Source organism: Vicugna pacos, chromosome 31 (assembly GCF_048564905.1).
Source record: "Vicugna pacos chromosome 31, VicPac4, whole genome shotgun sequence".
In the NCBI taxonomy this organism is placed as follows: domain Eukaryota; kingdom Metazoa; phylum Chordata; class Mammalia; order Artiodactyla; family Camelidae; genus Vicugna; species Vicugna pacos.
Window position 1 is genome coordinate 5,759,690 of NC_133017.1, and position 71,578 is coordinate 5,831,267.

At 46.4% G+C, this 71,578-nt stretch overlaps 1 protein-coding gene and 4 long non-coding RNA genes across 6 annotated transcripts in view; 3 read left to right on the forward strand and 2 right to left on the reverse strand.

The window, feature by feature from the left end:
* Positions 1–1,868: 1,868 nt before the first annotated feature.
* Positions 1,869–14,689, reverse strand: LOC140690725 (uncharacterized). The gene is made up of 5 exons (XR_012066001.1): positions 14,434–14,689; positions 5,025–5,172; positions 3,733–3,792; positions 2,817–3,011; positions 1,869–2,069 (listed from the first exon to the last, which is right to left on the reverse strand). It is a non-coding gene; the product is annotated as an uncharacterized lncRNA (long non-coding RNA).
* Positions 14,690–18,876: 4,187 nt separating this feature from the next.
* LOC140690730 (uncharacterized) lies at positions 18,877–20,330 on the forward strand. The gene is made up of 3 exons (XR_012066006.1): positions 18,877–19,042; positions 19,448–19,555; positions 20,068–20,330. It is a non-coding gene; the product is annotated as an uncharacterized lncRNA (long non-coding RNA).
* Positions 20,331–35,209: 14,879 nt separating this feature from the next.
* LOC140690788 (uncharacterized) lies at positions 35,210–38,767 on the reverse strand. Its single transcript, XR_012066111.1, has 3 exons — positions 38,517–38,767; positions 38,162–38,369; positions 35,210–35,395 (listed from the first exon to the last, which is right to left on the reverse strand). It is a non-coding gene; the product is annotated as an uncharacterized lncRNA (long non-coding RNA).
* Positions 38,768–45,397: 6,630 nt separating this feature from the next.
* Positions 45,398–57,564, forward strand: LOC140690723 (uncharacterized). Its single transcript, XR_012065999.1, has 11 exons — positions 45,398–45,572; positions 45,691–45,772; positions 49,007–49,093; positions 49,428–49,587; positions 50,468–50,552; positions 50,682–50,769; positions 52,500–52,628; positions 52,972–53,104; positions 53,492–53,545; positions 55,785–55,894; positions 57,290–57,564. It is a non-coding gene; the product is annotated as an uncharacterized lncRNA (long non-coding RNA).
* Positions 57,565–67,459: 9,895 nt separating this feature from the next.
* LOC140690710 (uncharacterized) overlaps positions 67,460–71,578 on the forward strand; it is a 6,128-nt gene continuing 2,009 nt past the window's right edge. The window contains exons 1-2 of one of the 2 annotated variants that reach the window (XM_072952631.1): positions 67,460–67,863; positions 68,338–69,222. In XM_072952631.1, the coding sequence (XP_072808732.1) occupies positions 67,671–67,863; positions 68,338–69,222 (1,078 nt within the window). In that variant the 5' untranslated portion in view covers positions 67,460–67,670. Of the gene's footprint in view, positions 67,864–68,337; positions 69,223–71,578 lie in introns of those variants that run through there. The other variant, XR_012065977.1, reaches the window with a different exon arrangement.

A 71,578-nucleotide genomic window follows, 5' to 3' on the forward strand; every position in this document is an offset into this window, starting at 1 on the left:
GTGTCCCACAATAGTAATCATGACAGCTGTTTGCAAGTGTCCCCAAAGTTCATTTAAGACTCTCACTGCTAATTTTGCTGGGACATAAATATGAAACATGTGGACTGCTGGGCTGGACTGCTAAGCTGGGTCTCTAATCCAGGAAGCTCAGTGTCTGCTCCCTGCACCCAGCTCCCTGTTCTGTTCATGCATATGCATCAAGAAGCTGTTTAGTGTCCATTTTAATATCTTAAACAGTGCATTTCAATATTGTCTTCATCCACAAATACGTGTACCACATAGTAGTAATGATCAATCTTAGTATTTGCTTTCTTTGGTCTTAGAGAGTCAGATAAATGGATAGCAAAGATAACAAAGTCATAGAGGGCTATAATATAGTATTTCCTTTATTTCAATGACAGGATTTATTTAAAGAGCTTAGATATAACATCCTTGCATTTATGGCATCATTAAGCGTCTGAAGTTGTTACATTATAAAAACTTCATTTCTAGCGAGATGTTATCAGTTAGAGAAGAGCTCCTAAATTTGAGGGGTTGCTGTCATCTCAGACAGAGTCCCTAAAAAATGTCAGCAATCTGCAGTATTGCCATCATGACAAGAACCCAGACAGATGAAATTTGGAAAGCCCTGTGGCTTTCTAGTGTACAGACATAAAATGGTATTTCAGAGGGAAAAGCCTGAATTACAGAAAGTGATAAATGAAATGGTCTAACATGCATTTCCCTTTCAAAGAACTAATATGTCTTTTGTCGATAATAACATCTGTCAGTAATTATGAAAAGAGCTGACAGATGCATAGTACTTAATATAAGCCAGGGCAGTTGTATCACTGACACAGATTCATTAATCCCCATAGCATCTCTACGAGGTGGGTACTACAATTATCCCCATTTTATTGGTGAGGAACTTGATAGACACAGAGGGTAAATGACATTTACAAGGTCGACAGCGAGAAACCAACACAGGTGTTCCAGCTTGAGTCTACGCTCTTGGCCACTTCTCTTTTTTTTTTTTTTGTTGGTGGGGAGATAATAAGGTAATTCTGGTGGGGGGTGGGGAGGTAATTAGGGTTATATGTCTATTTTAGAGGACGTGATGGGGGCTGAACCCAGGACCTTATGCTTGCTAAGCATGTGCCCCATCACTTGAGCTGTGCCCTCCCCTCTAGAGTCTATGCTCTTAGCTGCTAATCCTCACTGTCCCACATGGTAACTGTGGGGGAAGTACAGTTCATTCATTCACTCGTTAAACTCAGCCTTCCCGGTGCCTGAGATTCAGCAGTGAACAAGACAACATGTTTCCTGCCTTAAATGAGCTTGTCGCCTCCTGATATATTATCTTCATTTTACCCAGGAAGAAACAAGGTCAAGAAGATTAACCTTTTCCTGTTAACACCGGAGGATACATGAGGTGCTTTATTTCAATTCTGCCATTTGACTTACACCATGGGGAGGGAAAGCTGCCTTGCAAATCCTGGAGCTCACAAACCTGTTAATCCTGAATTTTTTTTAACACTGTCCCTTACTTGATACTTGATCTGAGAAAGGATGAAGTAAACTAAAAATGTTCTAAGAGAGCTTGTGGCTTATACAAGGTAACTAACCAGCCACTGTTTACTATCCTAACAGGAATCTGTAGGCATATTTCTTTTCTTTCTCTTTTTTCCTTTTTATGGGCAGCTTTTAAAAACCAAATCAAACCAACCAAACCAAATCACTGATAATTCAACAGCAGGTTCTAAATCACCCCCAAGACAGCAGCTAAACTCGGTTTAGACTTACAATGCAGTTTCTGGTGGTTGGATTGAAGAATGTATCTCTATCCTGAATATAAAAGTCTTTCATGGAGCTCTTCTCAAGTAGGGCAATGAAAAACTCTTGTTCCGGTTGTTGATACTTTCATCCACTTGGAGGACTTTCATCAAACAGCAGAAGTTATCAAAGGCTGAGGACCGGGTTTTCAAATCATTGGGCTTCAGAGGCAATATTATGTGCAGTATCTCAGCGTATGTACAGAACACCTCCCACAGGGGGTGTACTTTTGCAAATACAAGCTTGTCATCCAAAACCTATATTGGGAGAATGAAAACACAAACCAGGAAAATATTTTCACATTTTTAGTATACAGATTTTTCCTACGTTGCTGGTAGTTAAAGCACTTGTGCAAACACACACATATGTCACACTGGTAAAAGTGAAGATATAATAAAAATAGATTTGCAATACATCATACATTTTTGCCTTAAAGATAATTTCTTTGTTGAAATTACTGAAAAGTTTTTTAAATTCCTTACAGTTCCTTCATAAAATAACCAATGTTTTAGATAAAGAAAAGCAAACTAATTAATTTTTAGTCCAAATTAGTAACTAAAAATAGAAACACCAAAATATTCTTTGCAGTGGTATTGTAATGACAATTTTTTAAATTTCTGAAACCTAGAACTATTTACATATCTGTTCAATATATTGTTAAACAGCCATTAAAAGGGATTTAAAAGATTTATATTTATTGATATGGAATATATAAAAAAAGTAGAAAACAAAAAAAATGTGAAATAATAATTTTCCTTTTTGGAAGGGAAAAATATCTTCATTTGAACAAAAAAAAGTTTAGAAGGATTTTATGATCCTTTATATATAATTAAGGTACAGATGGTTTTTAATTCCACTGTTCTTTCACTTTCAATTTTGGGGGTAACTTTTTATAATAAAAAAATCTTTAAAAAGGTTCTTGCATAAATACATTAATAGATATATTTATGACTATATTCTCTGGCTATTAAAAAAGATCTCCTAGCTGTGGATCTGAAACTTACATTCCATAATGCAGATTCTGACTGACTCGCCTCCCAGCCCACAGCAAAGGCACGGCTAGTGTGACATGTTTCAAATACCATTCCAAGGAACATGCAGGCTCCCAGCCAATGGCTGCAAGGGGACTGACACTGATCTGGTTGCTCCCAGCTGCAGACCATCACAGATGAGGTTAGATCCACAGGCTCATATTTTCTCTGTCAAAAGAAATCAGAAAGTGTTAGGCTTTTACTTACACCAGGGAACAAGAATTTGTTTTTTTATGCAAAAAAATAACAACAAACCAATTTGAACCTGATGAAAAGACATTTACTCAAAACAGCACAGTAGCAATGAAGGTGCTCTGGCAGACAGGGACTTGTTGGATTCCTGTGAGTGCTGGACTCCTCACATGGAATTTCCTTGGCACTCCAGAAGGCCTGTGGTTGTCCTCATGGGTTTGTGGCCATAAGTGGCGCACAAAAGTCTCTGGCTTTGCCACAGTTTCAAAGCCTTTTTGGCTTATGAAAGGTTTTGCCCTCAAATGGAGTTTTCTTGAGTCCAGTCACTGATGTCATTTACCAGAGTTACAGTCCAGATCTGATATTCTAGACTCTTAATATCTTGCAGACATTCAAATGGTTCAGGTTTGGATGTGTATTCACCTCTGCAGGCCTGGACCAAATCCGATAAAGACACCCGGACAAGTTCAGCAAAATACAAAGAAATTTTTCTCTCTGCAAGACTGAAATGTCTGTGAAGCTATAAAAACATCTGCACCTACAAAAATAGGGAACCAACTCATCAATAACATATCTATCCATAATGCATGGACATTCAAAATAAATACTGTATTTACTCCTATTAAATTCTATCTTGCTTTTGCCAAACTGTGTCCTAAACTGAAAGGAAAGTAGGTAAATGTAGAGAATTTTTTACCTTTTAAGAGAAAAAGGAACCCTCCTACTCGGTTGGTGGGAATGTAAATTGGTGCAGCCTCTATGGAGGACAGAAAAGAGGTTCCATAAAAAAATGAAAATAGACTTCCGTGTGATCCAGCAATCCCATTCATGGATATATGTTTGGAGAAAAATTTAATTCAAAAAGACACATGCACCCCAATATTCACAGCAGCACAATTTAAAATAGCCAAGACACTGAAACAACCCAAATGTTCACTGACAGATGACTGGATAAAGAAGTTGTGGTATATTATATATATATATATATATATGTATATATACATGTATGCATATATATACACACGCATATATACACATGAACACACACACAAATGGAATACTGTTCAGCCACTAAAAAATAAAATAATGACATTTGCAATAACATGGATGGACCTACAGGGTATTATGCTAAGTGAAATAAGTCAGAGAAAGAAAAACAAATATTCTATGTATTAACTTATATGTATATCTAAAAAATAAAACAAATTAATGACTATAATAAAACAGAAATAGACTCACAGGTACACAGAACAGACTGGTGGTTACCAATGGGGAGAAGGAGAAGAGGGGAGGCAGGAAGGGGTTAGGGGATTGAGAGGTAAAAAGTACTAAGTATAAAATGGATAGGTTACAGGGCTGTATCATACAGCACAGGGAAATATAGCCATTATTTTATGGTGACTTTAAATGGAATATAATCTATAAAAATGTTGAGCCTCTGTTTTGTACACCTGAAACTAATATGATGCAAATCAACAACTCAATTACAAAATTTTTAATCAAAGTTTTCTTTTCATATTATTTGCAATAAGTTAGAAGCCAGCACTGTCAACAGAAACATAGTACAAGTCACAATTTTCCAGTAATCCCATTTAGAAAATAAAAAGGAACAAGTGAAATTAATTCCAGTAATAATTACATTTATCCCAAAATATCCAATATACTATCATTTCAAAAGTGTGATTGACACTTTTAAAACTTATTAATAATATTTTACATTATTTTTGTTGTACAAAGTCTTGAAAATCTATTATGTATTTTCCACTTATAGAACATCTCAATTCACAATAGCCACATGTGGCTGGTGGCTACCATACTACACAGACCAGATTACACCATTCACACTTCTGATAAATTAACTGCTCTTACTTATTTAAAAAACTTGCAGAAAAGGGTTTAGATATTCCCTCTATCAAACAAAGCAACCTTGACAGGTGGGGATTATTTTCATTATAAAGTGAAAAATAAAGGTAAGAGAGCCATGCTTACATGTATGTTAAGGTAACAATACCTTCTTAATTCATTCAGGACTTTACAATCTTTCTTCATATGCCAAGGATTCACTGTCACTGTGCAATGTTTTTCACTACTATCATCTTTGTGATTGAGAGGCTTCTGATGACCCTGCTTTGTGCTTCTGTACATAAAGTAACAAAACAGAGAAAAAGACCTTATTAAAGATAATTTAGGGGGGAGGGTATAGCTCAAGTGAAAGATCATGTTCTTAGCATGCACAAGGGCCTGGGTTCAATCTCCAGTAATTCTTCTAAAAATAAAATAAATAAATAAAAACCTAATTACCACCCCCCAGCAAAAAATTAATTTATTACTTTAATTAAAAGTTTAAAAAAGATAATTTAGTGCAGGCTTATCAGGCTACAAGAGCTACAATGAATGCCCCCACCCATTAATTTAGAAGAAGTCTCACAGTATTTCTCAACATAAAGGCTAAAATATAATTGAGAACACTTCCTGATGGTCAGCATCATTTTAACAAAAATGTAGATAATTACGTCCCTGTTGTCAAATTTCTGTCAGAGTTGGGCATGGAACATTTAGTTAGTAAAAGTGATTTTGCAGCTCTCTTTGAAAGAAATGCTGAGAAATGATCTTTTCTGTTGGAAATTAGCCTGCTTTTAAATTCTTCAGTAGGCATAAGTGTTTACAAACCAGGCAGGAACTGGATTATATTTTACATATACTTTAGAAACTGATTTGAATTTTGCCCTCTACCTGCAAGGCTATTTCTTAGGTAATAACATAAGCAGGCCACTATACTAAATTTTGTTTCCCTGTTTGCTTAATCCTCACAACAACTCTGTAAGCTGCTATTATTACCCCCATATAACAGATAAAGAGCTTGAGGCAGAAAATAATTTGGGTAACTTGGTAAATGGTGGAGCTGGGTAAGACTGCAGCCAGTCTGACACTCAGGTCCATTCTTCTCACCAATGTCTGATACTGCTACCTACATTCAGCAATGACCGCTAATTTCATATTTAAGTGTGTCATTTCTAAAAGTGCAAAGCTATATTAGTACTGCTGTGTAAATTATCCGTTTGAGATGTGATTGCCAAAAAAAAAAAGAAATAAAATCAGGGTGCCACTGAGGGGGGGCAAACTGCATATGGACGGACACAAGGGGACTTTGTGAGGACAAAGTTGCACAAATCTAGAAATAGCTAAAATGGCTGACTTGTACAATTATAATGTGTGAATTTTATGGCCTGTAAATTACACCTTAATACAGATATTAAATTAAGAAACTGGGATACAAAATTAAGACTAAAACACATATATAAATCACACAAAGAACAACAGGCAAATATCATTATTTACTGCACCATTGTCCTTGATGCAGCTTCCTATCCTCACCCATTCCTGAAAGGATGATTCATTTTTAAAATAGTCTTTTAATTTATTCAGCAAATAATTTTTGATTGCCTACTATGTACCCAGGACTAGTCTAGGCAGTTGGAATAGATAAATAAACAATACAAAATCCTGTCCTCACGGAGCTTTGTTGGAGTCTAGCTGGGATGGGGGTGGAGATGACAATTCACACAACAGAGCAGCAGAGGAGGTGGCATGTTAGGAAAGAGGAACCATGGAAAAATCAAAAAAGGGCAAGGTAAAGAGAGTTTAGGGTATGGGATGAGGGTGATGTTGTATTAAATACCAGAGCAGGCCACACTGAGGACTGAGGTTAGAACTAAGACTTGGAGGTGAGAAGTCCCAGGTGGACGGAATAACCATCACCGAGGCCAGCGTGCACTTCGCATGTTCCAGAATGGGGGCACGGCTGGAGCTGCGGAGAAGGGTCAGTGCAGATCCTGTATGGCCTTGGAGGACGTTGTAAGGACTGTGGCTTTTACCCAGAGTGAAATGGGGAGGCACTGCAGAAGGACGACACAATCTAACTTAGGTTTTCGAGGCTCACTTGACTGCCAGGTGAGACTAGTCGAAACGGGTCAGAGATGAAAGGAGGGAAGCCTCTGAGAAGGGCTGTGCAGGAGGAGAGGACAGTGGCTCAGGGTAGGGAAGCAGCAGTGGAGGCAGGAACCATGGTGAGAAGTGGCTGGGTTCTGGATATGTTTTAAAGGCAGTGTTAAACCAGATCTATTGACAGAATTCATGTGGTATGTCAGTGAAAGTCAGAATAACTCCAAGTTTTTTGACCCAAGCAGCTGGATGGATTAAGTTTCCACTAACTGAATGGGGGAGGTTGCAGGAAGAACCAGTTTGGGGTGTAGGAGAACAAAGAGCTCAGTTTTTACACATGTTGCTTTTAAGATATCAGAGTTTCAAGTGAAGATGTCAAATCAGCAGAAGATTGTAAGAGTCCAGAGTTGGAGAGAAAAATTCTAGCAGGAGACAGAAATGTGGGAATCATGGGTCACACAGGTGGCACAGGAAGACATGAAACCCAGGTACTCAAACATTAAGATAACCTGGCATTAACCATAGAAGTTGTCCTTGAGGGCCTGCCTACTAGGTGTGGATATCAGTCCTATTTCCTGACCACTCGAGTTTTAAAAAGCAACTTACAAATTAATTCGTGCAAGACACTGCCTCCAGTGGGTGGGTCCAGAGCTGGAGTGGGAGAATTGGATGGTGCACACTACTCCCTACAGTAGAATGTGTGTGTGTGTGTGTGTGTGTACACATGTGTGTGTGCGCAGGGGGATGAGATACACCTGGCTTAAGAAAAAGAGCTAGTAAGTCTAGAAGCTGGAAGATGAAAGAACATCCAGATATGGTAGAGGGAACAGGGGAAACACTGTGTACTGTAAGACATATCCCCATAATGCCATTTCCCACCATCCTTTCATCAGGAACACAGTTGGAAAGGGGGGAATTATGTAGATACGTGTGATGTACACAAACTTTCTGAGTATGTAACACAGAATATCTACATATGTAGCAAGTTAGTGATATTTGTATATGCTTCAAGTTTAAAAACAAGTTCACAACAGAGGGAAAATAAAATACTGAGGAGTGGTAGAAGTATCATAGAAGGCCTTTCAATGCTCAGAATGGAAGCAAAAGCAGCTTCACCCAACAAAGAACGTCAATAAGAGTCAAGAATGTTTATATTTGCTTAAGAAATTGAGAGTTACAACTTCCTGCTTTAAAGAATTAACATAAGACAGATACCACACTATAAGCAACGTCTATACTGGAGCTTTCTTAAAGCTATTTTAGTTCCTGCTTGTTCTGATGTACTCCAGACACTCTGCAAAGAAAACCTTCTATTCAAAGGCTTAAAGGAATAAAATAAGAAATAACACTGCATTCTTTTCAGTGGTCTCTGTACTGAAAGTCACTTGCAAATGCAGCACCCTGCCACAGGTCCACATTTTTAACAATAAAGACCTTTGCGCAATTTTTCAATTGCTATGTGACTTTGGGTCAGTCTCTCACTAAGAAGCAGAATGGAGTACCAGAAAATGACACATCAGGTCTAAAACTACAGATGTGGGAGATGAACCTACACCAGGAAACAGCTAAGTGGGAGGGTAAGGTTTACCTTTTAAGTTACCGTAAGTGCAGTTACACCTGCTCCCTGCTTCCCCTGTGAAGTGAAGAGCTAGTCTTTTCCAGAAAAGCTCTCATTCTGAGAACTGTCTTCTTTAAAATATTCGGAGATTCTCTTTTAAGGTTCTTGCACTTTTAAGCCTTTCCCCAACTCTACATCCTATAACAAGTGTAAAAATTATCCTATAGCCTATTGTTACAGAACATACTCTACAAAAGCTGAGGTTTCCCAGGGTTTGGATCCCAGAACTCTGCTACCAGATAATCCTAAAGCTTTCCTTCCATAACAGACTCTTCCGCCAATTCCCAGCTGTGGGCAAATTCGGCTTCTCAGATCAGGTAACTTTCTAACTCTGCCTACGAACACTCTGCTGCCAGTAAAGGAACTCTCAGACAGAAAGCACACAATGCCCCTAGTGAGGGTTGCCTCCTTCAATCAATCAAGATGCCATCACCAAGCAAATATTTAAACCTACTGCAAAACCTCTAAAGACATCTTACAAACAATATAGTTTGTATAGATGCATACTATTTGCTCTGGAATAGTGATTTCCAATGGAAGGAACAAAGGACCACATGACCCAAGCAATTTTTTAAAACTGCACATAACCATCCCTCTTCACGTGAGGATTCAGGCAAGACGGTCTTACAGGCCTAGGTGTAACAGAATGACAGCACCTCTAGGAGTAGGTTGAAAAGCAGCGAGGTAGACTTCTAGTGAAAGGGGGTGATGTAATAGGCCCCATCGCCCACTTACCTACCAGCACAGGACAGTCATCTCAGATCGAGAACAAACACTTTGGGAAACAGAGGTTGTTTATATTTTTATGGTATTCTGGTGGAAATAATGCCCTGAGTCATGTGAAGTTGTGGCTGCAAAATTGAACAGGGGACTGGACATTTTCACATTCAGGACAAAAATAGCCCCTGGATAGCCACCATATCTGCTCTCCCCTTTGCCTGTTCACCCCAAAAGCTGCAGGACTCTCCTGCTTGCAATGACACCCACCACTTCTCACAAATTCTTGCCAAGTTCACATCAGCAGCTGGTGGTGTCAAAGTCACCATTTGTACTGCTATGAAGTCCCTCCATTTCTTTATATCCCTTCTATTTTCTCTATTGTCTTCCTAGCTACAGTTGCATTCACATGATAGTTACCGCACTAACATTGCCTCTGTAATCAGTCCAGGATATAGGAAGTAGAGATTCAACTGTAACCAGTCCCAGAATACTTGTCATGCCACACTAGTGTCCCAAAAAATACTCTGGCATCCCTCATCTCACTCAAAGAACCACTGCATTACTTAGAGGTTGTAAAATTAGAGGGCTTTCTCTACTGGGAAACACTGTGGCTTGTGGTAGAGTTGTGATTTCAGTTTTTGCAACTACTTACAGGCAAAAAGACATGGCCCGCAAATTTTCTTCAAGCGTTTGGTATTTAAACTTTCATTAGATACAGAGCCGGTGGACTAACCGTAATCTATGAACATATGGTCATATTATCAAATAATGTTCATGTCTACCTTACAGACATGTAAGAACTTGGATTACACCTGCAAGCCTCTAGGACTTTAGAATTAGATGTGAAGCATCCTGTGAGATAAAAAACCTCCTATCCAGTCACAGAACACAATTATAGACAACATGACACTAATGTCACTGAATACATTAGTATAGTCCATGTATGGTTAAGTTACATCTCCAATTTCTCAGAGCTGGAAAGGAGATGTCTAGAAAAGCTGGAAAAGCCCAATTACCAAAACAGCTCAAAAGTTAATGCAGACTCCTGCACCTCCCAGAGCAGAGGGCGGAGGGGGCATTGCCCACCACTCTGTCCTCCCCCAGGACGTGGCATGTGGGGAAGCAGGCAGGAATGGGTGGCTGGGACTCGGAGGTGGAGAGGTGATGAAAGCAAGAGTGGAACTGCTCTGGTCCTAGAACAACAGAGCTGTAAAAAGCTCGGCTTCAGTTCAACCAACTCCCTCTCCCACTTTCCCTCCCACCTACGTGACAAACAGAGCACAGCCAGGCACTTTCTGCCCATGACGGTGACTACTAGTAGGAAAGGGACCAGGATAAAAGCATGTCCTATAAAAGATCAGTCTGATTTTAAGGCTATGTTATAAACAATGAACAGCACTGTCAGAGTGGGACACTTGTGTGGCGCTCAAGTAGGGAGGAGGAGGTTGAGGATCCATTTCCAGCACTTCCATGTCTTTTATCACTCCTATTTCTGACCTTTCCTTTGCCACTTTTTGAAGCACTGCCATCACTGGCAGGTAAAGGGGCAGCAATGTGACTTGGCCGTTTGGCTGATGGGGCTACATTTCCCAGCAGTGGAATGAAAAGGCACTGGAAGAGGATCAGCTGGAAGATGTGAACTGCGGTCCTGGCCTGTGCCAAACACTAACCAGGTGACCCTGGGTTAGGCTCTTAGTCTCTCTGGGCTTCCGGCTGTTTACTTATAAAAGAAGGTTTTGTCATTGCACAAATATATCCAATATGAAATGTAACATGAAAGTCAAACATAATGACATCTCACCTGCTTGCCTCAGGGAACTGTACAAGCACTGAACACTATGTGAATGTAAACACAGTCTTAAGAAAACTATTGAGGTAAAGCACTAAACTGAACATGGAGATAAAGTTTTATGGATTTTCTTGGCTTTCTTTTTTAATTGCAACACTGAATTAATAGTTATTAGCTATAATCCACACCACCACCACTGCGAATAAATAAAGAAGGTAAGCACTGCCTGGATGCCTGTTATTGCCCGATGCTAAGCAGGGTGAGGGGTATAAAGGAGGCTGAACAAGTGAGTCTTCTCCAGTTACCAGCTAAGTGAGGAGACACATTGGAAACCACCCAGGAATGGTACCAAGTCAGTACTCAAATCCAAGATTACAGACTACTGATCATAAACAGTACAGGAATACAAAGAGGAGCTAGAAGTATTTGGAATAAATAGGGAAGACTCTATGAAGGGGATGGGGCTCCAACTAGTTCTCAGGGCAATTCTAAGCTGTTTTAACTGAGGACTGGATAGGAAAAGGCTGGTGACTCCTGGTTTTTAATAAGGCACAGGTTACCCTAGGAGGCTAAGTTACATAATGATTGGAACAAATAAGGTAAGTCCAAAATGATGAAGGGTCGAGACTCCCTGGCTGAGATCTGGTTGTGTTAAGTCTTTGACTTGACTGTAGATGTGGGAGCACCAAAACTGTAGGTTGACTGAAAGGGGGGGAGAGAATATCCAAGAATTCAGCAGAAGGAAAAATTCATGTATCAGGGATGAAAGCTCTTCATCAGAGTATCAGCAATCAGAATAGACACTTGAAACCAAAAACATACAGTTCAAGAAGCTGACAAAATGTGGAGGGTGGTGAGAGAAAGATAAATCAAAGACCACTCCAAGCCTTTGTGTATTCAAGACCGAAAGAATGATTATCCCACTGAATAAGTGGAGACGCTGCAAGAAAAAAGATTATGAAATCAGCTTTAGACATGTTGAATCTGACGTATGAGCTAAGAGTAGGTTTTCTCTAAGAAGCTCAAAATTCAAAACTGAAGCACAGATGTTGAGTACAGGCTTAAGATGCAGATGGACAAGACATGATAAATCTCCTAAAAGAAAACATAGGCAAAACATTATCTGACATAAATCTTAGCAACATTCTCCTAGGGTAATCTACCCAGGCAATGGAAATAAGAGAAAAAATAAACAAAAGGGACATAATTAAACTCATAAATTTCTTCACAGCAAAGACAACCATAAGTAAAACAAAAGGAAACAACAACCTACGAATGGGAGAAAATATTTGCAAATGATACGACTAACAGAGGCTTAATTTTCAGAATATATATAACAGCTCATACAACTTAATAACAAAAAAACAAACAACTCAATCTTAAAATAGGCAGAAGACCTAAACAAGCATTTCTCCAATGAAGACACAAATGGCCAATAGGCACATGAAAGAATGCTCGATATCACTAATAAACTGAGAAATTCAAATCAAAACTATAATTAAGTATCAGCTCCCATCATTCAGAATGGCCATCGCTCAAAAGTTCATGAATGATAAATGCTAGAGAGGCTGTAGAGTGAAGGGTACCCTCTTACACTGCTGGTGGGAATCTAGTTTGGTGTAGTCATTATGGAAAGCATGGAAATCCCTGAAAAAACTAAAAGTAGACTTACCCTATGACCCAGCAATCCCACATCTGGGTATATAACTGGAAAGAACTCCAATGTGAAAAGATACCTGCACACCAGTATTCACAGCACCACTGTATACAAGAGCCGAGACATGGAGGAAAGCTAAATGTAGCAACAGATGACTGGATAAAGAAGTTGTGGCATATTTATACACTGGAATACTACTCTACCATGAATAGGACAAAATAAAACCATTTGCAGCAACATGGATGGAGCTAGAGATCGTCATTCTAAGTGAAAGCAGCCAGAAACAGAAAAATACCAAATGATACCACTCATATGTGCAATGTAAAAAAAGAGAGAAAAAGACACTGTGAACTCATCTACAGAACAGAAACAGACTTGCAGACTTAGTAAACAATCAAGGTTACCAGGGAAAGGGGATAGGAAGGGATAAATTTGGGAGTTCGAGATTTACAAATGTCAGCCACTATATATAAAAAGAGATTTTAAATTAAGTTTCTTCTATATAGCACAGAAACCTATGTTCATTATCTAGCAATAACCTATAATGAAAAAGCTGATACAGCCACCAACTGAGGAAGCAGGAGAAGAAAGGAGAGTTAGTTATGCTGGGCTAGAGCCCACTTCTAAAATCCTTGTCAGCCACTGAGGCTGCCCCGAGTACACTGAGCTTTCCTCCCAGGGACAGGCTGACATGACATGCGTCCTGCAAACCTGGGGCAGCAGAGGCCGTCCCCAGGTCTGGCCCTAGGGGAGATGGGAGCAAGTCCACCTGCTCCCCTTGGGGCAGCACCCCTCCCTGCAGCCCCCGCCACCTGACTGCACCACGCCTGCATCTCAGGAAACCACTGACTTGAAAACAACTGATCCACGAACCTGGGGCAGCGGCAGGGAGATGGGCAGCGACCTGGCAAGCTGGTAGACTTGCCCCCATCTCCCCCATGGCCTGTCCAGGGCTCGGCCTCTGCTGCTCCAGGCACGGTCCGCAGGTCAGCCTGCTCTCGGGAGGAGGGCACGGTGTGGTTGAAGGCAGTGGCGGGTTATGGGGTCTGCCCATGGGAGCCCTTGGATTTGCTTCAAACTCCCCAGCGCATGGCCTGAGCTTGGCCTCTGCTGCCTCAGGTTCGTGGAACTCAGGTTTCAGGTCAGCCTGCTCCTGGAAGGCGGGTGCTGTGCTGTCAGGGAAAGGCGGCAGCTGCGATGGCGGGATTGGGGCTGCCCTGTGAGAGCGCGGGGGTTGCAACAATTTCCCGCTGCTGCTGCAGCCATCCCAGCACACTCATCGCACCGAGCCCATCTCCCAGCAGCAGACTGACCTGTAACCTGAGTCCCACTAACCTGGGTCTTTAGAGGCCGCCCCCAAGGTCAGGCCGCAGGTAAGATGGGAGCAAATCCATGGGCTCTCATGGGGCAGTCCCCATTCCATCCGAGGCCCCGCGACCGCACCGCACCCACCTGCAAGGAGCAGGCCATCGTCTGAGGGCCAGTCGGAGATGCTCTGGAACCGTCCGGCGCCCTCCCAACTCCCGGGGCTGTACCTGCTCTCCTAAACCCGGGTATAAGCGGCGGCAAAAACACGGTGTTCAGGAACTACTAATACCGGGGTTACCACGAACCACAGCGGCGGCTGGGACCCGCCTCAGGGTCCTAACGGGACGCGCGGCCGGGACCTCACCTCCGCACCCCTCCCTGGGCGCCTCCTCAGCTGCACAGCCCAGGCGTCACCCGCCGGCTCCCCGAGCAGCGCGCCCCCACCAGCGCCCTCTTAACTGTCCGGCAGCGGCAGCCGAGCCGCGGGCAAGCGGCGGCCCAGGCCCCAGGCCGTGTTCCTCTTCCAGGAGCTGGTCCAGGAGCAACCGGCTGCCGCCAGCTTCCACGCGTTCTGGGTGGGTTCCGGCGTCCGCGCGTCTGTCCGTCTGCGCGTGCGCGCCCCTCCTCCTCCCGCCCGCAGCGCAAACTGCTCGGGTGGGTCTCCTGCTTTACCGGCCCTGGCCGCTGGGGCCGGGAGGAGCCAGGTGGGGCCCCTCCTGCTTGTCCCGCCGGGTCTCCATCCCCAGAGCCTTCACCCAGCCACCGACTGGGTCCTGGCATTGAACTAGAACCACGACTGCCCTAGGCCAGGCCTCACCCACCCAGCCCCACTTTCCCTGCTCAGCTTCCCCTCCCTGTTACTACCCTCCCACCACTGGCCAGGCCCAGTCTCCCACCAGACCTTGAAGACAGGGCTCCTTCTCCTCACACCATGGTCCCTGCCCTGACACTCCATCCTGCTAGATCCTAACCTATGGCCCCTACACCCACAAGCTTACCCCTCATGCCTCAGCACAGGACACCCAACATCCTGAAATTATCCCCCTCACCTCTCAGCCAGGTCATTTCCACTCTGATCGGGCCCCACACCTCTCAACCTGTACCCCCACACCATGGGATCCCCTTAAATCTGAGTGCACCCCTACCCTGAGCTCACTCACTCACCCTTCACCCTGTGGTTGGGTTGGGGAAATCCGTGCTCCAGTAATGATGACTACTGCCACCAGTGGGGGATCGAGCCTAGTGTGCACCTTCAGAGTTAATGTCTGAGGCTACAGGGTGAGGCAGGCTGGGATGAAGGTGGTTCCAATTCCTGCCTTGGCACCCTGATCCCCGCAGCCTGTGCCTGAACTGACCTGATGGGTCAGGTTGATCCCAGACTGCCAGCCACTGGCCTTGGGCTTTCGGTGGTTGATGGTCCTGATGGTGATCTGGACTCCTAGGGCGGAGGCACTGGGCACGCGGACCTTTGGGGTGGGGGAGTTCAGAGTATGCACTTAATCCCAGGGTTAGACATCAGATGGTGGGCTGTGTGCATGGGGCTTTGTGCATGGCATGGACTCAGCACAGGTGGGTGCAGGGAACTTGTTCATTCACACCAGGCCAGAGGGAAGAGGGAAGGGAGCTTTTAAAGTGTCAAAGTGAGGAAGCCAAAGCTTTAGAGCAAAGTAGGAAGGTGCACTGGCCAGGCCACCATGGATCTTGCCGCAACGCTTGTCCCTTGCATCAGGGGAGACTGGCAGTTGACTGGCCAATGAGACATCCCCTGCTGTGGTATAGTTTACAGGCAATTGAAGGGATTTTGAAAGGTAATTTTAATCCAATAATTTTCAGTTTCTCTGTGGTAGATTAGGTCCAAAATCATGGTGAATCTGGCAGGGATCCTGCCTGAAATCCAGCCTGGGACAGTGGAGGACCCACCCAGGAATCATCCACTTAGCTCTCACCAAAAGTCACTGTAATAGAGAAGAACAAATCTGACTCCATATTGGATCTGTTCCTTTTCCTTTAACCCTCTGCCGTGTTATCTAGGCTTAGACTTGCAAGCTCTGCACTTTTTGTAAAACAGTGTTGCCTTTAGCCTGAAATAAACAGGAGAGCCTATTCTCAAAAGTCTGAGCTTTAAGGATATTAACACTTTGCACTCCTATAAAGATAACAAGTTGCAGAATAGAAAAAGTTTGTTTTGTTGCAGGTTTTGCAGGAACACCATGATCTGACCCACGTGGACAGCTGCAAAGGATTCCAAGAACAAAGAATTCCTACACCAACAAGTTTGCAACAACCAACCACAGCCCCTCCCCTTTTTAGTAGAAAAGGAGCCTGAAGTTGACATGGGGAAGATGGTTCTCCAAGATATTAGTCCGCCATTATCTTGGTTTACAGCTGTTTACGTAGACCAGGTCATAGTGCCTCTGTAAATCCCCTAACAAAACAAAAGTAGTTTTCTATTCTACAACCTGTTGTCTTTATATAAGTGCAAAAGTGTTAATATCCTTAAAAAATCAAAGCCTTGAAAGTAGGCTCTTCTGTATATTTAAGGCTAAAGGCAACATTGTTTTACAAAAGGTGCAGAGCTAGTAAAACTAAGCCTAGAAAAGAGGGCAAAGGGTTAAAGCCAAAAGGACAGATCTTCTATGGAGTCAGATTTTTTCTTTTCTATTATACTATATTCTATTTTTGTTTTAAGTATATAAGAATAAAGTTTAGCCTTTTCCCATTTTAAATTGTGCAATTTTAAGGAGCATTAATTGCATTCACAGTGCTGTGAGACCAGCACCACTTGTTTCAGACTATTTCCTTCCTCAAAGTAAAAGCTTGTATACAAAGAGCACCCCACGTCCTACCTCCCCTAGCCCATGACAAGCCCTAATCCCCTTTCTCTCTCTATGTCTTTACGTATCCTGGAGGTTCCCTATCAGTGAAATCGTATAAAAGGTGGCTTTTTTTTGGTTTGTCTGCCCACATATCTTAAGTAGGGACGGGTGAATTATTTTTTTTTTTGTTTTCACGTGAAATAGCATTTTTGTATTTTGAGAGGAAAGTCCAGATGGATTAAAGATGAGACGTACCAAATGAAGCCCTTTTAGTAACTCTGTGTATAATCTCGGGGTAGGCACTGCTGTTCTAACTGTGAAACCAGAGCCAGAAGGGAGATGCTTAGCTCTTCTTGTGGCAAAATAAATCCAAACAAAAGCAGAAAAAAAGGCCAAGAAAGACAGCTGGAAAGACAAACCACAGCCTGGAAAAACCTTTCCTCATGACCCAAGATCGGAAAAAAGCTTCACATCCCTGTGGTCCAAAAAGCTCTTGAAGCCCAGTGTTCTGAAAAGAAACAAAACACACAGAGTCAGTTCCAACGAGAGGCAGTGCAGGTGGCCGGTTTGTACTGGAGATGCTTGACCTCTCAGGTGAGGACACAGGCAGACAGACAGACTGCAGAGACAGCATTGGCCACCATCACCCTGGCAGGTCTTTAGCCCGGTGACAACCAGCCCTGGTGACAACGTGAGCAGGCAGAGGCCCCAGGAGGTACCCTGGAAGGAAGAGCAAATGGACGCTCCTCTCCGGCAGAACAAGGTGTAGGATGCATCAAAGTGCCACAGGTGCATCCCTTCCCTAGCAGTGCTGAGCCTTAGAGAAGATCCCACCAAAGTGCTTGCACAATTTTCAAAGATAATGTTTCTTCAGTAACATGAATTCAAAATAATCAATATGTCGTCAAGGGATTTTCAGAAGTGACCTGCCCTGGACCCGTACAATACACACACATAAATACACACATATACACATAAATATATACACACATACATACAGGAAAAGAGACAGACAGACTGAAACACAGAGAAGCAGGGGGAGACAGAGAAACAGAGAGAGAGACAACTCAGAGAGGCACTGAGAGACAGAGACAGAGAGAAGGAACACTGGAGCTGGTAATGAGTGGAACTCACATACATTTTCACAAGTCAGTCTATGTGTCAGAACCTGGTCCCAAAGTCGATCCACCCTCCAGGGGAGGGTGTGGGGATCCCACAAGGGTGTGGGGATCCCACAAGGGTGTGGGAACAGAAGGCAAAAAATAGGAAGCCATTGTGGGGCAGCCCACCACAGAGGCCGAGATGGGACACTGGGCCTGTATGTCAACATGACAGAATGACCTAGGAGGTTGTATGCCAGAGCGGACGATGTCAGAGTTGTATTTAATTTCAGTCTCACGACTGTGAGCGGGGAAGCAAGCAGCAAGGAAAGTGACTTTCTCCAGACCCCAGGGCAGACCCCGGCCTGTGTGGGGTGTGCTTTGCACTCCACCAGCCCTCTGTGGGTTCCTTCCTTTGCTGAGTCTGTGCACGATCTCCCTGTGATGCCAGCCCGTGGGGGTGACAGATGCAATAGGTGTTTCTAGGTCTAGAGACAGGATGGCTTCTCTAGGAAGCAGGGGCCAGAATGATCCCCACTGTGCTGATGGGGGATTGGGGAGACCCTGAGAGGCACGTGGCTTGTCCAGGATGATAACACTGCTGAGTAGGGGGAGCCAGGTCTGAACCCAGCTGTGTCTTCAGAGCTGCGGCACTGGTTGCATCCAGGACTCCCCAGGGCTATGGGGGGGGGCTGAGTTGGTGTCACTGTGTGTGGACATGGCATGGAGTGAGAAATGAGAGATTGGAAGCCCAGAAAGGCCCTTGAGGAGCTTTGTGTCAGGAGGAAGCTTGGAGAAGTGGACCCCAGGAAGTGACCTCACTTCCCTGGCAATAGAGCCCAACAGAACTTGGAACCGAAGTCACCAGGCACCCGCTCTGTAGAGAAGTCCCTACTCAGCTCACCTGGTTGGAGACAGAGGCATGTTCTGCTGCATCCCATTATCCTGAGGCCACAGGCCCCGGAAAGCCCTCAGCGAGGGTCTCTACCAACGCTGCCGGCACTGGGTCAGGTCTCACCCAAGGCGCCTCTGGCCTTTTGGCCAGAGAGACCCAAAGGTAACACAGGGAGGCCCAGGGCAGGCCCCCCCAGGCTGGGCCACCACTCAGATCCCATCCAGGTAGCCACACGCCCCCTCCTGCCTGGTGGAGGTGGAGCAGTCATGTTGGGGATGGGTATCTGCCTCAAGAAAGAGCAGGACAGAGGCCTGGGGGCCCGGTCACGTAGACAGCCCAGGACAAAGCTGGCTGGCTGGGATGTGGAGAGCCGGGGAAGGGTCCTGCCGCCCGAGGTGGAGCCCATGCTCTCTGGGTATGCATTTTCCCTCCCGGATGTCTGAGCTGAACAAGGTTCCGGTCTGATCTAGCAGCAGAGGGTAGAGTCTACAGAATCAGGAGTGTTCCTGGCCGGGAAGGACTCTGAGACTTCCATGCTGGGTCAGCTGCTGGTCACTATCATTGCAGAGCCAGATACCACATGTTGAAAAGAAGCTGATGAATAAGAACACCAACGCCCCCTCCCCAAGTGAAGGACTGGTGTGTCACTCTTCTGAGGGCCAGCGCAGACTCCTGGTGGGTCTGGATATGGAGGGGTCCCCACCACCATGGCCCACAAATCAGTGGGGCAGGCCTCCGACCCAGACATCACCCAGGGCTCTCCCAGGGACCTACCCGGGGCTGACGGGTAGCTCAGCACACCCTGGTCTGACCTGGAGCACCGTGCCCACCTCGCTGCAAGTCAGGTGGAGGACCAGGAGCCCCCGAAGCAGAGACCAAAAGTCAAAAAAGCAGGGCTGGTGTATGTGTGTAGGTGAGGGTGGGGCGAAGGCTGGGCCACACAGGGAGGTGTCCCTAGAGGCTACTGTTGGGACCAGAAAAAAGAATGGCCTCAGAACACCTGTCTGGAAAAATTCAGTCACAGAATACATCCTGTGGGCACTTTCTGGGTGGGAGCTGTCTGGAAAGCTCTGGGAAGATTTCTGTCCTTGTAGAGGCACATGGAAAGGGAGGCAGGTGCGTAAATTTTTCCTCTCTCACAGCATGAGATCTTCCACAAGACTTAAAACTCTCTCCACTTCCAATAGTTACAGAGGAGGCAGGGGCAGGGGAAGATGTCAGAGACCAAAAATGGGACGAACTGGATCCAGCAGGAGACCTCGAGCTCCCTCCTGCCGCTCCTGCAGCTCCTCCTGAACCTGCGTCTGCAGCTGGACTGCTGGGCAACGGAGAAACAGTTCAGGCATCACCACCACCTGGGGTAGAGCCCCCTCTGCACCCACCCACACCTTCTTCTCCAAAATGTTCTCCAAAATTCCACCGTCAGTCCCCCCACAAACTTGACGTCCCTTCCACTGGAGATGTTTTTGTTTCATTTTCTTTAGTTTCCTTTGCTTGTTTCACATCATTTATGACATCCTTTATTTTTCTTTTTAGAGTTTCATGTAATAAAATGTAGACTTTTCCCCTTTTAAATTGTGCAATTCAGGAGCATTAGGGGCATTCACAATGTTGTGCGACCATCACTACCATCTAGTTTCACACTATTTCTTTCCTCAAAGTGAAACCTTGGATCCAGAGCATGCACTCCCCTCCCTCCTCACCCAGCCCCTGACAACCCCAAGTCCTCTTTCTCTTTGCGTGTCTTTACCTCTACTGGTTGTTCCCTGCCAATGAAATTTTAAAAAAGGATTTTTTCCTTCCTGCCCACATGTTTTCACCTGGGGCTGAGGATTTTTGTTTGTTTTCACTTGAAACAGCATTTTTATTATTTTCAGGGGATATGCAGGGGGATTAAAGATGTGATGCACAAAATGAAGCCCTTTTGGTAACTCTGTGCATAATCTCAGGGTAGACACTGCTGTTCCCCCTGTGACACCACAGCCAGAAGACACAAGGGAGATGCTTAGCTCTTCCTGTGGCAAAAACAAAACCAAACGAATCAAAAAAATTAGTAAAAGCCCAGAAAAATTGCTTGAAAGGCAAACCACAACCTGGAAAATGCATTCCTCATAACCCAAGGTTGGAGAAATTTTTCCCATTCCTGTAGTCCAAAATCCTTTTGAAACTCAGTGTTCTAAACAGAAACAGAACAGACATGGGCAGTTCCAATGAGAGGCAATGCAGGTGGCCAGTGTGTGTTAGAGATGCTTGACCTCTCAGGTGAGAACAGAGGCAGACGGAAACACTGCAGAGACAGCATTGGTCACCATCACACTGGCGGTTCTTTAGTCAGGTGACAACCAGCCCTGGTGACAATGTAAGCAGGCAGAGGCTCCAGCAGATCCCCTGGAGGGAAGAGTGAAGGGACGCTCCTCTTCAGGAGAACAGGGTGCAGGACGCATCAAAGGGCGACAGATGCATCTCTTCCTCAGAAGATCTGATACTTACAGTTCATCCCGCTAAAATCCTTACACACCTATTCAAAGATGCCTTTTCAAGGGTGTTCATCACAGCACTGGTTGAAACAGTCGGAATTAAAGCAACAATAATATTGATGGAGAGGGGATGGGGTCCATTCGTTCTGGTTCATGTGGATGAATGAATGCTGTTCAGTTGGAAAAGTGGGTGCCTGGTCTCAACCCAATGTCAAGGGAGGCCTCAGGGTGGAAGTATGCAGACCCACTCTCTGCATCCAGGGTCCCATCTGCACGACCACATGTGTGTGAAATCAATATAGATGGAAATTGATCTGATTGTGAGTGTGTGAGAGACAGAGATGGAGAGAGACATACTGAGAGACACAGAGACTGAGACATAAGCACCAAATCATTCATGACAGACACCGCTGTGGGTGGGAATTACAAATCACTTCTTTTTTAGGCAATATTTCAATTTTTTGTACTGTGTCTGTATTACTCTACTAATTCTAAAAGGATTAAAATCCTATGCTAATGTGACCCATTCATTACTCATCTATGGAGTAATTAAAGTACATTAATCCCATTTTTAAAATAATTTAAAGCCTTCTCAGGACTCAGTTCCATTTCAGCTCAGTGGAAGCAGAGGTTCTCCAGGAGGTCGTGTCTCTTCTGAATCAGCATCCAATACAGGTGAGCAAGAAGTACCCGACTTGGACACTGAAGACTACAATAGATGAGAGAGTTTGTTGAGAGAAATTAAGACCTAAATTCAAAGAGAATAATCCCATATTCATGGAGCAGAAGGCTTCATTCTACTAAGTTGACAAAGGTCCATGAATAGATCTAAGGATTCAAAGAATGCCTACCCAAATCCCAGGTGGTATTTTGCAGGAATTGACAATCAATCTAAAATTCACGTGGAAAATCCAGGGGGTCAGAATACATGAGTGAATCTTGAAAAAGAAGAACAAAGTTCGAGGAATGGAAAGTCAGATGGAACCCACGGTTAATACAAAACCTCTTTAAGCTGAAAATAACTGAGATTCAAAAGATGCAGAAGAAAACCTGTCATGGAAGCCAATTCTCTCCTTTCCCTTTTCCCTATTAAGTTAGGTTGATAAAAAAGCCTTTAACTTTCACCATTTAACATGGTAGGTACTTTTCTGGTTGGCTCCTGCGTGTGTATAAATAAAACGTTTCTCTCGTTCATCTCCTCTTTACTTCTGTGGGCTCTTTGGGAGGGACTCTGGATTATGGGGACCTGCTCTTTTCTCACCTTCTTTAGTGACATCTTTTGCCCATGGTGAAGTTCTTAAAAAAAGAAAAGTCTCATTGGTTTTGGGTCAGATTTGGAACATGTATACCTTTGGAGACCCCCTGGAGGAACAAGGGGGTTCAATACTGCCTGGAGAATTCACTTGTCAAAATGCCTAACAAGACGCTATTTGCAAGGTTTTTTTTTTTTTTAAAGATTCTTACCCTAAAACAAATCCCCTATCTAAACCTCTTGGATGATCAAATATAAAGAAAAAAGGAGAATCATGTCTGGCCTAAGAACACTTGCTTAACAAAACAGAAGGACAGAATCAGTTTCAGAGCAAAAATTAAAATGCATTTATACCATCAACCCTCCCACCCTTTTGTACACTGTCCTCATGTAATCTGCCAGATGGCCCCCTGGAGAAGGCCCTTTGCCCGGAACTCGTGCTCATTTTCAGAGCTCGGCCAAGCGGGAGGTTGGTCCCCAGGGCCTGAGAGGGGCTATGTGTGAAATCTTCTCTGCTGAGACCCAGTGGGCTGAAGGGAACTGTGTTCTCTGAGGGAGAGAGAGCACACCGAGCCTCTGTGGAGGCATCTCTGAGATCCTCCCAAAGGCACACATCTCTAACTCTGGACACGGGAATTTTTGATTAGCATCTTAGTTGGAAATCTCCTCCTGGATAGAAAGAAGCAGATTCAAGATGTTGCAATTGGATGGGCAGGTCGGCCTCTCGAATTAGTCGATGAGGAGGACACGCAATTCTCTGCAGAAGTAGGAACACCCATCCCTGCTCGGCTGACGTCATGTACAGAGAAACAGACGCGACTCTAGGGGGAATTCAAAACCCACCAACCTTTCTTACCGACGTCAACATCCCCACTTTATTCTCCTGTCAGGTCTCTGCACAAAAACTGTGGCTCATCCCCAAATATCACATACCCATCACCCTGTACCACTCTGTGTCTGTGTCCAACTCGAGCATTAAGGCCTGTGACCATTACTGTTAATTCGTGTCCCCCTTTCTGCCCGTCTCCCGCCATCATCCCAGTCCAACCTCGGTGTCTCTCTCCAGGTCAGCAGTACTCTTCCCACTGGCTTCCCATCAGCTTACCTTGCCCTGCTTCCATTGCTTATTCCCCATACGTTACCCACAAGGGTCTTATTAAAGTATGAATCAGATCAAGTTGTTCCGCACTGCAAAATATTTTGTGATTTTCCATTGTATTCAGAAGGATATCCAGAGTCCCTACCAAGGCCCTATGTGATCCGGGCCCTCACCGATCTCTGCAGCCTCAGCTCTCACCGTTCTGCTCCAGCCCATCTTCACCGCCCCGATGGTCCCCACCAGGACAGCTGCGTTTCTAACTCCAAGTCTAGTACTTACACTTCTTCTGGCCTGGGAGGCTTTTCTTGTCTGTTACATACGTGGCTTATTCTTTTGCTTTATTCAGGACTTTGTTCAAATTATTTACCCTCAGAGAGGACTTATCTGACCAGATTATTTAGAATAGCAGGCACATATTTCCTATTCAAACATTTTCCCTCCTAAAATGCTTTATGTTTCTTTGTGGCAATTATTAGTACCTGGTAGTACATCATATATTTATTTGCTTACTGGTTTACTGTCTGTCTTTCTTACTAGACCTATATTCATGGAACCACAAATAACTGTTTTAACCAGTAACTTTCAAACCACCTTTAAATGAATTCTTTTATAAGATGAGAATTTCAGAGGCTTCCACGGGTTGCTTAGGGGAAAAAAGAAAAAGGATTCAGGTTGAAATAATTTATTAAGGACCTGAGAGTTGGTTATTTATTTTATACATAGTAGTGTGTACCTGTTAATCCCAAACTCCTAATCTAGCAAAAGACCTAGCTGACTACTATTTTTAAAGGAATTTTTTTTCTTTTTAAACTGGGGTTGTTTGAGATCTCTTTTCTTCTTCATTATTTTTCTTTTTTTAAAGATTTTTTCTTATTATTTTTTTACATTGAGGTTCCGCAAATTGAATCCAGCATGTACTCTACCCCTTGAACTATACCATCCCCTCCAAAGACAATTATTTTTATACTTTGACAATACCATATTGAATTAAGATTTTTGTTCCATTTTCCCTTCATAGAGTTTATAACTGAGGGAGAGAGTCAGAGGAAGCCCTGGGCCAACCCTTCCTTCTCAGCGGGTCACTACACAGCAGAGGAGCTTGGCTGTCTCCAGGCCCAGCTCACCTTTCTGCTCTGAGGGCCGACTCAGGCCACTTCTCTTAAAAGCGGCGTGTTAGAAGCAGCAGAAAGCCAACTAGCGAGCAACAGTGACAAAACTGACCCACCTGCAGTTGGACATCATCTGCTCTGAAACGAACCTCTTAAATTTCTTCTTATTAGTGGATGGTTTTCAAAAATATTCCCAAGGAGATGAATCTCACTCCATTTTTCTGGATTTCTTAGGCCTTCTATGACTTTAACTGCAGGCTTCATTTTCTGCACAACATCTGCAGGGAAGCCAGGTAGAAAACGTGAACAGACCCTGCAGGCCGCGGCTGAGGCCTCCCGTCAAACATCCTTGTTGTGCAGAGCCTACGTTCATGGGACCAGTTTCATTACTGCTGTAATTAGTTCTTGTCCAAGTGTCCCACCGAAAATGTTTCTAGATAGAACGTGGCCTGACGCAGATGAGCAGTGGGGATGTGGGGTGCAGATGACACACAGACTGGAAGGAGAAAAGGGAAATGTTTCTTCAGGCTTCAGTTTGGAAGATTTCTGATTTTTTTATGGACATTAAACTTGGTCAGGCTGAAGCACCATTTGCTCTAAGACGGGGTGATGTACACGTATCCCTACAACTTCAAAAAATATGTTGAAGCTGGGCGTAACAGCCTAGGGGACAGACAGCTTTGAGTGACACCTCCGTTCCAGGATGCCTATGATCTAGGGCTCACAAAGAGGAAAAGAATACACATATTTTGCCTCTGTAGTTCTATGTGAAATTATTTTGACCCTTGCCGGATGGTGTAAGATCAGAGAGCATGTAGTCTTTCGTACATCGCAAAGACGACAAGTCTTCTTGATGAGTCAGCAGACTGTTTCCGATGGCCCGGGGTCTATGTCAGACATTAGCTGTCTAGACAAATACCACACAGCCCCCCATCCCTCAAGGAGATCACAGTCGTGGAAGGGAAAAATTTAAATAGGTTTTCAAAACAATTTGGTAAGAGTCACTTTGCATCATATATACTATATGTTCAGAGGGGCTCTTGCACTGCCTGGGGCTGTGTTCTAGAAGGTAGGGAAGGTGTCAGAGAGGAAATGCTTTCTGCACTGACATCTGACGGATTCCAGCAAATCTCTAGACCAGGAGAGTGCGTGGTGGGGACGGGATTCTCAGCAGCTTGCGTGTCTTGTGCAGACCCCTGGTCATGTCTAAGAGCACTTTGCACTTAGGGAAGGAAGGTCAGTGAGGCTAGAGGCTGTGAGGAACTAACGGAAGCTGAGGCTGAAAAAAAGCAGCAACGAGGTGATGAGAAGGTGTGACGTTAAATCAGAGAGCGTGGACTTCCTCACACACGCAGCGTGGAATTCTTTGCGGTTTTAAGGAGGAGAGTGACACAGATTAGTCATTAAAAGTGAGCAAAGTGGATTGTTCACTCTAAAGTACAGCACTGGGGAGACTAGAAAGGGGTGGGAATTAATGCAGTGGGGAGCGAGGAGCAGGGACTTAGTTGGGGGACATTAAGGAATAGAATTGTAGTACTGATGGGGGTAAGGGAGTGGAAAAGTAAAGGAAAACTCCCAGATGTTTGGCACAGAAAAGAGATGGGACAGTGATGCCATTGTTTGAAAAAGTAAAACTAGTTCTGGGCGAGTGTAAATCCAGACAAACAGAGCTTGAGATTTTTATGTGCTAACCAAATATGAATGTCTACTTGTCAATTAGAAATATATTTCTGGAACTGAACTGAGATGTCCATGCTGGAAAAGATTTGACAGTTAATCATTGGACAGAGAGCAGTTGAAGCCATGGGAATAAATGCCACCCACTGACAGTTTACCAAAGAAAAGGGAAGGAGGGCACTTCTGGTTCAGAAAATATGGCAGACCAGAATCTTGAAGACCCACTCACTTAAGACACATAAAAACGTAGGACAAAATGCTGCCAGTGTTTTCCTGTTTTTTTTTTAAGGGCACGTTTATTGTGGTATGATACCTGTACAATAAAATACACATATTTCACATGTACTACTTGGTGAATTTGATAAATGTCTACACCCAGAAAACCATAACCACGATCAAGATAGCTAACATTTCCATCACTCCCCAAGAGGGGCACTTTTCGAATCCCCATATTTATCCCTTCCCATCCCCTTCTCTCCCTGTGAACCGTAAGTTTGTTTCTCTATGTCTGTGGGTCTGTTTATCTTCTGTATTTAAGTTCATATGTTTCTTTTTTTGATTCCACATATAAGTGATATCATATGGCATTTTTCTCTTTTTCTGGTTTACTTCACTTAGAATGACTATCTCTACGTCCATCCATGTTGCTGCAAATGACATTATTTGTTTTTTCATGGCTGAGTAGTATTCCATTGTATAAATATACTACTACTTCTTTATCCAGTCACCTGTCAATGGACATTTGGGTTGTTGCCATGTCCTGGCTATTATAAATACTGCTGCTGTGAGCATTGAGGTGCATGTGACTTTTTGAATTAGAGTTTTCTTCTGACATATGCCCGGGAATGGGAAGGCTGGATCATGAGTTAAGTCCATTTTCAGTTTTTAAAGGAACCTCCACACTGACTTCTCTAGTGACAATGCAGCCCATCTTGTGAAAGCAGAGCCATGCTCAGAAAGTAATGGGTATTTCTAAGGGCCAGACATGAAGTGCAGTGAGTGTGGCCTGTTCAAGAATCAGAGGGCAGTCTGCCAGGGCTGGAGGAGAGTGACAAGGGAAGTGTGGTACAGGTAGGAGTCAGACCATGTGGGGACATGGCAGGCTGGGATAAGGAGCCTGGACTTCCAGTAATCCCTTGGTAACCATGGGGCACTGGTTCCAGGACTCACCCTGAAGTCAACATCCATGGATGCTGACGCCTCTTGTATAAAATGACATAGGACTTGCATGGGACTCATGTACATCCCCCCATCTACTTTTATATATATATACAAACTTTTTTTAATGAGTTATAGTCATTTTGCAAAGTTGTATCAAATTCCAGCATACAGCACAAGTTTTCAGTTATACATGAGTATACACATATATTTGTTGTCACTTTCTCTTTCACTGTGTCCTCCTGTGTACTTTAAGTTATCTCTAGATTACTCATGGTATCTAATACAACATGAATGTTATGTAAGTAGTTGCCAGTGTATGGCAAATTCAAGTGTTGCTTTTTGAAACTTTCTGTTTTTTCAACAATATTTTCAATCCACCGTTAGTTGAATCTGCTGGATAGGGAGGCCCTAGATATGGAGAATCCCCAAGCTCCTCCTTCCCACATCCTATATTTTCACTGCAAGCACTGAAGGGGTCCAAACATAGAAGAGACCCATCTACCTGCTGGAAACCCTGAGGAATTCCGTCAGCGTATGTAGAGCAGGAGACAAGGTTTAGGGCCAACTAGTGGGAAAGGAGGGCCTGCCTGGAGAGGATGGAGGAAGGACAGTAGTGGAAGCCATCACGTACTCTTACTGGAACTAGCTGACAGCAGTGAGGGACGCCAAGGAACTGGGTACACGTCACGTGTGGGGCGATCCTGGCCACCAGGTGCAGGGTTCACATAACTGGGACCCAGTTTGCAAGATCAAAATAACAAGGAGGCAAAGGGGCTGCCTCAGTCCCAGGATCCTGACAACGGCCACAGCGACGTGACCCCAGCTAATGCGGTTCCCCTAGTAAGCCAGAAAAACGAAACTCTGAGCCAAGATATTGCAGATTCCACTGCAGCCACATGGATAACTAGATCTCTAACCTGACAAAATGTAACCACCAGAAACAGGAATCTTTCCTTTTCTCTTCCTTTGGAACTTTGGACAGGGAGTCACAAATCTTTGACGGGAACCACCTATAAACCAATAGAGAGCTCACTTTTTCAGGAATAAGCATGGAGAAAAAGAGTGGGGTGATGGTTTAAAGCAGAAGTCAAAGTTGAAGCCCATCTGAGAAATGGTAAAAACATGTTTCTCAATGAATTCGAGTTATGGCAAAAAGAAGGAGGAAGGTTAAGGAAATCTCTATTAATATCCATTCACCATAAAAGACTAGCCAGCCATAAAAAGACAACACCTTAAATTAATAATTTTTTTTTTTGGTGATGAAAAACAATGCCTTAATTTAAAACAAGGCTTGGGCCATCAACAACACTCTGAGAATTGTTGACGAGGAGAACATAAATCTGCATATAGATATGTAAGTGTTCCAAGTCCACCACTCAAAAACAATTAGTCAATCATCTGTCCAGTTGATTGGGAAATCCCAATAAGTAAATAACTCAAAAGTGGGAAAGACATGGGATTAAATAGTGGTAGTGAGCAATGAAATCCAAGATGTATATACCTATATTTTCTTTGTTAATGTAACAAACTTAAAGCAACTGTCTAAAAAGTAGTAACTGGAGCACACAAACACACACACACACAATTTAGAACAACAGAGAGGTAAAATATGCTAAATTTATCATTATTGAGGAACAGGATCTAATAGATTATTTCATTTTTGAGACACTTATAGGAATACTGGTCCAATTGCATAAAAATTTATGAACTTAGAGATGATTTATAAAGATTTAGAGAGAATTTTCTTTAAGAGGCAATATAGCTTCCAAATCACTGAAGAGAAAATTAACAATAAAAAAATTAATTAATCTAGGTAATATGGAGTAACACTGACCATATTTACCACCCTAAAATAAACCACAAAATGGATAAAATATATGAAGCAATGATTTTTAAGACACGTGGAAACGATCATCCACTAGGACCTTGCCTTGCCACCTCGATACCAAGGCTCCTAGGCCTCCTACTGCCATCACAAAGGATGTCCACCAGGAGGCGACATTTCCTTCCTCTGCTCCTACTGCAGAGCCAGTCCTGAGCAGTCCTTTTCCAGGTGTTGGCAGGCAGCTCCCAGAAGTGCTCTCGTGGGCCTTGATCCCTTTTGGCCACCAGCAAAGGGATCAAGGATGAGCAGTGAGCCTCCTTCCTCATCCAAGACCTAGGAAACTATCTGACTTCTGAGCAGCCCTTCACTCTTGTCTGCTGTCTGGTACTCTCCACCCGGCTTCCCGAGTCCCCGGCACGGGCAGCCTGCACGCTGGCCACAGCCCATCAGAATCTGTTCCCCCGCCAAGAGGCCACGCATGATCATGAGCAGGGCTCCAGGCCTCTGGAGCAGTGCGGCTTGGACTGGGTCCTGGCCCTGGGCGCGCGAGCTCCATGCCCTTGGTTGAGTCAGTCAACATCTCTAAGCTACAGTTTCCTCATCAGTAAAATGAGGACATAATCAATATGGAAAAAAAACAGAATCTGAGGGGGACTAAATTTCTGGTGATTGAAGATAATTTTAATTTTGATTTATACAGCAAAGGACATCATACAATTTTTACTACATCGTATTTCTAAAGGACAGCTTCTACTATTAAAAGTAATGCATGCACGTACACACAAACACACGTGCAGACACACTGGCTCTAGTCCACATACATCCCCACGGGCACACACACATGGAGTCATGTACCACCCACACACCCATAACATACGCACAACCACACACATCCTCAGGCGCACACACACACATAACATACAGAACCACATACATCCCCAGGTGCACGTGAGCACACACAAACACACAGTCATGTACAACACACGTCCCCAGGTGCGCGCGTGCACACACACACGTCTTACACACTTTGGCGTTATTCTAAATCAATTTACAATTGAGGGTCACAGCGTCCATTGTTTTATCCACTCAGAAGGTCCTGACTTTGGAGCGTGAAGCAGGAGCTCTCCTCTCTGGAGATGGTCTTTACCAATTACAGTCTCAGTAGAGCCAACATAACTGCTCTGGACCTTTGGAAGTGCAGGCCAGAGCATACCTGGGATCTCACATCCTGTACATGTAAACATGTTAAGTGCAGTAGGTTCTAAAGTCCTGCCTTTACAAATATACGTTCATTATAAGGGGGAAGACCAGGTTCAAATTTAGAATTCCAAGACACAGGGGAGTCCGGCAAAGAAAGTGAGTGTGTGGGGAGAGCTGATTCCCAGTCTCTGACCACTAGCCTGATCCTTTTCTTCCCAATGCTGGGTCCATCCCTTGCCACAAGTGGCCTTGGATGTTCACAGGGGGACACTCAAAACTCACATTCGGGATCTGCTCATACCCTCCATACATACAGCTGCCCTTTGGCCTCTCTGTGAGTCCTGGGAATCTGAGCTTCCGGGAGAGCCGGTGCAGGCACTAGGAATGGGTCAGGGGCTGCTGAGACAGGGCATCTGGGGTCCTGGGCTTCTAGAGCATGGGATGGAGCCAATGACCCTGCCCCCTTGGCCCTGCTGACTCCACCCCATGGAGGGCGTGGCCAGAGGAAGTGTCAGGGCCAGAGGGACCCTCTGCAGTGCAGGACCCAGGGCAGCGGGCCCCCTTGCCGGGGTCTAAGAGCAGAAGGCCTAAGGAAAGGTCTGAAGAGGCTGTAAGGTATCTTCATTCCCATTAATTAAACAAAAATAAAAGCATACCACAGGCGTGAGTGGAAAGGGATTTGTTAGAACAAGGGAAGGCACTTGCCAAGGTCTGGCCATAGAGGGCTGGTGGGTTTGTCAGGTTGATGAGGAACCAAGAGGCTGTTAGTCCCTTCTGGGTCTAAACACCTCTTGAATTCCTCCGGGTGACACTGAAATGCAGTGAGACACGGAACTCTCTTAAGTTGTTAAAATCTTCATGGTGAACCATTCAACTCTCTCCTCATTCTTGGCTGCGAAAGCACGATAAACACAGGCCAGAAACTCATCAGCCTGTTGGTTGGTTCACTATCCGTCTGGCGCCTCCTCTTGTAGGAGCCTTTATCACATCACCCAGGGCTGACCCGGCTCAGGATTATAGCTGATTTTCCGCAGGTGGCATCACTTGCTAGTGACATGAAGCAGGCACATTAGCCACCTCCCAAACACTGAGGCTCCTCCTGGGAGGAGCCTTCAGACCCCCAATCCAGCCTCTGCACCACGATGTTCCTTAGTGTCACTACCGGTTTGCTGCCTTGGCCTCTAGCTTTGACCAGATCCTCGCCAGATTGTCGATAAATATCACCCATATACCACATCTAAGCTTGCGGTCCAGATGTGACCATGGTTCTTATTTTCTTCCCATCGATGGATTGTTTGATCTTTGAGTAATCATGTCGACAGCAAGGCCAGTACAGCCCTCTTGAGGCCTCCCCGAGCCGCCTCTGTGTATAACTGTCCTAGCACCCCAGGGGATCGGGTCTGAAGCCTGGCACTCAGACACGAGGATGTCAGCTGGAGAGACAGGAATCCACTCCTGCTGTGGCTTCTGCTGTGGCTCATTGTGGCCATAAAAACGGATCCCACAGGCCCTGACGTCACTTGACTCACTGCAGGGATGCTCCCACACTGCCGCGTTCCCCCAGAGACTGAGGGCTTTCTGCTTGTTCCGGAAGGCCCCACCCCCGAGGGGACACTGGGTCCAGTGGAGCGTCCAGCCTGCTTCCCCGCCAGCCCTTAGGGCCTTTGTGGGGCCTGGAACATCAACTAACCTCCCCTTAGGGACCCTTTTGTCCTTTGCAGCCAACAGACCTAGGTCATAAGCACTTTAACCCAACTGAGGGTGTTTTCCTCACTTCAGGGGCAGTGAGGACTGGGCTTCTTCACACTCCAAGTGCCCCCGGTCTGGATGCAGACAGTCTGGCTCTCCCCCCAGTCCTGCAGGTTCCGGCCACACCTCCTGCTGGTCACGGAGTCTGTGCTGTATTCTCTTCCAGGACAACAGGTGCACTCTGCCCCCCGCCCCGTCCCCACCAGCAGTGGCAGAGGTGGAGGACAGGCGGGTGAGCTTGGGCCTGAGACACTGCCCTGAAATCAGTGCCCCAGAGGCCGCTGGTGACTAGAGGGACCACGGGGAAGAAGGCAGCATGGGATGGGAGGGGGAGGAAGGTTCAGGATAATGAGATGAAAAGGGGAACAGATAGCACCGTGAGGACCTCGACCATGAAAGGGAAGAAGATAGACAGTGACAGCTGGAGCGGTGTTGGCGTTAAAAGCTGCGGGCATTTTCATTTAATTTTATTAATTACCATTACATATAGTGACATATTTTTATTTGATTAAAGATTAGGTGCCATGTCATATAACAGGATATAGTATATTATTTATTAAATAATACATAATAGTAGATATACTAGCATGTTATGTTCTGTTTATTTATTATCAGATAGTATATAATACATATGTAGTTATTTATATACATAATATATAATTCATGCATCTATATAATATATAACACATAACAATGTAGGATTATGAATATTATATTTTATAACAAGATTACATAACAATAATGATGTAATATTATCCATTGTATATCTTGGCTCATGACACATTCTCACCTTAGGTGCCTGTCAGAAGTATTTATGTATTAAAATTAATATTATAAGAAACAGTTGTGAACCTGTCACCCAGCACCAGAACAGGACTATTGACAGTGACATACTGTGTCCTATCCTGCCCTAGGCCTCTTCTCACAGGAAGCAACCAGCATCCTGAATCCTGGCTTACACTTGCCTTGTGTTACTTTCACACACACAACATTTAAGATCAGTTAAAACAAATGAACTGCAGGTACATGCAACGAAGTGGATGCATCATACACCCTATGTTAAATTGAAAAAGTAAGCCCAAGAAGGTAGCCTATAGTGTGCTAAGCTTTTAACTGTGTATATATATGTCAACTAAACTCACTAAATTAAGAACAACTACAGCTAGAGTCCAGGTGGGAGAGGGACAGATAAAAGGTGAGGTGAGCAGATTTGCTGCAGGTGAGCGAGTTCCCTTCAAGTAACATGTCATTCTCTCTGAAGCAGGAGGTAAGGCCATCTGCTGGGAGTCAGGGAAGAGACAGAGGGAAGCTTAGAGGTGTGCAGAGAGCATAGAATGTTGACACCACTGTGTGGCAAGTGGGGAAATGTGCTCACTAGAGAAATCCTGGAGGATTGCCTGGCAGTGGCAACATGCTGGGCATTGATTTGTAATCTTAGAAATCTGTGCTGGGAGAGCCTGCTGCCTGCAGGCTCAGAACAAATAGAGCTGGGTGAACCGAGATGGAAGTCATCCTGGTGAGGAAATGAAAAGATCAAGGGTCAAGGGGGTTTTGTTTGTCATAAAGAGAGTGCTGACTGTGGATGCAGAGCTGGAAGGTGGGGAAGTGGAAGTAAGAGGAACGTGGACAGGTAGGAAAGCAGAGGAGTCAGTGCATGATGCCCCAGTGAGGGTGAAGGAGGGCCAACAAGGCTGGTGGAGAAGCAGCTGGATGGCTAGAGTTGGGCACATAAAGGAGAGAGGCTGGACCTGGGGTGGAGACATGCCCGGGTATGAGCCCGGGGGTAGGGTGAATGGGAGGTGTCTGGCTCAGGCTGACGGAGAAGAAGACCCTACAATGACCATACTGGGTGGTGGAGGGAGAATCAACATTGACGTCTTGATGGTAGGCGGTGAGGCAATACAGAGTTGGTGGTCCAGCTGCTCCTGACTGAGGCAGATGAGCAGGGAGGCCAGGGTGGCAGGCACTGCTAGGAATGGACTGGGTTTTCCAGGTGTTCCCAAGAGAGGAGGAGAAATCACCTCATGGGGGAAAGTGAGCACAAGGAGGTCAACCCAGGCTCCTGATCAAACGGAGAGTGTGAGGGGGCAAATCGTCAACTCCAGAGATGGTGGCCTAGGAAGCAGGGACCATGGGTGAAGTGAGGGGACACTCAGAGAAGAGAGAGAGATGAGTCTTCTGGGTGTAGGGGGAAGAGAGGCCCCAGGACAAAGGAGCACAGGGGCACAGTGATGAGGATGGACTGGCTCTGTTGTGACACTGCAGGAATGGCTGGATCTTTGTCCTGAGGGCTTAGTTTGGGGGGGCTACTGGCCTCATGAGGGCCCCCCTCTCAGCAGCCTGGACAGATGCTCCCGCTCCTGATAGCTCTGTGGCCACCACTGTTCCCGGAAGGGCTCTGCCTCCATCTTCTATCAGACATTCCTGCCCAGTCCCCGACTGCCAGCGAGGGAGCCTGGGCCTCAAAGCCGTTTGCCGTGGAGGGACACAGGCTCCTTGGAGAAGCAGGCTGATCTTATTTTTCTCCGTAACCCACGGCCTAGCAAAGCGCCAGCCTATGGGTGGGCCATTCAGGGGCTCGGATACTTCTTAAATTAACTCAAAGCAGTAGAATAGCAGAGCTGGAGGAAGTGACCACTGAGCTCACAGAGTTCACTGCCCACACCCCCATTCTACAGATGAAGAAACAGAGGCCAAGCAGCCAAGGTCATGCTGCTCTTTAATGCTGGCCTCTGTTGGGCATACCAAGTGATGAGCTGCACTGAAGGGCCTGAGGGGGGCTCTGGGGTCAGACAGCTTGGGTTCAAGTCCCACCCCTGCCATTTACTAGCTGTGTGATTAATGACTGTCCTTCCTGTAAAGTGCCACCTCATTTGTTTGTCATGAACACAGAGTTCCTTGAACAGCAGGACAGAATTCTTTAAAGGTTTGCTGTTGCTTTTGTTACTATTATCACCAAGTGAACCCTGAAATGAAGAACAAAGACAGCAAGATTTTTTATTTTAAAAGATTTTAAAATACGATGATGACTGTTTGATTTAATCTATTCAAGTTTGCATTTGACCATTATTAACAACTGCACAATGGATGACTTTTGAGGAAATGTTACTTCATGTCTTTAATTCTCACTAACTACACAGGCTATTCAACAGGAAGCAATTTTTTTTTCCAGGAAGAGGGACAAAAAGTTAACAATATCTCTGTACCTCTCGGTTCCCAGTGAGTTGGTTGTGATCTGTCAACCCAACTTTGGGGAAATGCCCGCTCCTCCTGGGCTCGCTGCACTGCCACGTGGCCTCCAGGGGGCGATTTACCCCCACACGAATCCAGTATCTTGGTTCATATCTTTGCTTCAGATCCCTCAAGGACTGCCCATGCACCAGGGCCCCATCTGCCCCGCCAGTCTCACCTGCTGGCCTCCAGGAAACAATCCTGGGTCTCAACCATCCTCTGTTCCTATGCCCGCCCCACTACTCTTCATTTTGTCCTTCAAGTGTGGGCTCCTGTGGCTTGCCACCAAGCAGGGGTCTCCCAGTCCTCCACCTTGGGGAACTGCATCGTCCTGCACAGTGCCTAGCGAAACTGTGTGGAGGCCAGAAGAATACAGAACAACAGGTGCTCAGAGGGGCTGCCTTTCCCACTGCAGGGGCCCTGGAGAGCTTTCTCCCAGCTGGTTATTCACAGGCGCTGAAGCTGTGGAATCTCGATCTTACCATTTTAAAGGGCATCATCACTAATTACAAAAGAAATCATTTTTTCAGTAGCAAAAGGAGAAAAGACTTTGTGCCCCATGCCCCCATCTTTCTTCCTCCGCCTTCAGAGGTGATTCTCACTCTCTGGGCAAGGGTAGAAAGCAACAAACAGAATATTATTTTTCAATGATTCTTCTTTCCCACTCTGAAGATTGCATCCCAAGACTGATGAAGGCTAGGATGGTTTGGCTTCCCTGTACTGAGTATTCAGAGGCTCAGGGTGGAGGGGGTTAGGGAGATAATTCAGCATTATGGAACCAAACAGAGACATTAAAAGGTTCTACTCTAAACAGAAAGGAAGCAGGATGCTATAGAAATGGGAAAACCATCATTGGAAATGAAATAACGAGTTACAAGACAATAAACATGAAGATGTAAAAAAGAAAAAGTATATCAAAATACAAAAAGGTGGAAAAGGGAGACGGTAGCAAGAAAAGATAGATTTTTTTCTCTTTCTTTTTCCTTTTTCTCATTATTCTTAGGATGTGTTGGAGCCTACGTGATTATCAGTCTAAAGGAAATAGATATGATAATGGGTTGATATACTTGAAAAATAGGGTAACCACAAATCGAAAGCATATAATAGAGTTGAAAAAAAAAAACCAAAAAAGAAACAAACTCTAAATGGCTTAAAGACTTAAACATTAGACAAGACGCTAAAAAACTCTCAGAAGGAAACATAGGCAAAACATTATTTGACATATATCTCAGCAGTGTTTTCCTAGGGCAATCCACCCAAGCAACAGAAAATAAAAGCCAAAATAAACAAATGGGACCTAGTTACACCTATCAGCTATTTCAAAGCAATAGAAACCATAAGCAAAATGAAAAGACAACCTATGGAATGTGAGAAAATATTTGCAAAAGATGAGACTGAACATGGCTTAACTTGTAGACTATAAAAATAGTTCATACAACTTAATAAGAAAAAAAATAAACAACCCAATCCAAAAATGGGCAGAACAACTAAACAAGCAATTCTCCAATGAAGATATACAAATGGCCAATAGGCATATGAAAAAAAGGCACAATATCGCTAATTATCTTAGAAATGCAAATCAAAACTACAATAAGTTATCATCTCACACTACTCAGAATGGCCACCATTCAAACATCCACTCACCATAGATGCTGGAGAGGCTTGGAGAAAAGGGAACCCTCCTACATTATTGCTGGGAATGTAGTTTGGTGAAGCCAATGTGGAAAACAATATGGAGATACCTCAAAAGACTAAAAAAAGACATCATTTGATCCAGCAATCCCACTCCTGGGCATATATCCAGAGGGAACCTTAATTTCAAAATATACCTGCACCCCAATGTTCACAGCAGCATTGTTTTCAATGACCAAGACATAGAAGCAACCTAAACGCCCACTGACAAATGACTGGATAAAGATGTAGTATTTAGATATAAAAGAATATTACACAGTTGTAACAAAGAAGGAAATAATGCCATTTACAGCAACATGGATGGACTTGGAGATTATCACACTAAAGTGAAATAACTCAGACAGAGAAAGACAAGTAACATATGATACCACTTATATGTGGAATTTTTAAAAAAGATACAAATAAACTTATTTACAAAACAAAAACAGACTCACAGACTTAGGAAACAAACTTAGGAGTTTGGGATTAACAATTACAAACTACTATATGTAAAACAGACAAACAGCAAGGATTCACTGTAGAACACAGGGGAAAATGTTCAGTATCTTGCAACCTATAATGGAAAAGAACCTGAAAAAGAATAGACTATGTATATGTACAACTGAATCACTATGCTGTATACCTGAAACTAACAAAACAGCTGTATATCTGAAACTAACTAAACATTGTAAATCAACCACATTTCAATTAAAAAAAAGATAAGCTCTAAATAGCTGTATTCAAAGAAAATCTTCAAATCTTACCTCCTACAAAAAGTAAAATGGGAAGCTTGAGCAGGACCAAATTATACTGAATGAGAGGTTACATACCTTCTCCAGCACGTGGCCCATGGTACACATACATCGTGTTTTCCTTCAGGTAAGAATGGCCCTTACTGCCCAGGGAGCGAGTCCTGCTGGGACAAGGCCTCTGTGGCAGTGGCCTCCTTGTCACCGCTCCATCTCACCAGAAGGCCAGGGTTTTCAGAGGGGAGGGAACACAGAGCTCATACACTTCAGATATATTTCCTGAGAAAAACTGTGGAAAGACCAAATTCACCTGCAGTGCAGGAAACATGAGCACGGCCCCTAAGCAGACTGACAAACCCGAAGCAAGACGGCCCGATGTTCACATCGGAACCAGAACAAACACCGTCTGGCCCCAGTTAAACGATCACCATCTCACCTGCAATGAACTGTTCGTACTCATTGTCAGGGATGTTTCTGTTGAGACTTGAGAGATCAAAAAAGTCAGACCAGGGAATCCGGACCTGGTGGATGTCCAGGCTCTGCTAATGGTAGAGGCGGCCCCAAGGGGGTATCACCAGCACCGACTCTTCCATTTTCAGCAGGGTCTTCAGGAGGAAGGCGATGTGGATACAGACGCCCCTACGGAGGCTGAAGCCCTCCGGAGGGTTGACATAACACAGAAGGTACCTGGCAGGGAGCAAAGGAGAGCGGGTCTTCAGAGCCAGGTCTCTGCACAGGAATCCCGGCTTAGATAGAACAGATACAATGGGAATCTCTGCACAGCACATGGCCTAGACTCAAGACACGTTCAGCAGCTTCTGGTTTGTATAGTGGAGGCACTGCCCACCGATCTCTGTGTGGCCAATTATTTCGAGTCCGGGAGCACATGCAGAAGACATCTTGGCATCTGTCTATCAACGCTAAGCACCTGACTAGTACCTGAGCACCCGTTCTCCAGGGAATCTCAAACTTCTTGGCCTAAAGACCCCTGTACACTCTTAAATACTGAGGACTTCAAAAGGCTGCTGTTTATGTGGGTTAAATCTATCAATAGTTCCTGTGTTAGAAGTTAAATAAGAACTTTAAAAAATGCTTATGAGTTCACTTAAAAATAATAACAACCTACTACATGATACCATTAATACTCTTAAGCAAAAAATAAGTATATTTTTCTAAACAAAAATCATTAATGAGAGGAATAGCAGTGATTTTAATTTCTGAGAATCTCTTTTGGACTGGTGAGAGCTTAATTCTATCTGCCTCTACATTACCTGTTTTGTGATATCACAGACTAGGTTTTCCCTGGAAAACCCCACAGGAAACTCGGGAGTGCAAGAGTGTGCAAAAGGCAGGTGACTTCCCGGCGTTCCTACGAAAATAGTCTTGCATCTCAGGGGCCTCGGACTCACTTTGATAACTGCTGCCCTACCCTAGGCGAGACTCTCCTACACAAGAGCCAGGCAAGTGTCCTGGCTTCTTTAATGAGTTACCGCAGCAACACCCCTCCCTTCTCTGTGTTAATGTTTCCCACAACCTCCATTACTGCAGATGAGGATGTAATCCTCAACTGAGGCCTCTAATCCCAGAAGACTACCAACCTTGAAAGGGAGGGCCCATCTACCATCTCTACACCCCGCACAGTCTATTTTGAGTCAAGCCCTAGATAACTGCTAATTGACACTGACCCTTGTCTTATTCCTGAGTTTTAGCGAAGGAGCCAACATCTGGATGGAACTGAAATTTCCCTGCTGATATACAAGGCTGATAAACCACCCTATTCCAACATCTGATTCTGGGGCTCTTCAAAACGCGGGTAAGGCCCCGCTTCATAAAAGACGGGTCCTCCACCTGCCCTTCCCAGGGGTTCTGGGAGGCCGCGGCCACGCAGGGCTACCCGGACTCGCGGTCCAAGCCCCAGAGCCCGAGGGGGAGGAAAGCCGGAGGCTGTGCCCCAGCCCTGTCCCCCCCGCCCCATCCCGCTCCCCGGCACCACAGCCCTCCCCGGCCGCCACACCAACCCGGATCCCACCCCGGTCCATGTCCACTGGCCCCGCCAACGGCGCGGCCGTACGTTTACCGTCTGTGAGACGCCGCCCCAGAAAGGATGTCGGCCGCCGACTGACGCGGCCAGAACTAGTGGCCCGGCCAAGCAAGCCGCCATCCCCAGCAGCAAACACCGCCATGGTCCCGGGCAGCTGCACACTTCCGGAGCCCGCTGCCTGCCCCAGAAGCGCAGGCCAGCCCGCGAGGAGCGCGGCGTCTTTATCCATGGCAACGCCGCGGGGCCCTCCCCTAGCGCTTGCGTCTGCGTCCTCCCGAGGCTAGACGTGCGAGGGCAGAACTTTCGGAGCCAATGGGAGCAAGGGCGCGGCCAGGACGGGGGTGGGGGGAGGCTTATGGGGCAGCTGGGTGGGGCCGGGGCGGGCGGGGCCGCGCGGAGGTCCTCAGCTGCAGGTGGCACCGGCCGGAGGCTGGGGCAATGCTGCCAACAGTGGGCGGGGCGGCGGGGCAGCGGGGCGGGGGCACCCTCACCTGTCTGTGTGCGGGGCTCAGCCTGGGCTCCGCGGCCTCCGCTTGCACCGGAAGTGGACCCAGGCTACCGGTGGGCAAGATAGAGGACTGAGCCCAGGCAGGCACGGCTGGCCAGGTAGGGCACCTGAAGTGCAGATCCGCCAGGCCGGCTGCCGGCCTTGAATACGCGCTGCTAGGCAGTTTCCAAGAAGACGGGATCTGTCCCAAGAGGGGAGGTAGGGCAGGGTGCCAGATGCCTGGTTGGGTGCGGTCTTACAGGAGAGCCACGTTGAGAGGGTGCAGAGCAGCCCCTGTGTTGGCGGGGCTAGGAATTTGGGGTATAGGGTGGGGATGATGTGTGCCATTCCCTGTGGTCTCCCAAAGAACTCGCACCCCCAAGCAAAGGACCCTGCTCCCTCCACCCTTCACTGCATCCCCTGCCTTCCCCAGCACCACCGCCCCTGCCCCCGGAGTGTCCCATGACCTCTCCCCACACCAGGCACCGTCCCTGTTACAGGTACTTATCTCCTGGTGGTTCCAGCCCAAGGGTGGGGGCTGTATCTGACCAGTTAGGATGCCTGGAGCCTTTGTATGAAACCTCAGACTATAATGCAGGCGTGCACAGAGGCCCCTCAAACAGGATTCCCTGCATTCCCTCCCCACCACGCACCCACAGCGCAGCTGCCACACCAGGCCAAGCCTGCTGGAGGACCGCTGTTCCCTCTCCACCTGTCCCTGATCAAGAGTGCACCGCCCACACTGCTGGGTATTTAGTGGGCCTTAGAAGAGCAGCTGGTATTTTCATGGACAAATATTTGCTCTTTTGGGAAGAGTTGAGTGCAAAGGGATGTAGGGTATGCCTTTTCTGTTGTCCTGGAACTGGTGACTAGGATGCAAACTTAAGTCAAAGCAGTTTTTAGAGAGAGCCGCAATATATCTTACCCAAAGATCACTGTTCCCCTACAAAGGCAACACCACCTGGCGGGTGGGGTCCTGGTCCCTCTTTCTGGAGGTTGGGCTTTGCACCCTCCAGCTGGGACAGAGCCCGAAACAGCTCTGAACACGCTCCAACAGGCTTTCCCAGCACAACCTGCCTTTATTTTGAATCTGGCTGAAGGAAGCAGCTGAGAAATCTGGGTAAATCTTCCTGGGTGTAACCATGCCTTTTGTGCTGAATGAAAGAGCGGCTCTCCACATGCTAACAGCTTAGAACTGAATGTGTGTCGAAGCCTTCATGCATGTAGCATGTTGGGAACAGCGTTTCATGGTGAGGGGAACTCTATAACTTACATGTGTATGGGGAAGCCCTCACTCCAACAGGGTTTTCCTGCACAAACTGCCTTTATTTCGAAATTGGCTCTTGCTGAGAAATCTTGGTAAGTGTTCTTAAGTGTAGCCATGCCCATTATGCAGGATGAAAGAGCGGCTCTACACTTTTTCACATCTCAGAGATGAATGTGTGTTGAAGCCGTCATTCATGTAGCGTGTTGGGAACACAGAATTTAGTGGTGAGAACTATGTAAATTACATGTCTATGATGAAGCACTCTCTCGAGCCGGGTATTCCAGTGCATACTGCCTTTATTTCGAAACTGGCTTCTCAGAAGCCTGTGGTCTCCACTGCAGGTCTGTCTCCAAACCCAGGGCCAGCATGGTAACTCTGCTCCCCCTGTCTATTCTGGAAGTTCTAGGTGTCCTCCATGGCCCTTCCACCATTATGTTTTTGGAAAACCCCGCAGATGGAATGGGCCTGAGAACAGGAGAGCTGGATGTCAGAAGCCACTGCCCAGTGTGAGGCTCCTGGGAGGGGCATCTCCTCTCCGTGGGCTCTGATCTAACCTCCCCTCTCCCCCACCCCCACCCCTCTCCTCCTGCATTTCCTGATTGATCCCTGGATAATGGTCCATACCAGGAATGACCTGGGAGAGGTTTTATGAGTCTTTAAGTGGAAAAAAAAAAGAAATCTTTAGACAAGTTACTGAAAGTAACTTCCAGCTTTACCGGGAAAGACCTCATTCCAATGTTTAAGGCTAGTTGACAGGGTGTCAAATTGCTTAACCACTCACATCTGAGCAAGTGCTACCTTTCTCTCCAGCTCCCCGCAGCATCCATCTGTGGCAACTTGGCCAAAAGAAGGCAAGAAAGCTCTTTCCCCTCGCCAGCACCAGCGTGGCTTTGGAGTCAGTGGAGGCTGAGAGAAAGAGCCCCGCCCTGAGGTTTGAGGGGCCTCCAGCCACAGCCAGAGGAGCGGGGGTTTTCAGAGTGGCCCAGCAGGGAAACCAGGCAAGGCCACCTGGCCCAAGTCTTCCCTGCCCAGAGAGCCCCATGAACTGCTTTGGGCCACACTCCCCGTTTGGGCCCCCTGCAAAAAGTTACCACGGGAGCCACACCTGAGAAGGCAGAAGGACAGCCCTTTAGCCTGGGGTCCCAGCAGGTGTGTCCTGTGAGACCTGTGGCCACATAAGTTACTTGTCTCTCCAGGTCACTGAAGGGACTGTGCTGGGCATCTTGGTGGTCAGGGACATGGGAACACCTCTAAACTCTGAAGAAGGACAGAGAGACTCTTCCTGGAAGCAAGGATTCCAGGGAGACCCCTTGCCCAGAACTGGGGGACTGTGTCCTGAGTAGACCCCTGGGAGGCAATGTGGGGCTGTGGGGTCCTCTTCTGGGAAGGGAGCAGGTGAGTTTTCCGGGGGTGGGGTCCTGCTTTGTCCAGACATGTCCTTGTGTAAGACTCATTTACAAACACCTCCAAGTCCACCTAGGGGTGGCCCCAGAGGTGGGGGTAGAGGAGGAGAGTGAAGGGTGCAGACTTAGGGCCCCCTGAGCCACCCAGGGAGCCAAGGGTCAGTGGGAACATCTTGGGAGTCTAGTGCAGGGGTGGAGGACGAGCACTAAGAACATGCCAAGTCATGCAATAAAGTGACCCATGACCACGAGACACAGGTGGCCGTACACCAAAAGAGGCAGATAGAAATTTAGACCCAGGATCTGAGAACCTTGAGAGGGGCTGGAGGGTCCCAGGAACCCTCAGGAACAGCTCTTCTAGGGGCACAGACATCCCAATACACACATTTCTCATGGAAGCTTTTTGGGGTGCAGAGTGAGTTACCAGGATCCTGAACTTAGTATGGAATCCCACCCCCTTGTTCATCACGGTACCTGGCAATAAATTGCTGTCATTTGTCCCTGGACATGCACAGGGGAGCTGACTGCTGTGGGGGTCACTGCAGGACTAGAATCTTCTGGTGTCTGCTCTGTGACCACAGAAACCCAGGGGGATTTCTCAACGGGAGAACCTGGAGACCATGCCTGCAAGGACCACCCTCATGGGATGGCCAAGGAGCTCGTGGTACCCAGGTCACCAAGTGACGAAGTTGTGAGGTTGCCTGGGGTATCCTGGGGGCATGTAGATTTCTGAGGTCAGCACGTGGGCCCAGCACTGCTGGATGGTCTGCACAAAGAGGGGCCTGCCCTCCTGATGATGGCTCTTAACACCTGCAGGGAAACTGCTCCCAGGGCTCCTGGAGGTCCATATTGAGAGTGTCCTGCCAGCCTTGTGGGGTCACCTTCCCCTGATGCAGAAGCAGACCTCTCTCCCTTGAGGCCCAGGGGACACCTGGCTCAGGTGCCACCTGTGTGCCCTGGACACGCAGAGCCCCAGAGCTCTGGCACAGCCTGGGGTGTGGTGGTGTCCGGGCAAGAAAGGCCCTGGGAAGGGGGTCATTCAAGGGCAGAGGCCACTCTGCAGGGATGCTGGACCTGGCAGCAATGCACTGCTTCAGTACTCCCTTGGGTTGGGTCTCCAACCTGTGGGATGGAAGGGACACTCCTTCCTGCGGTGCAGTCGGGGGAACTAGATCCATCGTCAAGGTCAGCCCTGAAAATGGAGGCTGCGCTACCTCCATTCCTGGAAAGAAAATCAGTCCCCTCCAGTCCAGGTGATTCAGAAAGTCATTCAGCAATGTTCGGGGCCTCCACTTTAGGCTTTGAATTAGAGCTGAGCGGCTTAGGAGGCCAGATCCCTGTCCGTGGCTCCAGGAGCAGGCTTTCTGCTGGGGGACAGGATCCTCACAAACACCTGTGTCTTTGTGGGACACTCCCCTCTGACAAGCTGGGAGGCAGGGTGCAGTTGTGGGAAATCGTGTTTACATGAGCAGAGGGCCACCATGTGGTGGGGGCACAGGAGACTGTGAGAATGAGTCCCACAGCCTTTCTGGAATCAAAAAACTGGCAAATGTGAAAAAGTGCATAATTTGTTTTATTGAACAGGCTGCTTATGTACGTTTGGAGGACCAGGTTCAAGGACTCAGCATCCCTCCAGGACAATAGCCTCAAGAGAAGAACAGACAGAGCAGGAGGAGATCTGGGGTTTCTCCCAGGAATGAGGTGGAACAGGGATTTCTGCAGATTTGCAAGGAGTCCCTGACCACTGAGCATGGGGTTACAGCCCCACGAGCCCCTGTCATGTTTGGCTTGGGCTCTGGTTCTGGCCTGCTCATGTATTCTTCCAGCAGAGTTCCAGAAACTCAGAGGGTGGAATTAGAGGGGCTGCGTTTGGAACCTAGTGAGGAGTTGGAGGGTCCTTTATATTGAGTCCCTTCATCCTAATCACCGTAGCTGAAGCCCAACACCCCCCAGGCCCCCATGGTTGCCGTGGAGGGAGAACAAGCCTGGCAGGCGACCTAGGGGTCCCACTACTGTGTCCTTCCCTTGTCTTCGTTCCCTTTCACCCCGGAAGGTGTGATTGTCTCGTGTCATGGTGGCTTCCACAATGTCCCTCCCAGTAATCTCTCTTCTCCATCAGGTGGGGTTCCCAACCCCGCTCAGTCTTCTCTGCATGGATGCTGAAGGACCAGGCCCACCTGAAGTTCTGAGCTCGAGCAGTAAGGTGGAAACAAAGAAACCAATGGAAAAAAGAAGCAAGTGATTGTGGCAAAGCTCCCCACCACAGAGAAGCTGCCCTGAGTGGAAGGGAGAGTGTGGGCATGCCCGTTTGTTTCCTATCTCCCAGTGCTCTTAGCTTTCTTATTGCCTACCTGCATGGTTACAACAAAATGATCTGCAAAACTGAAAATATTTACTCTCTCGCTTTTACAGAAAAGGCTGGCCAGCCCCTGGTCCGGTACCAGGCAAGAGATTGGAGTTCCTTTCCAGTTTGGAAACATCTTGGCAGGCCCAGGTTTGCAAAGGTCTTTAAGAGTAGTTACGGAGTTTTGCTTTTAAACTTTTTTACGGCTGTATATACTTGTGAGATGTGGTTGTGATGTATAATTCTGAGTCGGGATTTTCTCAAACTGTTTCTCACTTCTTATACCAGACATTCCTAAATTCCAAGTGGAACTGCATATTAAGGAAGCCATGGAATTTAGCAAAAGGATACAGATCTCATTTCCTTTTAAGCATTGATGTACCTCCATCATGGCAGTATTTGTTATGTGTTATTGATAGGGGAACTAAGTAGTAAACAGATTAATAGAAAATAGGGGATTTTAGGTACACAGGTTCATCTTTTCAACATTGTTTGTAATATTTGCAGTTTAAGATGACCATTCCTGAGAAACAGGCAGCCTCTTAGAATGAAATAGCATTTCCTCTGAACCATAATTAATTTTTATTTTGTAGACAGCAGGAAGGGTAATAACACGTCACACATTTGGGGACGTCAAAGAGAAAATGTAACTTTCTGGGAGCGCACTCCCCCGCCTCCCCCTGCCCTTTTTACTGTCCCATTCTCCCTGGAAGGCTCTTTCTTATCTTCTGCTCATGGCTCCAGTAACTCTTTCTTCCTCCTTGTTCCTCAGCTGGTAAGGTTAGTTTTCTACTTTGAACAAGCAAACAAGCCAACAGAAGAGAAATTTCACAAGCAACTCCCAGCACATCCGCTCGCCTTCTGATGTCTGTGACCTCACTCTCGGTGCCCCACCGCTTATTAAAAGTGGCATCGAAAGCCAGTTCCTCCAAAAGTCCCCGAGGCCCCATCCCTCCCATCTTCTCTGGGTTGTCACTCCCAAAACCATCCTCTCTTTCACTGCCTCATCTATTTTGTTCTCCTGCTAGTTGGCACCATCAGTATATAAACGTCCATCCTCTTAAACCAACAGCACTCCTTGACCCTAATTCACCCCCACCAATTGCCACCCTGTGTCTTTGCAGCAAATCTTTAAGGAGTTGTTTAAACTCACTGTCTGCATCTTCTCTTGAGCCATCCCCTTTTACACCCATTCTGGCTTTTCGCCTGATCCCTCGCTCTATGGAAACTGCCCTGTCAAGGCCATCAGTGACCCCATGTTGCTAAATATAGTGGTCAATTTTGACTCCTCATCATGCTTGGCCCCTCGGCAGCATTTGACCCAGCTCTTCCATCCCTCCTACCCCGTGTTCCTGCTTCACTCAACCTCCAGCCCATCTCTCTGTCTGTTTCTGCTTTTGGCCTGCTGGCTGGTCCTTTGCCAATGTCTCCTGTTTTTTCCAAACATATACTGTGGGTGTTCCCCAGGGTGGGTTCCTGGGCCTCTCCTCTCTCTCTCTGCTATTCCTTTGGTGGAAGCAACCCAGCCTTGGAAATTGGCATGCCATCAATTTCTCGATTTCTCCAAAATTCCCTGATTTCCCCTTTCCATCTGAGCCTTTATCCCTGAGACTCACATCACATTCTTTTCCTTTCATTCATCTTGCTTTCACATTCATACATATGTTCTACTATGAAATTACTTTTCCAAATTTTGAATCAGTACATATATATCATGTAAAATGCTCAAATATGTATTATTTCCACTAAGATGCTAATTCTACCTTAGAACATTTCTGCACTTCTGTATTTATGTGAATAAAGCGAATAGTATTTCTACAAGCCTCATAGTTAAACACTGTTAGTTTGGGGCTATTATGTAACATGAAATAATGGTACATCAACATAGTCGTTTTTCATTTATTTTTATGTAACACCGAGATGAGGTTTTTGCCCTGAAGACTGGTTTTATTGAAATTTTACCTACGTTACGGACAGTCAGTTTATGTGAAAGCCCTCATTTCTCCCCTTTTTGATATATGCTCCATTTGGCTATATATAACATATAACTTGGCATGAAACAAAATTCCCAAATCATTCACATAATACAATTAATATGTTTAATTATATTTTTTAAATGTTAAAAAGAAAAAGAAAACAGTTTCCTCTACCTATTAGGCACTTCTGTGGCAATATGTAACACACCCCTTAACCATGACATTGAAGAACTGAGCTGATACCAGCCCCTTTCCACCTGCTCAGCCCCACCTTTTCCCATCCCCTTTCCCATCTGGAGAGGACATCCCTCCCATTGTCCAGGCCCAGATGTTGGAACCATGTCCTTTCTCTCTCTTTCTTTTACACTCACAGACAGCAAATCCAGCTTGTTAGAAAATTCTGGATATTCTGTCTTAATTAAATACCTGCTCTCTGCTCCCCGCCCTCCTAAGAGCCACCTTCAGCCTTTCCTGGATACCAATAGCCTTCTGTTTCCATCTTTGCTTTCCTACAATCTCTCATCCACACAGAGTCAGAGGGAGCCTGTAAAAACATACATTGGGGGTGGTGGGTGTTGCTCAGTGGTAGGGCGCATGCTTAGCATGCTTGAGATCCTGGGTTCAATCACCAGCACATTCATTAAAATAAATAAATTACTTCCCCCCAAAAAACACAAACACAAAAGCATAAGTTGGACTACATCACCCCTCCCCTCAAAACTCACTAAACGGGTCACCATGTCATTAGGAGCCAAAGTCGTCACAAAGGCCTCAGGACCCGGCGTGCTCTGCCTCTCTGCCCACACTCTCCCCCTCACTCTGGGGGCCTCTGGCTCCGGCTCTTCCTTCTTCCTCCAGATCTATTCTGCTTCAAGTTCATTACTCCGTGAGATCTGCCAGGATTGCCTTATTCTCTCCTGCCTGCCTCCCACCCCACCGCCATCACCCGAGTTTGCTCATATCACTCTTTTTTAAAAATTTATCCAAACTCTTGCTACCCCAACATGCTGCCTGTTTCCTCTGCTAAAATTCTGAGCCCCCAGTGATGGGGAGTCATGTCTATTTTGTTGACTGATAAAGCCCGAGAGCCTTGGGAACGGTCTAGTTAGGAGATTCCCGTATGTAGTAGGAGCTTATACACATTTGCTGAATGAATGTAGATGCCCTGGTCCAATCCGATGGAGCACTTCTGTGACGTGCTCAAAGAATAACTCTCCTTTCCACCTGAGAGGGGGTGACAACTTCCCTGGTGATTAAAGGCAAGAATTTTTTGCTTTATGCTGTTAACCTTAGGCGGGGAGACTGGGGGATCTTCATATATATTTTTAAATTTGGTTCACTCTGCAGTTGGTCTTTGGTCTCTGTATAATTTTGAGAAACTCTTTATGAGTGATCATTCTTTGATCAGATTGAACAGGTTCCAGGGGGAAGGACCAAGCCTGTCCCATCAGCCATTCTATGTGTCTTGTCCTGGGACCCAGTGGATGCTCAGCATGTAAGTGAACCGACAGGAGTGAGTGAAGAGATGGGAGCATCTCATTATTGTGGCGGATCTCTGTCCAATGCCTTGAGATTTGGGGAAGGGTTTACGAGTGCAGAAGGGAGAGGTCAGGTCCTCTGTGCTTTTCCTGAGTGCCCTGGCCTTACCCATTCCCCCAGCCCCCTCTGGGCAGCCAAGCCAAGGAGCTGGGCCACCAGGGGTTGTGCTGATCAATAATCCACCTTCACCCCAATTCCGGGGGTAGGTACACATGGTTGTAGACACTGGAGTCAGGTCCTTGGAGGAATTCCTCACCGAACTATGTTTTGGACCTTTTATTTTTCTCTAGAACCTCCAGCTGAAGAAGATTGTTTTAGACACATGAAAGTTGAGGACACCTTCTGTCCCCTCGCAACCCAGGTGGGGCTGGGAGTCTGCTGTTTCTATAGCCGGTGGGCTCGTGTTGATTTGGGCATCCCTGTGCCTGAATTCCTGCAGTACACTCGGTGGTAAGGTTGGGGGTGCCTGGCAGGGAGGGAAGCGGGTTGGGAGACTGTACAGCTGGGCTGATGTTAACCTGGGGTGAGCGGGAGCTTGCTGATGCATGGCATCTCGGGGCAGGGAACTCTCCACACTCAAGAGGGGTTCCCACTCCCGCAGGGTCCCTTTGATCAGGGTGCTGGGCTGTCAGGGGACCACAGGGGTCCCAGTGAGGATTAGGGTGCCTTCAGGCAATGGGAAGTGTGGGGTCCAGTGGCAATTGAATTAACTGTGCACCCAAACCCAGCCCCCACCTCTTTCAGCCTGTTTCCTAATCTGCAAAACTGGAATGTTATTAAACATCTCACGGGGTCATTGATGGGCTGGGACAGACTAGACAGTCAGGAGCTGGAATTCCTCTGTCCCCTGATTGTTTGCCTTCTTTCTGACTATTTGCTCTCACAAGCTCAGTCTCTCTGTCTCTCGCTCTTTCACTTCTAAGTGTCTCTCATGCTCTGGTTTCATTTGATTTCCAACCACCGCCCCTCCCCTCCGCCAAACTCCAGATGAGTGAACTTGATTTCTATGTGTCAGTTCCAAATTCCCAGGAAAGATGCTCTGTCACCCTCTGGATCTGCTGTCCAACCCATGAGTTGTGGCCAGAGGAGCGAGTCCTTCTGGGACCAGCAGAGGGTCTCTGCCGAGCCCCCAGCCACCACTGTGGGAGCACATAGCTCTCCGTGGAGGAAGTACTGGCTGTGACCTTGTGTCACTAAGTGTGAATTTATGTCTTCTCTTGAACCACCTTCATCCTCCTAAACAAAGATGAAAATTAAACACTCCCGGGATTTGTGTCATGGAACACTCAGGTTGGGGGCTAATGGGGCTGGAATTTCTGCTGTATTTAAGGGGCTACACTGAATCCCCAACGAGAGCCTACAAAGGGAACAGCACCGGCCCCACCCGGCACTTAGGGCGCTGAGTCTGCGTGACGGTGAGCCAGGCTTCTGACCACAGCTCAGGGGTCTGGTCTGACCAATTAGCCTTTGAAACCAACCAGCTTTGGATTCCTCAATCCCACCCTGAGGTTTTACCTGAACCATCAGCTTCTGTATCTCTGAAGACAGATGCTGAGGACCCTTCACGTAAGCCGTTCGCACAGCCCTGTTCAGGCCTTTGTGCTGCACGGTCTGCCCGGCGAGCTGACCGAGGTTGGTATTTTACTGATGTTAGAAGTAGTCTGGTTTCCCGATGTACTGTTTCACTGAACAAGCAACAGAAGCCACTTCTCACTGATAAAAGCAGAAAAGGGACATAATTAAAAGATACTGGGAGGGTGTGTGGAGTGGCCAGGACCGGAGCCAACCCAGGAGCTGTAGGAGGTGTTAGGGAGCCCCAGGCACCAGGCTGGGAGGGGTGCTACCGGGCCCCCTGCCACCCCAGAAGGGACCCCCCTCCACCCGACCCTCCACCTCACTCACTGCAGGTTCATGTCCCGGCAGGGCCAGGTCACACTGAAGCCACCAGCACACACCTCAGTTGGGGAGCTGGCCCCGTCTGAGCTGCAGGCGTGCCTGGTGTGGGGAGAGGCCCAGTTAGAGGAAGGCAGTTCCCCTACTGTTCCGAGTTAAGGTGCAAGTCAGTGCCCATCACTCAGGAGAGCCAGGCTGGACGGACCTCATTGTGGTGACTAGGCTGTCTGAGTTCACTTATTACTTTCTACGTTTGAAGGCCCTGGAGGGAGAAAAAGTGAAGGTTCTAGTACTTATTTTGTGTTTCCCACGTACCAGGTGTGGTAAACAAGCCACTTCAGACAAGGCCCGGAGCAACCACGTAAATAGGCCACGGAGCAAGTCGTGCAGTCAGGCCTCTGTGGTCCCGAAACCCGTGTCCCCATCGGCTCCATAGTTACCAGTGGAAACTAGGGGGATTTATGGGACTGTGTGCTCCTGTGAGGGCTGGGATATGTGTGTTTAAGTCCACATCTTCAGAAACTCGGCTAGAACCACAGCCACTGATTGCACGGTGGCAGAGGAAGGGAGGATTCCAGCCTCTGGTCCAGCTCGTGTGGAGCTCAGAAGTTCTTCCTCCTGTCCTGAAAATAACACCAAATCTGAGGGAGCTGCAAACCCACTGCTCTTCTTAGATCCCAGAAGACCGAGGGGGAAAGCTGCTTCCAACCCAGAGAGGTTGCAAAGGGAACAGCGGGCAGGCTTGGAGAGTCACAGCTCCCAAGGCAGAACCTGCTTTTGTAAGAACCCCGGGGGCAGGCAGATTTAACAGGTCCCTGAGGCCAGCAGGAGGCTCAGTGTGGGGAAATCAGAGTGTGACAACTCCAGGGGGCCAGTCAGAGGGGCCCCATGCTCTTTTTCATGTATTTTACATCCAGGACCGTGTCCTGTTCTCAGAATGAAGGTCAGAGGATAACTCCTCATGCTTCCTGCCTGGAGAGGAGAAAATAACTGTATTGAAATACACCCAGAACATTCTGTTTCATTGGGGGAAGTTGTTTTTTGTTTGTTTTTTTAATGAGAAATTATTTTACCAGAGCCTAACCAACCTGGGAGAAGGGAAATCCCTTCTGTGTCACCCAAATTGGGGTGGGGGGAAAGAGACACACTTGTGGAGGTCACAGCTCAGGGCACAGGCTCAATGAGAACTAATCACAGGACTGCAGATGCCCTGCTCTGTCCCGCTCCCCCAACACCTTACCTCCATGTCAGTAGGGCCCGTGTGTAATAACAGGAATAATACTAACAGAAGTAAATGTCTCAGGAGTGTCTAGGGAAAACCCAAAGACAGCGGGGAGATGAAAACAAGGACACACAGGCTGTTTTAGCCTCTCACACCAATAGCTGTAGCAAACTACACACAGCCCAGCCCCAGTAGATAAACAGACAACCTCACAGAAGAAATTATTTATTTTGGTTCTCTTACCCAGTGCATTCCATGGTGCATCCTCGCCTAGAATTGAGTGGAAGCAAGTCCATCTCAGAAGGGACATAACTGAAGAGGGATGGCTTCCCAGACTCTGAGGGGCAGAGAGAGCACCAGCCTGGGTTAGAGAAAGGTGAGGGGTGGGGTAGGGTGTGGGCTGCCTTCTTCCCCATATAAGGAACCTTCCTGAGGCCAGCACAGTAGGAGGGAGGGCCATGGGGTGGAAGCAGCCAGACTTCATCCTGAGAACTGTTGGGATGCCTCAAAGGGACCATTCAGGTGCCCAAACTGGGCCCTGATTGAGGGAGCCAGTCGGTCTGACTCAGAGCCCAGGACTGAGGTGGGCTCACAGCAGGCCGGTCTTACTTGGCCGGATCCATTTCACTTCTCCGAAGCCCTGTGTATAACATGAAGCGTGGACGGCCTGGTGAGCACAGCTCTGCCCTCAAGACCGGTTTCAACTCCTCTCTTCCCAGAGAACAGCATCTCTGAACCCGTCCTGGGTGACCTCACAGAGATCACCCTAGTGGCCCAGGCTAGTGACCGGGAACATGTACCTTCCTGCAGGCAACCCCTGACGTCCACTGTTGCATCATATACTGGCAAAGAGTGAGTCACTGTGCATTGGTCTAACAGCAGAGACTCTGCCAAAGGCCCAAGAGGTGGTGTGTGGGACATGCAGGGGTGCAGGAGTGTAAGCAGCGCAAAAGTGTAACTGGTGACAGGGGTGCAGGGGCTGTGGAGGGCGCAGGCATTTCAGGGGATGTGGGGGTGGAGGGATGCAGAATTGCAGAGAGTAGCAGGGGTGCAGAGGTGCAGGGAGTGTAGGGATGCAGGGAGGTGCTCAGGGACCTGGCCAGGATAAGAAGGCAAGTGCACATCCTTGCAGTCAGCCTGACCCCGGTAGGCTATTGCAATGCTTTTGGGCGGCGGCGGCGGCGGTGGCGGTTGGGAGGCTGCCCGGGCAAGCCGATCGATTTCTTCTCTTCCCTGCAGCCTGGCCTGGGGTGGGGCTTGGCCGCCGGAGATTCGCCAGATGTTGCACTCCAGGTAAGCTTGCTCCTGGTAGGTGGGGCGGTTAGGTCAGAGGGCGGTGGCAGCGGCAGAGGGGCGGAGCGGGTCTACCCCTGGTGAACGGGTGGAATAGCTGCCTTGTCCCGGCTGCTGGGCCTGGGAGCGGCCTCTTCTTCCCCAGGTCGCCGGACACTCCTGTCCCAATCAGCTTGCTGAGTGCGGAGTGGGGGCGGGGCCGTTAAGGTGCGGGACCCACGGGGGGAGGGAGGCTGCCGCGGGGGAGCCGATCAATTCGCTCCGCTCTCCCCGGAGGCGGAGCCAGGGGCGGCTTCTGCTGCCCTAGAGGCGGGACGCGGGTCTCCAGATGAACTTGCTCCTGGGAGGCGGCGGCGGAGGCGGCAGGGGCAGGGGATGTGTTCCAGGGAGTTGCTCCATTTCTTCTCTCCCCCACGGCCTGGCTTGGGGGCGACGTCTGCCGCCGGAGATTTGCCTGAGGTCTGACTCCAGGTGAGCTTGCTCCTGGGAGATGGGTGCGGTGCGGTCAGGGAGCTGGTAAGGTGGTGGCTGCAGGCATAGGGAGGCTGCCCCGGAGGAGATTGTGGATTAGCTCCATGTCTGCACCGCGTGGCCTGAAGGCGGCCTCTGCTGCTCCAGGTCCCGGGACACCCCTGTCCCACTTTGCCTGCTGGGGGCGGGAGGCAGGGTAGTCAGGGTGCAGGGGTGGCGGTGGTCGGGGGCCTGCAGCGGGGGAGCGGACCATTTGCTCCCATCTTCCCCGCGTCTTGTCCTGGGGGCGGTCGCTGTTGCCCTGTGTTATGAGACGCGTGTATCCTAGTCGGCCTGACCCCGGGAGTTGGACTTGGTACTTTGGGGGTGGTGGCAGCAGCGGCAGGTTTTCCCATGGAACTTGTCCATTTGCTCCCACTTCCCCCCATGGTTTGCCCTGGGGGCGGTCCCTGTTGTCCCAAGTTCGTCGGACGTCCATCTCCAGGTCAGCCTGCTCCCTAGAGAAGGCCACTGTGAGGTCATGGGCAAGAGTGGTGGCTGCTGCGGGGGTAGGGGCTGCCTTGGGGAGCTGGTGGATTGGCTCCCGTCTCCCCGATGGCCTGGTGTGGGAGTGGCCTCTCCTGCCCCAGGTCACCAGACGCACCTGTCCCACTCAGCCTGCTGGGGGAGGGGCGCCCTGGGCGGTGCCTTTAAGGTGCGGGGGTGGCGATGGCGGGGGTAGAAGACCTGCAGCGCGGAGCCTGTCAATTTGCTCTCCTCTTCCCCGTGACCAATCCTGGGGGCGTCCTCTGCTGCCCAAGAAGCCGGATGCCCGTCTCCAGGTCAGCTTGCTCCTGGGAGATGGGCCCGATGTGGTCGAGGGGCAGAGGCAGTTGCGACGGCCGGCTGCCCCGCCTAATGGGGCCACTTCTTCTCCTCTCCCCTGACCTGGCCTGGGGACGTCCTCTCTGGCGCAAGATTCGCCTGACACCCCACACCTGGTCTGATTGCTCCAGGAAGGTGGGCGCGGTGAGATCAGGAGGTGGAGAGGACAGGGGCTGCCCCTGGAGAGCTGGAGGATAAGCTCCAATCTCTCTGCAGGCCTGACGTGGGGGCGGCCTCTGCTGCCCCTCGTTCCCAGGTCACACTTCTCCGGGTCATATTTCCCCGGGGTTGCGGTAGGGTGCGGGGGCGTCGGGGTGTTGGCGGGGGTATGGAGCCTGCCGCTCGGGAGCTGGGGGTTTAGCTCCCATCTTTTCCGCAGATTGGCCTGAGGGCAGCCTCTGTTGCTCCAGGTCGCAAAGCAATTTCTCTGACAGCTTAGCCACCGGAGGTGGGCAGGATGGGCTGAGAGGGCTGAGGCATGCGCCAAGGCAGCGACGGAGGGGGCTGTCCCTGGCCAGCTGGTCAATTTGTTCCCGTCTCAACCTTTGCTGCCGCAGTTTCGCAGAACGCCCTTCTCCAGTTTATTCTTCTCCAGGGAGGTGGGCGCAGTGCATGCAGCCCGAGGTCTGGGCTCTCCCTTGGGAGGGGCAGAACTCTCTTGTTCTCCTTTGTCTTTATTCTTCAGCGAAGTGGTTACTGGACGCAATTCTTAATTCTGAGAAAGTGTAGCCTGTGTTATGGAAGAGCTGCTGGACAGTGAGGTTTCTGGGTGGATTTTCACATCAGCTGATGCCCCAGGCAGGCAGGAAAGCTATTACTCAGAGCTTCTTAGTCTGGGGTTGGGGATGGCCCCGCCATCCTCACCATGCTTTTTAAAAATGTGTTACTCCCCTCTTTTTCCTAGGTGACATTTTAGGTTATTGGGTCTCAGATTGCTGACACACTCATCCCTGTTCTCAGACATCTTTTAAACTTGGGTGAAGTGATAAGTAGGGGAAGATGATTTACTGAAAGGTAAGAATACTTAAATTCGCATTAAAGCTACATTCTGTCAATCTTTCTAAAATGATTTTCCTCTGATTCTAAATCCACGACCTAGTGAATGTTGTACTCCTGTGTAAATTATTGATCTTCACATCACATTTGTTGAGTGGTCAATGAGATTTGTTAATTAGATTATTCCTGAAAGGAAAAGTTCAGGCTTTTCAGAATTCCTTGTCTGATGTCACCCAGGCAGTCACAGTAGAAGACAGAGCTGATATAAAAATCCCTCAGCTGCCTGAACTGCAAAGCTTCTGGGATTACTGATTCCTGAAATGCAGGTGACTCTTGATGATAATCTGGGGGATGGTTTAAATGATCAGATTCTTCCAGTCCTATAAATGGGTTCTGTGGCCCCAGCCCCGGGAGAACTGGACATAAGGGCCATATCGTGTGTGGTGGGATGGGAAGGCAAGGTGTAAGAGCTGGAATCACTGAGATTCCACACTCGCTAAACACAGACTCCAGAGCCTAATTGTTGTCAGGTTCTGTTCTGGATTTGAGAGTGTGTTCATACATGATTCTTGCCCTTCTGGAGTCACTGCCTGGGTGGAAGTAACCTTTACATAGATCTGTGGAGGATGACATTTAAGTAGATGGGCTGTTATGGTTCTCAATGTGCCCAGGCTTGCTCTTCCAGGCACTCGTGGGACTAACGCGAGTCATGTTATTCACTCATTCACTGATTTATTACCCTTGAATTGATCACTCGTCCCACAGTAAGTGAAACAAGGTAACAGGAAGCTGAGTTTTGTCCCCTCTCCTATCACTGATTGTTTTTCAGTCGGGCGCCCTGCGTATGCATTGTGAAACGGTGGTATTTCGTGCCCAATGGGGCAGCACTGTCAGTTCTGAGAATCAGGGGAGACACATGGGTAGGACAGCACCCTGACACACATGGCACCCCCCATCCCATGAGACAGAATTGTCGATGCTCAGGTGACCCGATGTAGACTGCGGTGCTAAACCTGAGCATGTTTAGTTATCCTGGTGGCTATGAAAATACAGACTACCAGTCGCTACCTCTGGAGACTCTGAGGGTGTGCACCCCAGAATTCTGCATTTTAAGAAGCACTTTAACGAATCCTGATGAAGAGATCTGAGTGTCCCACGGAGAAACACTGGTGTGCGAGGCACCAATATTGAGGATTCTCAGGGAACGATGTCTTTTTAGGATGGTCCATGGGCCCTCACTTTAGACTTTTGCCTTGGGTTTAATTGTATGTGTTCAGAAGTGATGTCTTTCGATTCCAGTGCATGTCAGCATGCTCTGTGCAGGGATTTACTCTCAGTAGATGGCAAAAACTATGATTCTTCAGGTCACCGAGCTACACTGTGAACGATATTTTATTTTGGTTTTCTTTGTAGCAATGCAGAGTCTCCCGAGAAGAGATTTAGACTCAACAGCTTTGTGTCAGACTTTGGAAGACCGCTGCTGCCCAAGGTGTTCTCTGGCAGTGCAATGACGAATCTAGGTCCCTCTTTCACTGCTACATCAATGAAGTGGACCACTTGGACAAGGCCAAAGCTGGTATCCCTACCATAGCCCTTTACAGTGTTATTCGGCTCCAGGAAGCCATCAGATGCAGCAGGTGGCCAGAGGAGGAGCCGAACAGACTCATGAAATGTGACATCCCCAACTTTATCAACACGGACCAGAACTCTGCCTTTGTGGAAGATGATTTCCTGATTTTGTAACTACCGATTGTTCTAGAAAATAAGCCAGTTGCCCAGAACTCACACAAAGACTTGAATTGAGAAACGTGCTTTCTCAGGTATCTTTCTGAAGATGTGAAGTCTGTCTTTGTATGGAAGGAAGTCCCCTTTCACAAAACTGAATGTGTTTGTGTCTGAGAGAGGGAAATGGAGACAGAAAGACGAAGAAGCAGAAGAGAGCCCCCTCAGAAGAGATCTAGTTAAGGTGAGTTTTTGTGCCTTTAAAAAACATTTGGGGTTTTAGGGGGAACAAAGTATTTACACTGTCTTATTCTCCTCATTGGAAACCTTGGCCCCGTCGTCAGAGTCAGCGGCCTTGAACGGGGGTTGCACGCTGCGTTTCATCTGGCACTGCGACTTCCACGCTCTGCCTTTAGCACGTTGCTTTGCCTGTCAGGGTTGCCACCCTTTTAACTGTAAGGTGAGGAGTCTGGAGTAGATGATCCACCCCAGCTCTGCTGTTTTGCAAATTTCTGATTTCGTATTCGGATGAGTCTGGGATACACCCAGAGCAGTATAAACCAGGCCCTACCTCCTGCCTATTGCTGGGGCATCCCTCAGGTCTGTGCCTTCTACTCAACCCTTTACTGAGCCCAGCTTTTGTCAGGAGCCCAAGTGCCTACCGGGATGGCAGGGGACTTGTCTTTCGTGGTCACGGTGGCCAAGAATTCTATTGGTGTGCTGAAACAACTCTTCTGAGATCCTCCACCCACCCCTGCTCAAACCTAATGACAGCACTACGGTTCCTTTCCTAGGAGGAGAATCAATCCATGGTGCATTTTATGACAATCCTGTCCCCAGGGATGCACGGAAGTTTATCAGCTGAGTGAGGGGAGGTGCCTCTGTGTCCCTGTATCTCTGTCTGCTGACAGTTCGCTGCCACCGGCTACTGAACAAGAAAAGTGCTATTCACCATGTTGTGTGTTTTCCAAATGTGTAGGTGATGGTCTTGTGGCTCGTGCGTGGGCTTTGATTTGGGATGGTGAAGGGCTTATAAATACCTCATCAACATGTATTCGAGGTGGCCTGGTGCCACACAGATTTGATTCATGAAGGCATCAAGCCTGCACACTGGTTTGGAAACAACTTGGTTTTGATCATTCACACTGCATGCATGACTCGCTGCTAATCTCTGGGTGGTTTTTTCATTTCAGATTTATTCACCCCATGTCTTGCTTAAGCTGAAAAATACATTTATTTCACCAGAATATTCTCTGATTCTTTGTTTACACACATCCAGTTTTTTTAATTCCTTTAAAAATGATTCTGTGTTTATAATGCCTCCTAATTTCTATCATCTCTATGTTGCCAGTGGTCTGAGACATGCACCAGATTTGATGCCGGAACAGTTCCACCAAAAGAAATCCCTTTGCCGTAATATCTTTTGAGGAAAATATTATTCTTTAAGGCTCTAACAGTAAATCGTAGAAGAAAGCATGGAACATTTCTTGTAGTTAATACATGTTCATGCGAAAAGAAATGATATTTTCATTAAACAATGTTGATTTTAATAACTTTTACAAATGTGAACATTATTATTCATAATTTAAGTAACCAGATAAAACCACAGTTATTTATTATGAAGATTGAAAACTATTTACACGGTCTCTTAATTAGAAGTAGCTTTATTAGAAGACTGAAGGGTATTTAAAAGATGGAAAAATACCCATGATGACACCATCATTTTTATTAACTAAATATCAAGAACTGTGCAGGGATAAGATTTAACCCTCTGCAAACTGCCAAGTTAGCATGAGGTAGTTTGTGGATGCTGCCAGAGGACAGGACACTCCCCCAGGATCAGAGACAAAGGACTTCCTGCCAGCACAGCAGGCAGCCTGTGGTTCAAGTTCATATTGGTTCCTGAGTTCCTTTCCTATTGCTGTTGTAACAAAGGACCACAGACTCAGTGGCTTAAAGCAATACACATTCATCTTCTCACTGTTCTAGGGTGCAGTAGTGCAAAGTCAATGTCAGTGGGCTAAAACCAACGAGTGGCCAAGGCTAAGTTCCACACCGAGGCTCTTGGGAGGGATTCATCATCCTACCTTTCCCAGCTTGCAGAGGTGCTCACACTCCTTGGCCCAGGGCCCTGTGTCACTGTGACCTCTGCTGCCACTTTACATCTCTGTCTCTGACTATATAGATATAGAGGAAGAGTCTTCTACATCTGGTATGGACCCTTTTTCCTACATGGACATTGTATCCCTATTTATGTGCAGATGAAAACCCCTTCCCTCCAGGGTGCGGTGGCATCAGCTCACAAGATGACCACTCTGGGCTTTAAGTGTCCTCTTTGTATTGTCATCAGGGAACTTCTCTCTCCATAGTTAGCTCTGTGTTAATTTGTTGTTATATTTTACCCAGAATTACTGAAAGTTTTACTTAAAAGGGATCCTAATTAGCTCTGTTTACCTGTTTCCAGAGCTGAAAGCTTCAGTTCTAGAGTAGCAGTTTGATTTTTCCTAAAAATACATTCCAGTATATTTCTCTGGTGAAAGTCTCTACCCTGTTATCTATTGTCCCATCATTTCCTTATTTTCTTGAATGTATTAAAAGTATTTTATAGCCTTTATTGGTAACTCTGATGCCTACATCACCTGGGGTTTGCATCCTTTGTCTAATGCTCCTTATTCTCATGTTATCTGTCATATAGTCTGGACATGTTGCATGTCTAGAAATTCTTTATTACATGGCAGACATTGCAAATGAAAAATCCATGTTATCTTCCGTGAGAGCTTTTCTACCTTCCCGTTAGGCAGACAGTGTGAGGGACTGATCATGTCACTCCAATCAGGCGCTGAGGTGGATCAGGACTAAAGTGCCTTTTTTCTTAAAACAGCTTTGAGGTATACTTGGCAAAATAATTTTCACACGTTTAAAGTGTACAGCTTAATACGTTTTGACGTAAGTATATCCCCAAGGAACCATGACCACACTCAAGACAGTGAACATACCCATCACCCACAAAGCTTCTCTCCTGACTTTTGTTGTCCCTCCCTCCCTCCCCGTCTCTTCCCCTGGGAACCATTGATCTGCTTTCTATCACAACATATTGGTTTGCATTTCAAGATCCTTATATGAATGGATTCATGCAGTATCTACTCTATGTTGTCTGACTTCTTTCATTCAGTGTAATTATTTTGAGAATCATCTGTGTTGCTGTATTAATAGCTTGTTTGTCTTATAGTAGAGTATTGTTTAGTGCTGAGTTTTTACTGAAGAGTTTATTGTGAGCAGTGTTTGTATAGACCATCATTTCTTTCTGCATTTACTTCTTGATGGATGCATGGGTTATTTACAACTTGTGCTATTATAAATAAAATAGCAGTGAATATTTGGTTACAAGTCTTTGTATGGACATATGCTTTTCCTTTCTAAAGCACCAGATGAGGAATGTCTGGATTATATGGTACACAGGTGTTTACCTTTTTAAAAGAATCTGTTAAAGACTTTTCCAAAATGGTTGTACTATTGTAAATTCCTCATGGTGTGTATCAGTTCTGGTTGCTCTACTTCCTTGCCAGCACCTTGTAAGGTCAGTCTTTCTAACTGTATTCATTCTAGTATGTATGTGAACTAGTATCTCACTGTGGTTTTTAAAAGTATTTCTCTAATGACTAATGACACCTTTAATCAGCATCTTTTCATATGCTTATTATCCATCTGGATATCTTTACTGAAGTGTGTTTTCTGGCCTCATTCATTCAGGTGTTTGAATTATTATTGAATTTTGAGACCTCTTTATTCTGGATCAGATACAAAGAGAGACCTTTATCAGATATATGATCTGCAAATAGCTTCTGTCTATGGCTTGTCTTTTCATTTGCTAAGCAGTGTTTAGAAGAGCATTGAAGAGTCTTCATGTTCATAAAGTTCACTCTATCAGTTTCTTTTTAAAATAGATGATACTTTTGGTGTCATAGCAAAGAAAAATTTGCCAAACCCAAGGCCATAAACCTTAAGCCTATGCTTGTTCTCCTAGCTGTTTTATAGTTTTAGATTTCCTATTAAGATCTATGATCCATTTTGAGGTAAATTTTGTATATTTTGTGAGGTGTGGATCAAAGTTCATTTTTTTTTTTTTTTGCGTATCACGATCTAATTGTTCCAGCACTACATGCTGAAAAGATCCTTTCTCCACAGCATCCTTTTTGAGAATCAATTGTCTGTATAAGTCTTGGTTTAGTTCTGAACATTCTATTGTGTTCCATTATTCTATTTTCCTGTTTTACACCAACACCATAATTTCTGATTACTGTAGCTTTATAAAAAAAGTTTGAAAATCAGATAGTGCAAGTCTTCCAACTTTGTTTTTCTTGTTCAAAGTTGTTTTGGATTTTTGGGATCCTTTGAATTTTTATATGAATTATAGAATAAGTTTTTAAATTCCTTACATCCTGTTCTGCCAAAATTCCACCCATGTCTTTGGCCGTCTCCAAAGCCACATTTTCTGAAGAAGTCTCTCTAGATCCCAGGTGAAAGGAATTTCTCTTTCGTCTGTGCTCAAATCACATTTGATATTATTTGATTACATTTAATCATATTTGCCTGTATGTACTTGTCTGATCTTTCCAGCCATTTACTAAATCTCAAAAGATTAGGAATCTTGACTTGGTTCCCTCTGTGTGCTGAGAAACTAGTTCTATGCTTTGCAGGAGTGAGCCCTGCAGTAAGAGGTATCTGCAGCACACATCTAGCTCATTGCTTGAATATTGTCAAGGAATTCTGCAGATTTAGAATTGTTTATTGATTGTTGTCTCCAAGACGGCTCAGTCTTTTTTATTTCTATTGCTACTGCTGCAGTTTCAAAGAACAATGGGCTAGTTATTTTCCAAATATCAAATCATACTCTAATTGTGTTGTCACGCAAATTATGTGCTGCTGTGTCTTAACAACCTGCTTAGTGTTCACAGGCTCCTTCACTCATGGAAAATTTGGGAGAATGTCATATCCTTAGAGATAGCAATGCTGTCTTTGGCGACCTGAGCAGCAGTATCTGAATTCACTCCTGCTGTTTTTCCAGTGTCCCCTCTAGACCTCCTCCAGCCCTCCATGGGGGGCCCTGCAGTTCTGCCCTAGAAAAGCCTGTTGCTTCTCAGGAAGACTTCCCTATGAAACATAACCATGTCCTTCTTGTGGGGACATTCAGTCCAGAGACCTGAAAGCAGGGGAAAATATTTAGCCTGCTTTTGGTAGAACCTAAATTCTTCCATACTTGTTAGAAGCAATTTCAATGAGGAAACTGTTTTGGCATCTAACAAATCAGCATAAATGACTGATGAGGAAGATCAGCTTCCCCATCCCACTCAGTCGTCATGTTGATGTGACACACACATTGGCAAACATTTTCTCCTGTGAGCAACATAAAGTTCAAGACGTTATGAATGGCTTTTTGTTTTTATTTCTTAGTCTTTCCACATTCACTGTGTCTCGTGAGATTATATGAATCCTGCTTATTTTCAGCCCAGCACTAAACTTTTTAAAAGGATCACGTGTTTAAAAGGCTAGTGGACAATTTTTTAGAAGACAGAAATCCTTAGATTTTGGTCCCAGAGTTGAATCTTGGTTAGTGGTGAATGAAAATTCCCGTTAAAATTTTAAATTCAGTGATATAAAGTCTTAAAAATAGTTAAATATTAGTCAATTTCATTAAACACTATAAGAGTTATTTACCTTTAAGCCTGTTTCTGGGGCAATTTTGCAATGATTCCCTCCCTTTATCGATTCCCTCTTTATCAGAATCCTTGAGAGGCCCCTGTCATCATTGTCAGTATCATCATCATCATCATGGAACTGATTCTTCTGGAAGATTCTAGGAAAATAAAGAGATGGACGGGATTATGTGTAGGTCAGTGTGTGCATATACAATAAGAACAGCTGTCAGACATTAGATGCAAGATACCCATTTCATTTAGGGGAGAATGTGGTCATGAAATCCTGATGTGGTGAATGAAGGAAGCGGTGGGAACAGGATAGTCAATGGAAAGGAGGAGGAAGTGAGTGAATTGGAGAGCATAGATCCTTGGTTAGTTGATCAGCACATTGGTGAGAATGAGGGGAGTGTGATGGCAGAATCATGTCCCTCCCCGGCCACAGGGTAGCCACCTGTGACATGTTACTGTACATGGCAAAAGGGATGACAGATATTTTAGGATTAAAAATCTTAGAGGATTTCTGTCTCCTAAATTGTCTATTAGTTAGCCTTTAAACCCATGATACATTATTATAGATTAGTGCAGGGGCACAAATAAAAAGGATTCATATAATCTCACCAGACAAACTGAATGTAGAAAGGATAAGGAAGAAAAACAAAAAGTCACTTATAAGTGCCTTGAACCATAAATTGCTCATGAGGAAATGTTACACAAGGTGAATGTCACAGCCACATACATACTGCCTGAGTGGGATGGGACAAGGGGATCCTGAGATGAGACAATAGGGTGAGTAGTCTGGATTGTCCAGGTGCACTGAATGTAATCACAGGGGTCCTTAAAATGGAGGATATTTCCCAGCTGAGTTTAAAATCAGAGGGAGGTGTAGCGATGGAGCAATGTTCAGAAAGGCTGCTGACCATGAAAATGGAGGAAGTTGACGGGCACAAGCTAAGGAAGGTGGGTGACCTCTGTAAACTGGAAAAAAAAAAGGAAACATTCTCTTCTAGACCCTCTAGGAGGAAGGAACCCTGCTGGTATCTTGAATTTATCCCAATGAGAACTGTGTTGGATCTCTGACATCCACAGCCATAAGCTAATAATTCTGTGCTGGTTTAAGCTATTAAGCTTATGGGAATTTGTTACAGTGGTAATAGGAAAATAACATAGTGAGTGGTAGTGTAAGGGATTAAAGGTCTAGGATGGGGTGTGGAGAGAATTCTGACATTTACACCTAAAAACAACCAGGTGAAGTGGGAAGGTGTTTTAAGGAAGACCTACCTGGCAGGGCTGTCAAGCAGACTGGAGTGAGCGAATCCTTGGAGTTAGAGGAATCAATTAAACCTCACAAGGAAAATAAGAAATAAAATGTAGCAGGGCTTCAGTGTTAGTAGATGTAGGAATGGAAATGGGCAGAGAGATATAAACATTATTTTGAAATTAGCTACAGGTTTGATGACTGCATGTTTGGGAGAGTTAGCCGATGTGTGGACTGAATGCATCCCCTCAAAATCCATATGTCGAAACCTCATCTCCCAGGGTGATGATATAGGGATGCGGGGCCTTTGGGAGGTGATTAGTAGGATAAAATGAGGTCATGAGAGTAGAGCCCTCATGAATGGTATTAGTGTTCTTATACAGGGCCCCAAAGTGCTTGCTTCTCTCTCCTCTCTGGGCCATGAAGATAGTGGGAAGACAGCCATCTTCGAGCTGGCAATCCTCTCCCAGATACATTGACCTTGAAAGCCTCAGCCTCCAAACCATAAGGAATATGCTGGTTGTTTAAGCCACCCGACACACGGTAATTTGTTACAGAATCCCAGACTGACGAAGACAGTGGAGAATGCCACTGTGTTTTGCACTGATTGCCTGAAAAATGCTGAAACCCAGGGAAGTGGGCAGCACAGACGTTTACTCATTTAATCCTGCCAACACTGTAGGGGATAGAGTCTACATTTTCCTCGCTATTTAAAAGGTAAGGAAAAAGAGGCACAAATAATAACAATGACAATGACAACAACAACAACAACAGCAACAATAATTTGTCCAAGATTCACACAGAACTCCCTGGAGGGAGAGTGAGAATTAATACTTATGCAGGCTGGCCCCAGAGCCCCTGCTCATAACTACTAAGTCAGATCACCTTGCTTATTTAATCAGTTTTTTTCAACTGTGATATGAGTGTACTGTGTCCAGTAACTTATAATTTCAAAATACCTCACTGTAAGGGAAACATTAGTCGCAGGCATTACAACCCACAGAAAGCTAGACATACAAAAATAACTTGTTAAGGCAAGATAACCAATAATGTTTTTAAATATTATACCTGCTGACCCTTTGCAATAAAGTGTTTATTTATAATTCTGTCTGGCTACAGAATAACATCATAATCCTGCATGTGGCTGGTGGCTCCCGTGTTGGACAGCACGGGTCTAGGGAATTTAAATGACTTGCCCAGCCTTGCCCAGGAAGCTCGTGGTGGGATCAGAGCTATAGTCTGGGACTGTTCCTTCCTATCCAAGTCCCTCATGGAAGTTTAGAAGCTTCTCCTTTGGTGCCCAGCTGTCTATCCGTACTTATGACATCTTGTCAGGTGCACCGGCCTGCTCCTGAACATCAGCCAGAACCCACTTCTGCTCTTTTTTGGCCAGGTAATACCTTCTAGCAACTTCCATTGCCTTCTTGGCATCAGTTTTTACATGGAAGGGTAGTGGCTAGAGAAGGAAATGTGTCCACATGACAGGTTTTTCATAAATATAGTAGGAGTGGTCAAGAGAAGAAAACCTCAGGAATACGAGTGGAAGCAGGTCATTTAATATACCAAATGCGTACTTTCAATGTATGTTTGTGTTTCCGAGTCCACGCTTGTTCTACTCGTGCATTATAGGCCAACACATCAGGAGACAAGGATTTGGGGCAAGAAATAGCGGCTTTAATTTGTAAAGCCAGCGGAGAAGATGGTAGACCAATGTCCTGGAGAACCATCATCCCAAGTCAGAATTCAGGCTCTTCTTATATTAAAAAGGGGAAGCGGGAATGCTTGGTTGTTGCAAACTTGGTGTATGAATTCTTTGTTGTTAGAATCCTTTGTTCTTGCAGCTCTTCACCTGGGTCAGATCCGTGTAAACCTCCAACAAGCAAATGTTATTTTCTATTCTGTATCTTGTTATCTTTATACGAATGGAAAAGTGATAATATCCTTCAAAGTCAGAGCCTTGAGAATAGGGTCTCCTGTATATTTCAGGATCTAGGCAACATTGTTTCACAAAAGGTGCAGAAACAGCAAGACTAAGCCTAGGAAACAGGGCACAGGTTTAAAGTCAAAGGAACAGATCTAATATGGAGTCAGATTTGTTCTTTCCTATTTCAGTAGTGCCATGGAGAAGGCACTGTGGGCAGCTTTCTGTAGGGTCCTGGAGGCTTTCTCTCTCAGCCTCTGTGCGCCTCTATTGAAAACCCGTCATCGCTATCTGGCCTGCTGGAAAACCAGTCCGCCTGTTTTGCCCTGAAGTTGTGTTCTGTTTATAACTCATCTCTACTCCTTGGAAAACAACTCAATAAAAACTCAGTTGGTTTCCCACCAGCCCTGAGCAGGGGTGAGGGATAGCATGTTATTATTTTATAAAAAAAATATATAAAAAAGTTTTAAAACAGCACTGGGCACATAGGAGAGAGACAATCGATGCTTCCTGGCTTAAATCGAAAATGATGACTCAGTGAGTCTATGGCTGCTGTATTTGCTGAACTAGTTACTCCTTTGCTCCATTACACATTTATTTTAACTGAAAAAGAAATATATGCATATGGTTAAAAAATTCAAACAGAGCAAAAAATACTCAAGTGAAAGAAGTTTTCCCTCATCCTCTGTTCTTACACGCCTCCCTGGAGATGCCAATGTTTACAATCCTTTGTGTGCTTTTCCAGATATGCTATGCAAGTTCCCACCAATGTATGTAAATTCCTTTAAAGTTTTACTTATTTTTAACTTTAAGGGATTTAAATCCTCAAGTGGCTTCTGCCACAGTAATAGAAAAGAAGAAATCTGACTCCATATTAGATCTGTTCCTTTGACTTTAACCCTGTGCTCTGTCTCCTAGGCTTCTTCTTGCTTGTAAAACAATGTTGCCTAGAGCCTAAAATATACAGGAGAGCCTATTCTGAAGGCTCTGACCTTTAAGGGTATTTAACACTTTTCCAATCATATAAAGATAACACGTTGCAGAATAGAAAATAACGTTTGTTTTGTTGGAGGTTTACAGGGATCTGACCCAGGGAGATAGCTGCAAGAACAAAGGATTCTAACAAGAAGGAATTCCTACACCAAGAAGTTTGCAAAAACCAAGCACATAGGAAAGCAGCCTGAATTCTGACTTGGGGAGATGGTTTTCCAGGACATTAGTTTGCCATCTAGGTCTACAGAAACTTGCTATTCCATGCCCCAACACTTGGTCTCCCAACTTACTGGCCTGTCCTGCACTGAGGAGAATGAATTTGGACTCAATAACACTTCTACCTACCTAGCAAGTTGGACACTGGGACTGAGGGCAGCTCTCCCACACACAGGGGCCTACGGTGAGCCCTTGATTATTCCCCGAGGTTGGGGTGTGGTTTACCCAGGAGGGATGGGGACTCTACACCAACACTCAGGCAGTCTGCTCCTTCTGGGGCTCTGACATTTTACCTCCCGCTCCCTGCCAGCCCAACATTTGGGACAGTGGCGCTAAGGCAGAGATCGTGCCTGCCTGTTTCCCAGCGTGTAAAAGGGGAATATGTACTCTTCCCAAGGTAGTTCTGAGAAACAACACCTGCGGGTGCTTGGTTCCCTGAGCAACAGTAAACCTAGCTCCTTGTGGGGGCAACGGGTATGATACCCGTAGGGTTTCTGCAGAGACCTTAGCTGGAGGGCTGGGCCAGGGACGTAAAATATGAGCTGTGGGCAATGACGGGTAAGAGAAGGGTGTATAGGCAGGACTGCTGCCTCCTTCGGGGTGCCACAAGAGGTAAAACGCTTTCTCCCCATCTCTGTTACTCCCCTCCCAATTCCAGATAACTGCCTTCCCTCTGCTCCTCCTGTCCATGTGTCTCCCTCCACTTTTCCCCGCCTCCCCTCCTCCTCCCCTATTCTCCCTCCCTCGGTTCCCCTTCTCTCTCAGGACCCAGAGCGGATCGCTGGCCCTCCTGCGCATGCGCAGTTGCTGCCAGCTGGACCGCGGGTTGGAAGCTCCAGCTCCGAGCCGGGGATCGGCCCCAATGGCTTCTCAGCTCTGTCGCCCTGTAGGCCTTTTGCTACTGCCTGGGGCCGGGGCCTCTGGCTGTGGAAGTGCAAGGTGAGGGGATATCGGGAAAGGGGTGAGGCGGCTGCGGGAGGGCGGTCGGCGTGTCACAGCCCCCCAGGGCGCCAGTCAGCGTGTGTTCAGCTGGATTGCTCGGGCCAGACCCCTCTGCCCGCTCCACCTGCCCCGGCGCCCCGGCCACAGCTGTCCAGGGCCAGGTGTGCCCCTGCGTCTCTTGGCCCAGCCGGGCTCCCCTCAGTCCGCGGCTGGCGTCCGCTTCCCCTCTCCCGCCCGCGAGTCCTCCCCTCCCGGGCTTCCTCTCCTAGGCCGCCGACCCGTCCCCACCACTGGGCGGGCTGTGTCCCGGGCGGGCGGGGTCTGCACACCCGGACGGGGCGGGCGGCTTGGGCTGGGGCTGGGGCTGGCCTCCGAGCGGGGCTGCAGCCCGCGTCCCCCACCCCGCTCTCCCTGCCCCGCGACCCCGGGGCTGCCTTCCTCTCCCTTTCCCAATCCCTGAGGTCCAGATTAGCGGCGTGGGCGCTGCTTCCCAGGCTGAGAGCCCGCGGCTGTAACTCCCAGCTTCTCCTGGTGGAGTCAGGAAAAGGGAGCGGCAGTGCTGAGGGAGCTTCTGTCTCCTTGATCAGGATTTCTGCCCCAGGTAAGTACCTTGAACACTTTCAGGTGTTATGATGGCGGTGCTTGTTGATGTCACATGTTTTTATACTGAGAGGGATTACAGTGGTGAAAGCAGGGCTTGGTTCAGTTAAAAATGAGCTGAAGGCATGAGGCTGTTTCATCCTCCATCATTCACTCTCCCAGGGTGAAACGTGAGACCGTCGATCTTAAAAAGATACTTATAGTCCCTAACTAGTCCAGCCCAGCTATTGTGTGTTAACAGGAACAGCACAACCTGAGGCGTTGGAGACCCAGGGACATTGCACTCCTAAAGAGCTCCTGGCAAAATCTGGTTTGTTTTGTTTTTTTTGTTTGTTTGTTTTACTTAAATTGTGGGACAGACTAGTAGTATAGAGGGAAAAATAATTGGCAAGAAGGATTTTTTCATATAACAGCTTTATTGTGATATTGTTCACACACCATGAAGTCCACCCACTTGAATGTTACAATTCAGCAGCTTTTAGCATATTCACATTTGTGCAACCATTATTATTCCAGAACGTTTTCATCACATCAGAAAGACCAGTTGAAATGCATGACCTATCCACCCCCTCCCAGTGGTGGTTCTAAAGAAGTTTCTTGGCTGTTCCTGACCATAAATTAACTTGTTACATTCCATGAAATATCTGGGAGGAATTCTAATCAGAATTGCAATGAATCTGTCTATCAAAGCAGGAAGAATTAATGTCTTTATGGCATAAACTTCTTCTACACATGAATATATCTGGGACCCTATCTTTTCATCTGTCCAGAGCCAGGCCTATGGGAAATCCTCATTAATTCTTGGGTTTGTGAATGATGAGATTCAATACATCATTAGATGCAACTGTAGCCTTTCACTGAAGAGAAAAGTAACCTCGTAGAAGCCAAGTGATTCTCTGATGGTTAGAATGAGTGACCGCCAGTGCTGGAGTATTCGAGTGGACTTGGTGCTTGCAGAGTTCTCCACCACCTACAGCTAAGGGGATTACCGTGTTCTTTTACTTTTTTTTTATGGCGTTGCTTTTATTTTTACTTATTATATAAAATTATTTTTTATTGAAGTGTTGTAAATTTACCATGTTAGCTTCAGATGTACAGCAGAGATTCAGTTATAAGCTTATGCATATGTATATAAATGTTTTTCAGATTGTTTTTAGTACAACTCATTACAAGAAATTGAAAATAGTACCCTGTGCTATATAGTAGGTCCTTGTCATTTATTTTATATTTATTAATGTGTATCTGTTAATCCTCCCTTTCCTGCCTGCTAACAACAGTTTGCTTTCTATGTCCATGAGTCTATTTCTAGCAGCACCGTTTTTGCTAGCAATATATGCTGGTTGGCTCTTTTCTGTTTCAGTAGTTCCATCTTATGTGTGGGCGTTTTTCTTCTGGTGGGCCTGTGTGTGGTTTGCACACGTGATAATAGAGATCTGTATTTGGGAGAACTCCAGGCCTCGTGTAGTCCCTCGTATGGAGCGCCCACTGAACTGATGCTTGAACTTGGAAAAAAACAGTAAATGTTGGAATTTCCACTATGGTTGAGACTTCCAGGTTTCTATAACCTCTTTAGCCCACCTAAATTTTGGCTGCACCCAATACTGGATAATTTGGTGGAACTTCATGGTATGGTGGTGTAGAGACAGGGCCTTGTATGCTTCTTCTCTTTCCTTTTTCTAACAATCATTTTCCTGGGCCTTCCAGGTACTCCCCCAGAAGGGCCCAGGGCTGGCTTGGTGCTGCACTGAGGCAATATTTGTTAATAAGTCCCTTTCCTCATCTCTTCTGAGCCTCCATTTCCTTCTCTGCACAATGAAGGCTTAGACTAGATAAGTGCTTTTCAGTTTCTTTTAAAGCCATGTTTCCTTTGAGAAACAGAAAATTCAAATTTCTCCTCCCATCACAACCCTTTAGATTTTGACACGTCCTCCAAGGAGTCACATAGCTCTTTGTGGTAAATTGACGTGATTGTGATTCCACATGGCACAGAAAAGACTCTTCAGAGATTTATTGCAGGGAGAGGGCAGGAAAGGGGCAGTATGTCACACTTTCTTGTGTGAGCACTGGAGCAAAGGCTTGGGTTTAAATACAGTGTCTGATGTGGCATCTCTCTAATCTTGCACAATGTGATAAACCTCTATCCCTAGTTTCTTAATGTGTCAAGTTGGGGTGGTAATGTTTTAAGGCTTTTGTGAAACATTATACACATAAGCCATTTGTGTCTCGGTAGATACAAGACCTGCTAGAGAGTCGGAATTTCTTTAAAAATACATATATATTGTCCACATCACTCTGTCTGTGTGTATTTTGAAGTTCCTGGAGGGTGAGGGTTGAGTGTAATGTCCATCGTGGGACAG